This window comes from Bombus flavifrons, unplaced genomic scaffold (genome assembly GCF_040668555.2).
Source record: "Bombus flavifrons isolate JBK064 unplaced genomic scaffold, iyBomFlav1_principal scaffold0078, whole genome shotgun sequence".
In the NCBI taxonomy this organism is placed as follows: domain Eukaryota; kingdom Metazoa; phylum Arthropoda; class Insecta; order Hymenoptera; family Apidae; genus Bombus; species Bombus flavifrons.
Window position 1 is genome coordinate 78,503 of NW_027184823.1, and position 72,089 is coordinate 150,591.

The 72,089-nt window shown below is 39.9% G+C and overlaps 3 pseudogenes; 1 reads left to right on the plus strand and 2 right to left on the minus strand.

Moving 5' to 3' along the window:
* Positions 1 to 6,220: 6,220 nt before the first annotated feature.
* Positions 6,221 to 17,680, minus strand: LOC138189488 (angiopoietin-2-like; annotated as a pseudogene).
* A 3,189-nt stretch (positions 17,681 to 20,869) lies between these two features.
* Positions 20,870 to 38,946, minus strand: LOC138189490 (SURP and G-patch domain-containing protein 1-like; annotated as a pseudogene).
* Positions 38,947 to 45,099: 6,153 nt separating this feature from the next.
* On the plus strand, positions 45,100 to 46,010 carry LOC138189491 (smad nuclear-interacting protein 1 pseudogene; annotated as a pseudogene).
* The last annotated feature ends 26,079 nt before the right edge of the window (positions 46,011 to 72,089 follow it).

Here is a 72,089-nt window from a genome sequence, read left to right on the forward strand (position 1 = left end):
ACGATAACATTGAACACCATAGCACCGAAAAGCGTAATGTAACAACATCGCCTGGTGTCCGAAACGAACAAAGCGAAGGGGACTCAAGAGTTCATCACACTACACGCGCAGGCAGGAAAGTTCGCTTTCCCGATCGTTTCCAGGCAGGCCTTAGATAAGCTAACATTTAGATCTACCTGCGACATAGATATAAGGAAAAACGTTATCACTGGTAAGAGGGTACTGTGGCGGCACGGGTCACGGAACTTTCCGACGGCTCCGGATACAAAGCGCTACGCTGTCAAAGCGCGACACCGACGTGCCCAACGTGGGATCGATATCTTCACGCTCTTTTCGCCGAATTCTCGGAAGAGCATACACGTGCCAGCCGCGGCGGCACATCTAATGAACGCACGCTAGTGGGGGATATCGATGGGCAACGAAGGGAAGAGTCTGTTCGATCCGGAACAAAAGGACAAGCAGTCTGTCTCGAGCCGTTAAATAATAATGTCCTCAGTGCCATTGCGTAGCAAACGCGTCGATTGAACTCTCGGTGTCAATTGTTAGTAGTTAACAGTTAATAGTTATTTGTTGACTCTTCTGTTAAATTGTTTCTTAATAAACTGTTGTTCGTTAAACATCTGAGTATTCCTTATGCACCTATCACGACATACCACCTCATACTTAACGTCATCGCTACAGACTGGCGCTGATGGCAAAACTACGTAACATTATTTACAGCGCATGAAGCAAACCGTGTACACATCTCTGAACTTTTGAACAGTTTCTTCCACTTTCTCCTATGAATGTCTTTATGCGATATCCAGGTTGCATTGAAATCAATCAACGTTATTAAAGTCGTAGATTTGGCGAAGTAAATTAAATATTTTCAATTCTTTTTTAAACTTATATGTCGGGTTTACATTGGAAATAGGGTTAGGGGCGTGAAACGAATCTTCGTTTGGATTACACATTGTCGATAAGCAATAGAGAAGAGATTGACTAGTGCAGATACGATTATCATAGAATTGGACAAGTAACCGTGGTAATTAGATACTCGAGAAACTAGTGACAATGATCCTAGGTTCAATAACGAATCCGCGGTCGACGGGATGATGGATGAACGTGCTCGCAAAATCTAAGTCGGACTCTTTGTTAAAACGTGGAATATCCACCGAGCGTACAGACGCTAAGTAAGTCGCTAATACGATCTCACGAGAGAATGACTTTTCGTCGCGATGATGCTGCAGAGGAAAACTATAATGGGGTGTGTCTAAGGACACGAGGTCATCGGATTCGTCGAGGATAGTCTTCGTTCAGAAAGTAAGGGAAATTGACGTTGCTGCTAATTGGTCAATCTCCAAATTGGTGATTAGAAAAAGATGCTAGCCGCCCTCCAGGGAAAGTTGCTCGTGGGAGACGTCGTTCGTTGAAAAATAGGTCTCCTCTATCTTCTCGTAGTTGGGACAAAGACTGTTTGTTTGAAGGACTTTAGTTAGCTAAATCTTAAGATTTATAACGGGCCCTCAGGCTAGCTGAAAGTGTACTGCGGAGAAGCATCGACATCTGGCAATCATCTTTTAAGGAGAGCTATAGAATTACTTTATACCTTTGTTAGGCAAAGCGTTCATCCCGTGACCGTGGCTACGTTCGGCGACTGGCTATCGCCTCGAGCCCAAGCTCATTATCACAAATCTTGAACAAATACAATCGGATCGAAAGACGACAATTGTTTAATTACGGCTATGATAGAATCTAGATTACGGTGTTAAGGGATTTTCCCGGGGTTCCAAAGGGAAGGTTCCGATGTCCTTTCATCTCCGACACGGCCATCCTGACTATCACACGTCCTCGTGTGTAACTAAAATATTGCAATTTTTTCTTTTTTTTTTTTTTTTAACATTAGACTCGACGTAACTGATGTTATTTACCATTCAATTAAACGTTCCAAATAAGACGAGGGTCCATTTCGACAACGAGATTTTGTTCAGAGGTTTGACAAGCAAGGAAATGAAAGAGAACTAAAATTAGTGGCGTTATAATTTGTATTCAAAGTGCTAGTTGCATTCTGTGAGTTATCAGTCAGATCGTAACGACACGACAGATCATTTTTGATTTCGTACACGGGTGAATCTCAGTTTGTTGGATCGTGTTACTACGTTGGGCGTATTACGAGGGCGCAGAGTGTCCCACTTTACGTATTACGAAGGCGCAGAGTACCACACTGGGTGCACGACCACAACGTGGTATTAATGATCCTCTGAGGTCCGTGAACTTGCATCGTTATTATCACCGTCGTTGTCATCATCGTAGACGTCTAACTCAGCAGGAATGCTGCTGTCTGGCATCTTCCTCAGTCTGTCATGTCTGTCCTTATATGATCTTTTGCCGTCTAAGGTTTCTAAGGTGTACCTATCTCCTTCCAAAATCTCTGCTATCCTGAACGGACCTCTGAATTTCGGATCTAGCTTCGTTTGGTTCCTTTCCTCGTTTTTACGTAATACAAAATCACCAAGGTTAAACCTAACTACTTGAGCCTTATTTTTGTCGAACCTATCCTTATCGTATTTGGCACTTGCTTCTATACATTTTATCGCCTGTCGTTTTACATGGGAGATATCTACTTCTCTTTCTTCGATGTTGTCGGGTACGGACAAGCCGTAGGGTCTCGCTGTTTTACCGATTAACAGTTCCAATGGGCTCGACTTAGTCACGCGGTTGGGGGTACAATTTAAAGCCAGTTGTGTTTCCCCGATCGCGTCTTGCCAGGACCTTCCGGTCGTTTCTATTGTTGTGAAGGTATTTTTTAGCGTACCCATGATACGCTCTACCTGTCCATTGGCCCTGCTAGCACCGGTTGCTATTAAGTGGAGTTTAATATGTTTGTCTCTGCAAAAATCTTGAAATTCTTTGCCCGTTAAACATCTTCCCTGGTCCGCTATTATCCGGCAGGGGCTGCGGAATAAGAATATAGCGGACATGAGTGCTTTAATGGTATTAAGGGAGTCTATCTTACGGGTGTGGTGCAAGTATACGAACTTGGTGAAGGCGTCGACCAACACAATGACATATTCCTTCGCGTCGTTTTTACCGCTTAGTTTGCCCGTGATATCCATGTGAACCGTGTGCCAAGGTATGCTGGTCTTAGGTGTGGGTGTAGTTCGGCTTGTATTTTGCCTGAACTAGCCTTAGAAACTCGACAAGCATGACAGTTCTCAACGAATTTGCGAACGTATTTCGCCATTCCTTCGAACCAGTAATACTCGTACAGTTTCTCGAGCGTTTTATCCCATCCTAAGTGCATAATTGACTGGTGTACATGGCTGATCACGGACCACCTAAAGCTTCTTGGGACAATGGGCAAGCAGAGAGTTCTGCCTCTTCTTTGTATTTTACGGTACAGGGTGCCGGATCGTAGTTCGTAGGTGTTCGCGATGTCGTCCGCAAGCTCGTCGTTCCGCAACTTATCAACGATTTCGGTGATTTGGGGGTCGCGACGTTGCTCCACTAAGAGCCAGTCGTCGGAGATTTCGGCCAGATTGATTTCCTTTTCGGCGATTTTGTCGATCGTACGGTGATCCGAGTCTACGTGGTTCCACGAAAAGAAATCGGCGTGAGCCATTTTTTTGCCTTCCCGATACATAATGTCGAAGGTGAAAGTTTGCAGGTAGGCCCACCACCTGTAAACCCTGTCGCTTAAATGTACCTTATTACTGGATGCCTTCAGGGAATTCCAATCAGTGACAACGAGGAATTCTCGACCGTGTAGGTAATGGCGGAAAAGTTTGACGGCGTTTACAACCGCCAACGTCTCTAGTTCATAGGAATGGTATCTAGATTCCGCGGGGCTAGTCTTTTTACTGTAATATTCTACTACTCTATTTTGACCTTCGACCTTATACATCAAAATAGCCCCATATCCTTCAGAACTAGCGTCGGTATGTAGTTCTATCGGGTAGTTGGGGTCGAATATCATTAACACCGGTGCTTCGGTCAGGACGGAAATTACCTTTTGCCTTATTTTTTCATGTTTATCCGTCCAAGCTATGCTTTTGTTACCGGAAGTAAGCGCGTACAAGGGTTTCATTATCTGTGAGAATTTAGGGACGAATTTTCGGAAGTAAGAGGCTAGACCTATGAATTGTCTGAGCTGTGTGACGGTCGTTGGCGCAGGTAAAGAGCTCAGGGCGTGTATTTTACCCGGGTTGGGGCGAACTTCTCCGTCACGGATTACATACCCCAAATAAAGTACCGAGGTCGTTAGAAAAGAACATTTTGAAAAGTTGAAAGAGAATCCGGCTTTTGCGAGGGTATCCAATACGGTGTTCAATCTTTCTAGGGCTTGATCTATCGAGTCGGCAATAATTAGAACGTCATCCAAGTAAACAACAACATATGAATACGCAAGGTCGCCTAAGGCATTGAGAATGGCCCTCTGAAAAACGGAAGGTGCGTTTTTCAATCCGAACGGCATGGTTAGGTACTCGTATTGTCCGTCGGGTGTAACGAACGCCGCATACTCCGTCGAATTAGGATGAATGGGAATCTGATGAAACCCGCTGGCCATGTCTAAGCGAATGAAGTATCTGGCCTTTTGCAATCTCGCGATCTGATCCGCGATGAGGGGTAGGGGATACCGATCCGCGACCGTGTTTTTATTTAACTCTCGAAAATCTACACACAGTCTATCTGAGCCGTCCTTTTTCTTCACGAGTATCATGGGGCTCGCGAACGGCGAATTACTGGGCCTTATGATTTTTGCATCGATTAACTCGCTGATTCTCTCTCGCACTGTTCTTCGTTCTTCCTCGCTGAGTCGGTAGGGCCTTCTTTGTACGGTGATGTTGGGATCAATTATTCGAATCTCTAACTGGCCTAGAAAGAATTTCTAAGAATAGAAATCAATCGGCTCTTATCATTACCACATACTTCGGTGTCTACTTTATCAAAATCAATCTCATTTTCGACGGTTTTATGGCAAGCATTGACTGTCTTCGTTTTGCGGATATCGAGGCCGTTGGGCGTAATGATTACATCGAATCTTACTATCTCGCGACCAATCATAATATCGTACTTTAAATGACTATCGTCAAGGACGTGAAAAGCTATCTCCAATGTAAAATCGTTAATACGTACGACGGACAAAATCTGGGACGTACTTTTAACGCAGGTATTCCCGATTCCTTGCATTACTATTACATCAGTCGTTCTCTTACCGGAAAATTTCGAGGCTACGGATTCTTTAATTAATGAGCACTCGGCTCCGGAATCGAAGTAAAACGGAAACGACTCACCCAGATGACTCAAACTACCAATTGGCGGCTTCATCGCACAGAAGTCGACTCGGGGTTTGTTCTTGAGGCTGGATTTTCTGTCTTGTTGTTGCGGACAAGCTGGTGCGATATGGCCCTCCGCCTTACACTTGAAGCAAACCAGCCCCAAGAACAATCCCCGAGTCGACTTCTGTGGGATGAAGCCGCCAGTTGGTAGTTTGAGTCATCTGGGTGAGTCGTTTCCGTTTCACTTCGATTCCGGAGCCGAGTGCTCATTAATTAGTGTTATTATTGTTATTATTGTTATTGTTATTGTTATTGTTATTGTTATTGTTATTGTTATTGTTATTGTTATTGTTATTGTTATTGTTATTGTTATTGTTATTGTTATTGTTATTGTTATTGTTATTGTTATTGTTATTGTTATTGTTATTGTTATTGTTATTGTTATTGTTATTGTTATTGTTATTGTTATTGTTATTGTTATTGTTATTGTTATTGTTATTGTTATTGTTATTGTTATTGTTATTGTTATTGTTATTGTTATTGTTATTGTTATTGTTATTGTTATTGTTATTGTTATTGTTATTGTTATTGTTATTGTTATTGTTATTGTTATTGTTATTGTTATTGTTATTGTTATTGTTATTGTTATTGTTATTGTTATTGTTATTGTTATTGTTATTGTTATTGTTATTGTTATTGTTATTGTTATTGTTATTGTTATTGTTATTGTTATTGTTATTGTTATTGTTATTGTTATTGTTATTGTTATTGTTATTGTTATTGTTATTGTTATTGTTATTGTTATTGTTATTGTTATTGTTATTGTTATTGTTATTGTTATTGTTATTGTTATTGTTATTGTTATTGTTATTGTTATTGTTATTGTTATTGTTATTGTTATTGTTATTGTTATTGTTATTGTTATTGTTATTGTTATTGTTATTGTTATTGTTATTGTTATTGTTATAATCGTCTATATCATTGCTGTTGTTGGTCCTTTTGGTTTAATCATCATCGTGGCACGTTTCAAAGTATAATCCCAACCTCTCCAACGGAACCATACGATACCTTTTATTAAATAACAGATAGGAAGAATTGTCTTTTGTCATTAAACGGATAATACGAAACATGAATGGCTGGTTGTACGTGACGACATTATTTTGTAAGCAATCATACCTTGTCGAGCGGTTAAATCCTGAGGATCGTTCAAATAAAGACCGTTTAATCCTCGTCCGCACGATTTCCACCACCATCCGCCTTTTAGCATGGAAGCGCAGTTCAGCGATGACCTATCGTTGTCCCTGTGTGAAATGAAATATCGTCTCGAACGAATAGTTGACTCTTATTACGATTAATCTATCCGATATTATCCGTTCTTCAATGCTTTTTGCTCTATGCTTTCACATAACCGAAATTGTCATTTCATGCATTCTAACAAATGAAGAAATAACGTGTTACCTGTTGTACGTGGAAAACGGATTATTGTACGAACCGTACCATGGATCGTTTAATGAGTCACCGGCATTTCCGTCGTAACCGTCAATCTCCAATTTATAATATTCTCCTTCTGAATAGATTTTGAAGTGAGAGTACTGTGCGTACCTAAACGAAAGTACATAGATATATAATTTTTGTATGCGCACGGATATACGGATGTTCCGAAACGTTCTATATCTTAAATGTACAGAGAAAATCGTCTTTGAAATCCTCTCCGATCTATTCTACACAGACATTAAAACTTCGCATCCAAAATCAGTTGCAATTGTAATTTTGATATTTCTTACCTTTTGTTACCTTCGAAATCTTCGAGTTCCACCCGAAGCATGTAATCTTCGTTGTTAGTTAACATGTATATGTTTTCGTTGCCAAGCCAAAACTCTCGAGCAGGATCACCAAAACCGTTTTTATAATCAGCCCAATCACGATTGAAATTTTCTCTTGGCTCGCCGAAATCGTCTCTTCTTTAAATAACCTAGGAAAAAGTGGAAATTCTTTTTCGAATTATGAGATAAAAGAAGTAGGAAGATTAAATATCTTTTACCAACGAACGCGGCTGTTTATTGTACGCACAGTTATTCTTTTTCTGTAACGACCTAAGAGTATAAGCTATCGATTCTACATTGATTCTACATTGATTCTACATTGCGAAATATACTTTTTTGGGAAAAAAAAGCCCGTTCTATCACACTAGTTTTATCTCGATGCATGATGCACACGCGTATATACATATTATAGTATTTGGACGAATCTCTGTTTTACCGTCCAACCTCCTTCGGCGATATCCTGCTCGCAATAAACCTTGAGAAACCAATAGGTTGTTCCACGAATTTGAAGATAATAGACACCGCTATCTCTCATGCCAGCATTTAACAAATCAACACATGAATAGTCCTGTAACGTTAAACAATATGTACATGTATTATCGTGTTTGTAAGCATTGATAATATGGAATAACGCTTTCTTTTTCTTGCGTAGATTTTTCACTCTGTTACATATTACGTACATAGATTAGTAGTTTTCTCTCTTTCTACAATATTGTTATACATATTTAATGTTTCAATTATACAATCGTATTGTAAAAACTACTTTTCTCTTTCTTTCCTTTTATTTCTTCTAGAAATATGGTATAGATTTTCAAAATTCCCATAAAGGAAGGATTAATAAAAATTTCACCGACAGGGACTTTTTACGAGCCATATTCGAACGTTTCAAAGTTGATGGTTGTACGTGATGCACATGTGTACATTATAGTGACTTTGTGTGTTATTTACGGTTTGACGAGACGAGTAATTACGAGCAACTTTAAAATGACCGTTTAAACGAAACATTCAGAATGTTAATCGATGTATTATGTAATAAATTTTTCAAATCTGAACATTTCTTTGTGTTATAGCACATACGATATGTACGTGAACGAAGGTGGGCATATGCGTAGGCATGTCGTGTATTCTATAAGTGATTTAACTATACTGTGTATGCATAAAATGCATATGTTTAAGATTCCTTCTTTCTCTCTCCAACCCCTTCACCCTTCCCCCTCCCTACACAATCCCCCCTTTTCCGTAGTAATTGGGCCTCCCCTTGTCTACACATTCTTCACATAGAAATACAGCAGCGTTGTTGTTACGTTTACTCTCTCATCTTCTTCCGTTTCATCGCGTTCGTTCGCTTATTCGCTTACAGGGTCTTACAAGGTAACTAAACTATAGAAAAGAGAGAGGAAGAAAGAAAAAAGTATGTTTACATAAAAGTCATGCGGTATTTCGATTATTCCACTTTGGTCGGTTAAAAACCAAAGAAGAAATGAGAAAAATATAAAATACTATATAAAAACTGTTTCTAATTCGTTTGAACGGTGCCGATTACCAGTGACGTTAATTGGTACGGGTTGAAAATGTTTTTGTTGTTTATTACCTTAACATCTTTGTAATTAAGGAATGCATCGGTGGTAAAGGTGGAATTTGCTGTACTTGGTTTGTTTTTGACACTTGGAAATATAACACCACGATTTTTAGACGATGATCGCTGCGAACTCGGTGATAATGGGGAGCCTATTGAAGGATTGGCTGTCGAGTTGGAGAAATTAGTGGAACCAGCTATATTGCTTGAATTAATGAAATTATTGATCGATACGGCGTTCGACGAGGTCGAGGAAGACATGGACATCGACACAGACGAAACAATGGTAGTCGGATTGACCGGTGAAACGGTTGTTTCAACTGCAATGTCATCAGAGAGTTCAACGTATCTGTGAATCGAAAGAAATTCGTTCTACATGAAACATAATAATTAATTACATAGCAATGTAATAATGGTGTTTCGTTAGTTGAACGTAGTATATTGTCGCTACACTTTCTACATATTTATTTATTTATTTATTTACTAATATTCTTTTACATCGTTCTTTCACGCATCATATACCTATGTATAATAATATATTGGAATATTTACTAACAACAGATGCAATCAATTCGAAATACGATTCTTTCACATTACACGAAACGAAAGATTTCTTTTCATCGAACGGAACAAAGCAAACAGATAAAGATAGAAATACGTATGTACATTGTCTGTTATTATTAGAGAGAAAAGATTATTTCTCGAAAAATGGAATGGAACTGACAACGTCGTAAATGCCTTTGGTTTCTATATTATTTCGTAACATGGTGTATGATAATAAAAGCAAGCGAATAAAGTATCAAAGAAGGAAAACTAACCTATTGGAGTCGTATTCGACAAGGCGATCGATCGTGGGATCTAGCAGCAATTCCGCAGGTATTGGACGCTGAGCAAGGCTAGCTACATCGTCCTCCTGCTTTCGAAGTCTATTCTCCACTCCTTCTAAATTTTCGATAATCTTATTCGTTTTCGATCTTAAATCCGCATGAATTTCACTGATCGCTCTTTCTTGTCTTTGCGTTTGTGTAAGTAATTCATCGGATTTTGGCAAGAGATCGTCCACGGAACTTTTCGTGCCAACCTGTCGAAAAAAGTATAATACCTATCTATATGGAATGCCGTCAAGTGGACATGTAAAATTGTGCATGCGGTCATACAACGTGATTAACACGGCAGGTAAACAGTGAAATTAACAATTTAGCCACATCTTCTCAGCTTACCACGACGTTCCAGACTTCATCCATTTTCTCCGATACAGTCAACAATTGGATATATTTGTTCGACGAGTCGATCGATTTTACTCTGCCTTGGTGGAGGCGGCTCGGTAGTTGTCGTTGTTGTTGTTGTAACGTTGAACGCCGGTCGACCGTTCGTACTTCCTCTCACTAATATCGCATCGTGCACGTCACTCATCATGTTGTAAATAGTTCCCAAACGATCGGAAACCAAGTTTACGTGAAACTGTAACTTTCTGTCCATATTGTTTGTCGCTTGCCTTAAATTTTCTATCTCGATCGTAATGTGATTTATTACTTCATTACTCATCGCTTTAGTGATTTCGATTACGCTCATACATTGACTGGCTTTTTTCGCTGGCTTCGGCATTTATGTCGTCATTTTGTAACAAGTTATTATCCAATTGATGTTTCAAATCGATCAATTTATTATCTATATCCGATACCTTTTGATCAAGTGACAATAATTTTTCACCAAGAGTGAAATCGGATGATGATGGATTTTCTCGCTTCTGATGGATTGCCTGCAATTTCGGACCTGTTTTGCCAAATAAATGCCAATTTATACGATAAACTTGAACAGCGAATGGCAACCGTAGAAAGAAAAGAAGAAGAAGCATCAGTAAAAAGATAAAAGTATGGAAAAGAGACAAAGAGAACGAAAAAAGGGGAGGGGGGAAATACAGGGAAAGCAGGCTTGTATACGTGTGTACATATGTAGGTATATACCTATACAATAGGTATATATAGGTAGGTACCTATAAACTACACGTAAATACAATTGTTAAGTAAACGATATAGATAAAAGAAAACCGGCTGTAAATGTAATACAATTCAAACGACAATTTGTAGTTGCGATCCATGTTTGTTCTAACCGAGTCGATCAGTCCAATATTTTTTTTTTTTTTTTTTCTTTTCTTCTTCTATAGATACGTCTGTTAACGAATTTCTGTTTTTACGTATTAGCATTTTATGTACATACATACATACGTACCGCTTCTGATTTCACTGTCATTTTTATCATCGCTCCTTTTTGTCGAGTATGCAGATTCAGTTGAAGAAAATTCAATTTGATGAGAATTGAAAAGTTTTAGATCTAATGTTCGTAGCTTTGTAATAACTGCATCAGTTTTATCGATATTATCATTCACGCGTGAATCCAAAGCTTCCACTCTTCTCATCAAGTGTTCCACCGCTTTGTCCAAATTTTCAATGCGCTTTAATTTTGATTCCAAAGTCGAAACTATAACCTCGAAAACGTTAAAGAGGTATTGCTCTCTGAAAAAAAAGTACCGAAGAGTATTACGATCAAAGAATGAAATTCGTTTTAATTTCAATTAAGAAATTTTCATTTCACTGGAGTAATGCAAAAGTAAGAATGTTCATCCATTGATTCGTTACATCTTAACTATCTCAACAATTAATAGAAATTTCAAAATATGAACAAATTATCAAATTTGATTAATATTAGTTATTATAAAAAGCTACAAAATTAATTCATCTTCTTTAAATAAATTAAACGATATTGATAATCGATACATCATTGCTATAAATGAGGAAAATGTTGCTCTATCTTATATAAAATACTATCGGATCTAAGATAAAGCTGAATCTGAAACAACTTGCACAGATGTATCCTTTCTCTCGTTACGATGTAAACTGTAATTTTACGCAATCCATAGGTAGGTCAACAGTCGTACTCTCCATGGTTATTACGGTCCTTTCGAATCTTACAAATCTGTAAACTTTATAGTGTAATGCCTAAATTTGTAGAATTTGTATGTAATTGTATGTAATGTAAAATATAACGGCATTGTTGTCATTACTTTTACCACATGTACACGACTACTGAACGATAATCAACATACTTAAATAATTAACATACATATACATTATTAAGAATTACAACATATTTTCGTAAATTTTATCATTTATTCTCTTTTCGTAACGCACACGCGATATTCGTATTCGTATTCGTATTCGTGTGTGTATTCTCTGGTTTACTCTGGCTTTATTCGTCGAATAAAAATGTAATTTATAATAATAATTATATATAAATATAGTATGTAACATGCAATGATTATAGAATGTAGAATTATAGTAAAATATATACAGAAAGAAAATGACTCGCAAATATTTACTCACTCGCTTTTACTAAATATACAGATACGATAAATATACCTTGTAAGGAGAGTAGGAAAATATCCTAATTATTAATTATTCGAACGAGGAGATCTACGTTTACCAGTTTCAATGATTTTCAAATATATTATTGTCAGGATCATGATTTTGAACAACTTTTTCCTACGTATGTTTGGGGCCCTGCTCGGCTGTAGCTTTCGAGATATGTACATATTCGTAAAAATACCTTTGCTACCTTTTATCTTGGTATCGGTTAGGTTGCTGGCAGCTTTGTGTACCGGGCAAGATGATATTACCTATACGTATGTATGCGAGTTTATGGCTCTCGCATAGATAAAGCCAAACTTGTACTGTTTCGCGTTGCAGGATCGCTGGATAGATGATTCCTCCACAGTGAAAGTGAACAACGAAAAACGGAGAGTATTTACACCAGTTCACTGGTGGATGAATACTCCGGATGAACGCTAACATATTCTTGGCGACTGAAATAGTGAATTGTTTAAATAATATATTAGAATCTGTTACTTTTTCGCTAATATTCTAAATCTTCTAAATATTTTCATGTAAATTACAGTTTACGTTGACGTTGTACACCTGTGCTTAAAATACGGATAAATCGAAATTTTGTTCCTTTTTTTCTTCAAATTGATGAACATCTACAATTATTATTAAAATTACACATTGCACATAAGAGCAATCGGCCGAGACCCTGTAGCCTTGTAATTGAAACGCCCGCTCGTTGCAAGTTTGATAGTCCTACGTGCTATAATGAGATTATTCCTACGTAAAAATGAATTAAAAAAATTAATGACAAGTGATTAATAAGAATTATTAGTAAGGAATACTTTTTAAATCCTATTTAATTGATTTGATATGATGAGACGAAACCTTTCATGATCGTAAGAATATATAATAGAATGAATAATAGAATATATAATAGAATATATAATAGAAAAGTTTGTGAAGTTAACTTATGTTTACTTTACCCTTTCCGATAATAAAAATACTTTATGATACTTATCAGCTTCTTTCGGGCAAAGTTATTTCATTTTTACAATATAAAAAGTTGAGTTATCTCTTTTAATTCTTTAGAATTACGATATTACAATCATTAATGCCAGATTCATCGAGGAGCGATAAAACAAAGTATCCTCAAAGGTCACATCCATCAAACCCAGTTGTTAGATAAACTTTATGTAAAATTTTTGATCGAGAGATCTTTACAAACACGACGATACTGCTGCTGCAGTGCGACATGCTCGACGTATCGTCGACTGATTGTTTGAAAAATGGTTCACAATTCGATCAACTGTATAGGCAGCTGAGGTTAGTATTGCTTAAATGCGATCGATGATCGACTATGTCTACTGTCGTAGTTACGATTGGCTGAATGAGAAACAAATATTTATACAAGTATGTATTTGGTGCTGACGAGATTTACTTCTGACTGATTTCTTCACATATACTTGAACGATTCTAACTGAAGAATGAAATTTAAAACGTAATTTTATTCTATTAATTTCTACTTCGTTCCAGCTATTGCCGATTCATCTACAAGTATAGTATGTACGTATGATTATACAAATTATAATAATAAACAGGTCTCGTGTTCCTAAGCAAAAAAAAATCGTTCTCTTTACTTTCCTTCTAATTATCAAATTGTCAGATTAATATCTTATACTTTATCTATATGTAAATGAAGTTGTCTATTATAAAATTCTATCATCTCAAACGTATCGCGTAATTTTAATCGCTGATATTTCTGTTGTTTCAATTATTATGCCGACATCGTTATATAATGTTACCTTAAATAATAATAAGACCTTGTTCTTTCACGAATGCTCCTCTTAAATAAGTCTCAATAAGAATAATTGATACCATAAGCGTAATTATTATAGATATCGGTCCTTCGATTCATAGAAAACAGAAAATGTCGTTATTCTTTCAAATACAATTGTATCATATAAGGTCCATGACGTTGCAAAAAAAAAAGAGAGAAAGAAAGGTTACAATATAAACATACATGATAGAACGCATGTTTTAATTTAATTTATTAAGCTATAACTGTATAATTGTTTTACTTGATCCACATTTTTAACCAGCTTATAACGAAAATGGGCATGAATATTATCGAAATTACTCTAGTGTAAAAGTACTCCGCAGCGAAACCAACGAACAAAAACTAACAACGACTATTGAAAGGTGGAAGCGGAATTACAACGAGCGCTTACAACGGACGACATTCCACAACTGATAACTTCCGTAAGATTGAAAAATAAAGGTAACAAATTACGAGACGAATACCATGATGATTCTAGCGGAACGACTAATGGTAGTAGATGTAACACGTGTATACATATATGTATACCCCCCCCCCGTCCATGTATCCTGACATTTACGAATTTCCTATTACGTCGGTCTACAACCTTCGTGTTATTCTTAGGCAACAGAAGCAATATTTATTAAGAACTAATATCGATAAAGTTGTTATGCGTAAATGTAAGTAAGCGTAAACGTACATATAGGAGTGTTGCAAAGGTATCATCAAACTTGTAATGAATTTGTCTCTCGTCTCTTTTCGCGTTGCAATCTATTTACATATTATGTTTATTTTTGGTAGAGTCTGACATTGATATATCTACTTCCCGATTGGTATCGATCGCTTAAGATGGATAATCATGAAGACAGTGCGATGCAGGCTTACAAATAAAATGTTTACAGTGAAACTGTTAGAAACTTACAGTTCTAGAAAACTAGATTTAAGTGATTTTTGAATACGTTTAATTTTCTTGTAAAGACTCAACATTTTGAACAATTTTTTCCTATACATGCAAGAGTCTGTCGGCCATAGTTTCCAAGATATTGCGAGCAAAAAAACTATCGATACCATTACCGTGAGTAGTACTGCCTGTAATAATTGTACGTTCGTGGCAGTGTATGCGCTCGTATTAGTTTCCAGCGACCAGATAGAGTGACCTGACCGAAACCTGACGCTTATTCTCTGTTTATTGTGTATACCATATGATGTATACGAACGAAGGTGGGCCGAGACCGGGATACAGCTCCGTGGCCCAACTGCACATGGGAGGTTCTAAGAAATGTCTGTGTCTTACAATTCAATTAAAGATGAATATCATTAATGTATTGAGCTTAGCTTCTTTAAAAACCAGTCACCACGAGGAGGTCGGCAACACTTACATAAAATATTTTGTAAAATAATATCAATTATTTGAGTCATAAGTTATGACATGACAGGTATTTTTCTTGCAACCTCGAATACGCAATTGTGCATGGAACCTTTAAACTCACCCAAGACTCTTGTTCATAAACAGAAAATACACTGACACATATGCCACTACGGATGGACAACGGGGTACAAGACAGCTTTTTTACAAATATCTCTGAAAACAAAGTCGAGCTGGAGTAATATATATATTAAAGTTTTTCAAAATGTTGATTTCTACCACATATTTGAGAATCGTCGAAATTGGTAGGGTGAGCTTCTCTATAAATAATTACAAAAATTTTTTTACGCTTGCATATCAAAATATAGGTGTCAACAAGATAACATACAAGCTCGGATTTAATAAACCGATTCCGAAATAAGTCCATATTTCTTTATCGCAAATTAAAAATGTCCCGTTTCCGTGTGAAGTTGACAAATCGATTATGAAAAATGTACTTTTTCGCACATTTTACTAATTTACAATATAAAAATTGGGATTATCGTGACGCAACGAGTCTCATTTTACAGATTATTTTATTAACTCACAAAGTTCTACTGAAACTTTTTCATGTCCAACAAATAGCGTTCAAGGTATAAAACGATATGTGAAAAAAGGTTGTGTTTTTCGTTTAATCGGTATTTCTTTTATAAAGCATCAGGGGAAAATTGTTTCAAAGTCGCTTTATATAATATGTAAAAATATTTTTACTATCAATTTGTTCCTGAAAAAATATTAATTCAAATAGACTAGAAGGAAAACACTAGTGTATATGCCAGCTAATACGTTACCACATACATTAGAGAGAATATATGGTTTTTCGTATTTGTTATCTTATACTCGTACACACATACACATGTAAATCTTAAGCATGAAAAAGAGAATGATGCGCGCGCGAAGGGAGATGTTGAGTTTTTCTCGTTGACTGTTCATACTATTTTAAATATCGTATTATATTATGCAATTTGAGTCTGATTGTCGAAATTGTATTGATCTTACGCGCCAAAAGTTATTTGATCTACACAAAAACCGAACTGATCGACTTATTCGAGTTAATCAAGATTAAAGATTTGCTTTTGAAAAATAAAACGTTGTAGATGCTAAAACAAAACAATTTTCTAGACAACCGAGATAATCTCGGTGTAGCTTCTGCCTACCAGTTTAATTAGACGATTAATTAATTATTAGTTGTGGTTTGTGCAGTGTCGTTAGAAGAAGGTGTATCAAATACAAGAATTAACAGACTCGTTATTGTTGACAAGTTCTTAGCGATAAATGAAATGGTAAATAAATAAAAGAAAAGATAGTTTGGCTAATATGTAATAGACACGTAAGTGGAAAGCGAGATGAGAAGGCAACCAGTATGTAATTTCTAGAAAGAAAGCAAGGTTTACAATCAACGATCCGATAAAATTCATAAAATTCTATTACATAAGTGACAAAATATTCTTTAGCAATTCCGCTACTATTATTAAGAATCATACACCTTTCGCGTTGTTCTGCGAAGTTACATAAGGGAAAGTCTAGCATGAACCCCAATAGAACGACAACACAAGGCGAGACAACACGACGACGAGGGATTTATAGCTATATACTGCAGATTGTAGATGTATGCTGCTACACGCTGCACGAATTGAGAGGATGGAAAGAGAAAGCGAAAGAAAAAGGCGAGTATAAACCTGTTTCAGTACAATAACGGAAATTCTTGGTTCAATTTCTTACGATTAAAGTCATCGGATCAAAGCATTAAACTTAAACCAATTTTATTTGAATCGGCGTTACTTTTATTACCACATTCGTTCTAAACAAATAACTCATTTTCATTTTCCTAATATTAAGTGGTACAAATTTGCTACGCAAACGAGCAAATCACAATTAAATTGTACTTGTTTCAGAATAACAAATTCCAGAAGAATTATTCGATTTTTTAACTTTTCACCGCGCAGGAAACACAGAAAAGCTGTACGGACAGACTGTCCGTTGGTCAACTACGATTAAGTGAATATGTACACACACACATATATGTTATACACTATATGCTATTCACAAAATTAAACAAGAAGAAGAAATTAGTCTTCTCGGATATTTATCATCGATCAATCTATCGAATGAACTTAAGTGATACGATGCCTGTCATTTTACTCTGTTCTCAACTTCCGATCTTTACAAAAAAAACAATGTTAATTAATATACTTTATTGTTTTTTATGCCAACTTACCTATTTCGTTGGGAATTGCGGCTGGGTATCGGTATCGTGTTTCCAGTGATGTTGCCTCCATTGTTACTAACGTTACGGGTATTACGTTCATCGGCAGAGGACCTGGGTAGTCTAGGACTTCCAGCAAACACGATACCCAATAAACATGTGGCAAGTACTACAGCTTCTCTCATGATCGAACAATCGCAGAGAATGAAAGGAATATGAAAGATATGGGAGTGAATGTATATTTGACGGCAATGTCAATGGCGAGGAAGTATAAAAGGGAAAGGAGAAAGAAAAGAAGAAGAAAAGAAATAGAAGAAGCAAAAGAAGAAGAAGAAGGAACAGAAGTAAAAGAAAGAGAGAACGGCAGAAATAAAGAACGGAACGAAGAAAAATACGCGATTTTAAAAATTCACGTACCCACGGCACTCCCGACGAAGATCACTTAATGTTCGGTTAGTTGTTCGCATGCAAGTTCTTCTTCTTCTTCTTTTTAAGCCGAACATCCATTCATTCTCAACGCTTATATATATGTACAAAGCAATAAGTAAATTCACCAACGATAATGTTTCTAAGTGAAGATATATACGCGAGAATGTAAATGTTCTTTTCGACTGGAACAAAACCAATTTGATCGAAGCACAAATCACGAAACACTCGGTAAAGAAAACACGACTATTACAAGTTGCAACAAACAGGAAAAGATCTTTCTTTCGCCATTACCAATTTTAAATTGTTTCATAACAATTCGTTATCATAACGAATGTTCAAAGTGATCACAGCGGAGTTTATCCCGATCCTCTTCGATATAACACTTTGATCACCGTATACGCACCAAGGATAAGATGAGATGATGAACTTAAGCGAATCCTATATTTTTCTCATTTTTCTCTTTGTAGCAAAATCATTACTTGTTCTGTTGGTTTCGCTCTACTTTTAATATTCGTCCGCCTTGATCGAAATATATACGACCGTTGTCATTACGAACATTGACATTCCCTTGATGAAGACACACACACAAACACGGTAAATGAGTAATTAGTATAGTCTCTTAGAAACGACTTAAAAAAGAAAGACAAAAGACCGTATCAATTTGTAGTATTTATATGTGCGCAACTGTTCCACAGACAAAATCAGAACCATTATTTAATTCTTTTGAATCTCGATGATTACGCGCACTTCGCACTGAATGTTGTGTATGACACCTGTTCCGTTTTCTTCCAAGTTCGATGATCTATCCGTTCTTCTCTTCTTCCTAGATATATAAGTTCGATATAAATTGAAACATAGATAAACTCTATGTCATATACGATTGTGCATCACCCTTCCTTATTCTAATGTTTTTCACTTTATTGTTCGTACGTCTCCTGAAATAACGAGCAAAATATACAACAGTAATACGCAATTATGCGCACCGTATTTTAAATTCGATACAATCAGACTGCCGACACCATAAAGCACCAACAAGTTCCCGATCGCCGCTAAATAGTAAGAGTTACTTTCACGTACATACGTGTCCGCTTTGAAAGAGTGCTTGTACCTCTCCCCACTGATCTACCGACCATTCTGTGGTCTTTTTCCGTCCTTTCCCTCTGTAAGGCTATGATCCGATCTGAAACGGTTCGATCCGTTTGAATTCGTACTGTTCCGTTTCGTTGCAACTTCTTCTTCCCCTTCCTTTGCGTTGCCCTTCTCTTTCTCACCCTACCTACCACTCTACCCCTTCTTGACTGATGTCGTTGCCAGCGTCACCAGGAGAAGTTCCTATCGCAGGAACAAGATGACGTCACTTATAAAACGAAGACATACATGTATGTGACCATACGCGAATACGACTGTCAGTCCCCATCATTGTCTTGCCCCTTCGCTTATTTGAGTGCATCTATAGTACGAGATATTCCGTCATTCTATGCTACTACTACATACACCATAAATACTGTTTTAATTCTTACTGCTGCCGTTCTTCATGCTTCCAAACTTTCAACAGTTCCAACAGCCATTTTACTCCTACTTTTGACTTTCTGACAATATCGATTACAGTTGATTGAAAAATAAACAGGAATAAACCGAACATTACCTGCGTATGATATATTAATTTGTAAATACATATCTATATCGCATCGATATCTATCTAATATTTAATATATTTGCATCTAACGTATTGATAACTTTCATTTTCTTCGTAATGATTATAAATCATCTTTTTATAAATCATTATTTATCTTTTAATTAAAATGTGTCAGAGCGCAGTTGGAACGAGGATTAAAATTACATAACTTAAACGCAAAATGAAGATTAAGGAAATAACTATTATTAAGGTGAGTTAATTCAAAGGTGAAAATTGCTTTTAAATAAGATAAATGTCGTCAGTTATTTATAGCTGAGCTTCTATCTCGTATCTATACTCTTCGTGTGAAATTACAAACAAATCAAAACATTATTTTCCGAATCTAAGAGAACTTGTGTGAAATATTTCGAGAATGTCATGATCTTACATTCTAAGAGAACGTGTCAGACTTTTCACCTTGATGGAGACGTCGATACAATTGTTGATCAAGAAACGAGAACAGGCATACTCGGTATTACTGTGAAATGTGCATTCCATGATTATCAGGGCGCATCGATGTGAAATATGCATTAAAATTCCAACGACAACGACGAGAATGAAGAAATGGAAAAGATTAAATAACGAATCTAATCAAAATCGAAAAAAAGAATGCAATACAGTAATTCGGTAAATGCGATAAAGGAAAAAGTAACAAGATACGATCGGAAAGAAGATGTACAAGAAAATTAGTAAACCGACAGACTGGCAATGAGGTAGATCGTAGTATAAAAATGAAGAGAGGAAGAAAGCAGAGGGGAAAGGAAAGAGTACATTATAAATTCAAGTATACATAGGTATCGTCATATATGTATGTATGTAGATCGGTAAAATTGTTTCACTTATCGACACAAATTAACCGGAATGCTTTGTCACGGACTGAATACAGGATAGAGCTGATACCTGTCGCTGTTTTTACGTGTCCCATGTTTGGGGGACCATGTGACCTGTGAGGCGTGATATATTCCCTATGTTAGGGCAATGTATCAATCAGATCGATCAATGTAGAAGCGCTTAAGCACGCTTGTCCAATGTAATAGGAAATACTCTAATTTTTTTGAAGTTGGTATTCAGTTGGAATTTGTGAGACACGAAGTCCCATATAATTATGTTACGTCTACTCTGTACTTAATCGATGCTATTACAATCTAATACATATCGCACGGTGCATCAAATATGAAACCTACGTACAAATAATATATGTAACAAAACATTCACAGTTCATATTTCATTTAATAATTCTAATGAGCATTCATAATCGTACATACATACAATAAGAAAAACAGAGTAAACATCTATAGAAATAGAAACAAGATTGGGATTTCATTTATTATGTCACTATAACTGTAACTGTAATCTGTACGTTCAGTATAGTATGTCAAATATACAAAATAATGACAATTTATCTCCCAACTAAATGGAACATCACGATATATAATACCTCGAATACGATCTACTAATGTCACCTTCTTCTCAATAATAAGGTCTTCGAGGATTGTTCTAAAAATAAAAGGAAGAAAAATAAACATTTGATTAGTGGTTAAGTATATGAAACATAACTTTGGTATTGCGAAATTTTTTAGATGTTTGACAAAATTACCAAAGGATTAGGCCTAAATCTGTAGGCAAGCATCATTCTCTTTCTGTAGGCATCGAATTCATCGTCGTCCCTGGATACACCATCCGGTCTTTCGGAACCTAAACCAGCACTGTCGAATCTATTGGTTGCTCTATAGAAAAATGAGAAATGTCGGTACAACATCGAAGATATTGGTATTAATAAATGAAGTAGGAAATGGTCACAGATAGATCAAATAAAATGCTAAGGAAATTCAATAATACGGTAAACTTCTATCATAAAAATAATTCACATGTATTATATGTTTATATGTGAAATTAACGCGAATATAATAAGTACAATCAGTCAGGAACTACTTACTTATTAATAGGTTCGATGCGACCATTGCCTTCGCTACCTAATCCTTGTCCTTCGCTCCAACCAAGTTTTTGTAGCATGTGAAATCCTAAAGAATTGCAAACTTCGTTAATTTGGTTGTCAAACATAACTTACTGACAAAAAGATACATATATATTTTAATATATGTAAATACATGGACGCGCAAAGAAAGGCAGGCTGCGTACCGATGTTATCTTCTTTTAGTTTGTACTCCTTGTAATCGCTAAGGTCAGGTTCCTTCCCTTGATTAACTGCGTTATATTGTTCCATAAATTTTTTAAGTTCATCCGGTGGCAAGATATCACCAATATGATGCTTTCCTTCTGCTTGGGCCGTCAATTCTTCAGCCCACATTTGAGTAGCCTCCATTTCGGCAGTTTTGAGTTTGTGTTCCCAAGTACCACCTTCCGTCTCTTCGTCATTGTCGTATTCGTATTTGTGCTTACCCTGTGCTTCTAAACGTCTTACTTCTTCTCTTTTTCTTAATAAGTTTTGGTAGAGAAGATTTATCTGAATGAAGGTTAGAATAAACGGTGAGTGAGTTGGCAGAAATTACACATAGTTGAATTAACAAAGTACTAAGCTCGATCTTAATCTTAAATCTTAAATGAACGCTTGAAATAAAACAATTTTAAAATAAACAATCTTGTCACCTTGTAATGATCTTCGGCTTTTTTCCTTTGCTCTTCAGTGAGATCTAACTTCCCTAAAGTTTGTCGTGCATATTGTATCAAGGCTGGATCGTTCCTTGATATTTTAGTTAACATAGGGTTCTTTGTTTCCGTACGTTGCACTTTTGGTGATGGAATTATAACAGCCGGTTGTCCAATTTGTCCAGGAATCGCGATACCTGGCTGTGAAAAGCCACTACTACTTTGCTGTTTATTATGGCTGGTTAACGTGTTCATTTCTGCTACAGGCACCTTATTATCTGGATCACCCCATCGGCTACGTCTTTTTCGTTTACGTTCTTCCTTGTTGTCTTCCTTTGATCGATCTGTAGAATTGTTATCGCTCTCTCTCTCTCTCGTTTCTTTTCTGTTTAATGTACAAATAATTATAATCAATAATGGTAGATGATGACACGATGCAAAAATAAATATACATTATATATACCTTGTGGTGAAACATGCTTGTTAGAGGTAGGACCTTGATCGCTATCGTCATTATCGCTGAGAGCTTCTTCCGGACAATAGAGTTCCGCGCCGGTGTTTTTATTTTCCTTAACGGATTTTTCGGTGCGAAATTTTGCCAATCCCCTGTACTGCATATAGGCTGCACTTTGCTTTTGGTGCAGAAACCTTGATTAAAACAAAACTTAAAACTTCTGACGAGTAACATAGTCTCCTAAATTAAATTCCTTTAGATTAAAAGAGACACAATAAAGAGGGAAAAAAATAAAAGAAAAAAAAAGAATAAGAAGAAAGAATAGAAGATAATAGGTGTTTTATAAGAAAACAGCCTTATATGTCACGCCTTTGATTCGTCAATTACATTGAAGAATTTAGGTATTGTCTTTGTTTTATAAAAGAAATATTTTATAAACTAATTAGGGGAACATACTCTAACGTATGTTGTTTTACAGAGGATAAAATAGTAATTATAAATAATTGTAAATAAGAAATGAAGATAGACATTCACGTTTTGGACGCACGATATATGTATGATTAGAAAACTTATTGGTCAAATTTTAATTACAATTTCACGTATCGTTATTATCAAATATTATTGGTAAGATTTCGCTATTTGATTAAAAAGGAAGTAGAGAACGGAGAAGTGATACAGACAAAGCAAGCATTGTAATACATTACACCTAGATGCTGTATCTAGTGCTTGAAATAGAGCAATGTTGTACAAAAAAGACGAACGAACGATACGTAAGGTGAAATAAAGAAAATGTGATATGTGCAAACGCTACACGTATAAAGACACTATAGATGGGGGACCAGAGAGGACAGTAGTTACCATAATTTAGGATCTTGGGCATTCTTCTCTCGTGCTTCTTATTCGATTTCATCCCCACAGTCAGTGACGATGCGTGCCAGCTGCTCAGCCTCTAGGGGACACACTTAGAAGCCTTTGTCAGACATGCGTAACAACGCTAAAAGCTCTGGATTTTGTTTTTGTTTCTGTAGTGTAGAACACGTATTCGTCTACACGAATGATCAGCACGAATTTGCTTTTTGCAAGTTTCGTATTCGCCCACGCGTCTTGTATTCGGCGTATCGCGCGCGCGCATACGCATACGCACGCACACTTACATATTCTGGACTGCGCGAACAAGTAATCCATTTTACAAGAAATAACTTGTTCTTCGTAAATATAAACATGCGGCGATACGCCGAAACGAAGAAATAAATGAAAATAATCGACATATCGTACCTAGCTGTTCAGAGGCTTGTAGATCAGTCAATGGCCTCACTGGTGGTGGCACTTGTACATTAGGTGGTCCCATAGGTACCTGAGCGACTTGATTAGGAAGAGGGTAACTGGTCGACATTAAAGAAAGCGGCGGTCTGGCGTTTGGAATTAAGGAAGGGGGTGGTACATTCGGAGGTGGAATATTAAAATTGGGCGCTGGAATTGAATTCATATTCGAGGCAACATTGTGAACTGGTGGTGGAGCGGACATCATAAACTCAGATGGTATTACATTTGGCTGTGGGACGTTTGGGACATTTGGCACGTTTGATGCATTCGGTACACTGACCACGATTGTCTGCGTAGCCGGAATCGATATTACGCTTGGTGGCATTTGTGTCATTCTCGATAATATATTAGGAGGAGGAATGTTTGGAGGTGGTAAGTTTATAGGTTGTAATGGTGTAGGAGGTGGTACACCGCATTGCTGTCCGGTTGAAGCTAAGTGTCGTCGCGTACTCGATTCTGATGACACCAATAATGTGGACGATAACGAAGATAATGACAAAGAAGTTGATGGCGATGATGACGGTAACGACGACGACGACGACGACGACGACGACGAGGGTGACGACGGCGGCGGCGGCGGCGGCGGCGGCGGCGGCCGCGGCGGTGGCAACAATAACGACGACGACGACGACGGCGGCGGCAGCAACAATAACGGCGATGGCGACAGCGACGACGACGACGACGGCGGCGGCAACAATGACGGCGACGACGACGACGACGGAGTCTAAACAATATATATATATATGTCGGGTGCACATTGGAATTAGGATTGGGGCGTGAAACGAATCGTCGTTTGGTTTACGCATTGTCGATAAGCAATAGAGAAGACATGGACTAGTGCAGATACGATTATTATGGAATTGGACAAGCAACCGTGGCAATTAGACACTCGAGAAACTAATGATAATGATCCTAGGTTCAATAACGAATCCGCGGTCGACGGGGTGATGGATGAACGTGCCCACAAAATCTAAGTCGGACTCTTTGTTAAAACGGTGAATACCCACCGAGCGTACAGACGCTAAGTGAGTCGCTAATACGATCTCGCGAGAGAATGACTTTTCGTCGCGACGATGCTGCAGAGGAAAACTATGATGGGGTGTGTCTAAGGACACGAGATCATCGGATTCGTCGAGGATAGTCCTCGTTCAGAAAGTAAGGGAAATTAACGTTGCTGCTAATTGGTCAATCTCCATATCGGTGGTTAGAAAAGATGCCAGCCGCCCTCGAAGGAAAGTTGCTAGTGGGAGACGCCGTTCGTTGAAAGAAATAGATCTCCCCTATCTTCCCGTAGTTGGGACAAAGACTGTTTATCTGTTTGAAGGACTTTAGGTAACTAGATCTTAGTGTTTATAACGGCCCTCGGGCTAGCTGATCACGTACTGTGGAGACACATCGACATCTGGCAATCATCTTACTCGAAGAATAGGGACTGCGTGTGGCCACGGGACAGAGACCGTTGGAATGTTTACTGTCGCGTGTCGCCAGAGATATTTCTTTTAAGGAGAGCTATAGAATTACTTCATACCTTTGTTAGGCAAAGCGTTCATCCCGTGACCGCGGCTACGTTCGGCGACTGGCTATCGCCTCGAGCCCAAGCTCATTATCACAAATCTTGAACAAATACAATCGGATCGAAAGAAGACAATTGTTTAATTACGCCTATGATAGAATCTAGATTACGGTGTTAAGGGATTTTCCCGGGGTTCCAAAGGGACAACTCCGATGTCCTTTCATCTCCGACATATATATATGTCGGAGATGAAAGGAAAGCCGAAGCCGTTCCTTGGAAATTTTGGGAACATCTTCTAGTAGTCTAGCCTGGATTTTATCATAGCTGTAATTGTTAGAGATTTGTGATATCAAGATTGGGTTCGAGGCGACAATTGGTCGCCGAACGTAGCCACGGTCACGGGATGGATGTTTCATCTAACGGAGGTCTGGAGTGGTTGTATGTGTTCTCCGAGAAATGTGGTTGTGGCGGCATGCGACCTCGAGAGCGGGCCTAGCCACGTGTGATGTTGCCTCGGAGGTGCCGATGCAATGGGACATACATTGTATTAGTAATCAAAACTCCAGGCAGAAACTGCCTAGCAACGGCGTTTGGAACTTTCTCGATGCTTCCAACGAGTGTGCCTAGCAACGGCGTTTGGAACCTTCTCGATGCTTCCAAACGGGCATAGAAAACAAAATGCAATCGTACGGGGAGAAAAATCTCCACGAGACTGGCATTCGTCTTGTGACTGCTTTAGAGAGTGACACGTCGTGCTTCTGTGCTTAAGATCAGTCTGCGCTTAGTAAGGAGTCATCCCGTTGATCGTGGATTCGTTTGAACTCAAATTATTGTTTATAACGATTATTAACTTATTGTTTGTAAACCATATTATTCATTGCACTTACTATCCGTTAAACGTATTACTCATTAGCTTTATTACCTATTAGACTTACTAACCGTTCAACTTATTATCCACTAACTTTATTATTTGATTAATTTATTATTCGTTCAATATATTTTTCGCTAACTTCATTATTTGTTAAGTTTATTATTCTCTAGACTTATTATTTGTTAATCTTTGTAACAGACTTGTGTATAAGTGAAAATATAATCTTAGTTGTGTTAAACAATGGATAACTCACGTGAAGAATTGTCACGCGCCCAAAATTCCAATCTCACCCCGACATATATATCGGAGATGAAAGGAAAGCCGAAGCCGTTCCTTGGAAATTTTGGGAACATCTTCTAGTAGTCTAGCCTGGACTTTATCATAGCTGTAATTGTTCGAGATTTGTGATATCAAGATTGGGTTCGAGGCGACAATTGGTCGCCGAACGTAGTCACGGTCACGGGATGTACTCAGGCAGAAACTGCCTAACAACGGCGTTTGGAATTTTCTCGATGCTTCCAACGAGTCTGCCTAACAACGGCGTTTGGAACTTTCTCGATGCTTCCAACGAGTCTGCCTAACAAGGGCGTTTGGAACCTTCTCGATGCTTCCAAACGGGTATAGAAAAACAAATGCTATTGTACAGCGAGAAAAATCTCGACGAGGCTGGCATTCGTCTTGTGACTGCTTTGGAGAGGGACACGTCGTGTTTCTGTGCTTGGGATCGGTCTGCGCTTGGTGAGGAGTCGTCCCGTTGATCGTGGATTCGTTTGAACTCAGAATTATTGTTTATAACGATTATTGACTTATTGTTTGTGAATCATATTATTCATTGAACTTGCTATCCGTTAAACGTATTATTCATTAGCTTTATTATTTGTTAGACTTACTAACCATTCAACTTATTATCCACTAACTTTTTTATTTGTTTAACTTATTGTTCGTTAGATTTATTTTCCACTAACTTTGTTATTTGTTAAGCTTATTATTAGCTGGACTTGTTATTTGTTGATCTTTGTAGTAGACTTGTGTATACGTGAAAGTATAGTCTCTGTTGTGTTGAACAATGGATGGCTCACGTGGGGAGTTGTCGCGCGCCCAAGATTCCAATCTCTCCCCGACATCAGAAGTGGGATCAGAACCACTTAAAGTGATACAAGAACAGATGGCATTTATGCGCGAGTTAATTCAGACGCTAGCGCAAAAACGGAGGGAGCTTGAGCCGAATGTTAAACCCGGAAAATTTTCATTACCACGCTTTAACCCCGAAGTCGCAGGCGCCGATCCCGCCGCATCGTCCAAGGTGGTTTGCTTCAAGTGTCGTGCGTAGGGCCATATCGCACCTGATTGTCCGCTACTGCAGAAGAGAAAACCCGGCCCCAAGAACAAACGTCGAGTTGACTCCTGCGTGGTGGAGTCTCCAGCTGGTAGTTTAAGTCATCTGGGTGCGTCGTTCCCATTTTGTTTCGATTCCGGAGCCGAATGCTCATTAATTGAAGAATCTATATCTTCGAAATTTTCTGGCAAACGAACGACTGATGTAGTAGTAATGCGAGGCATAGGAAATACTTGTGTTAACAGTACATTTCAGATCTTGTCCACTGTATTTATTAACGGTTTTACACTGGAGATAACTTTTCATGTCCTTGCTGATAGCTACATAAAATAAGATATCATGATTGGTCGTGAAATCTTGAGCCAAGGTTTTGACGTGAATATTACACGAAATAGCGTCGATATTTGCAAGACAAAAATGGTTAACGCCTGTAGCAAAGTCGTGGAAGATGCGGTCAACATTAACGAGATCAACACTGATGTAGTTGGTAACGACAAAGATCGATTGATCTCTGTTCTCGAAAAATTCAAAGAGTCATTTATTACGGGTTTCCCGCGGACGCGTGTGAGTACGGGCCAGTTAGAAATTCGGTTGATTGACCCTAATGTCACCGTACAAAGAAGTCCTTACAGACTTAGCGGGGAAGAGCGGAGAATAGTGCGCGAGCGGATAAGTGAACTGATTAGGGCAAAAATTGTAAAACCTAGTAATTCGCCGTTCGCGAGCCCCATGTTACTGGTGAAGAAGAAGGACGGATCAGACAGATTGTGCGTAGATTTCCGGGCGCTAAATAAAAACACGGTCGCGGATCGGTATCCCTTACCCCTTATTGCTGATCAAATCGTGAGATTGCAGAGTGCGAGATACTTCATTAGCTTTGACATGGCCAGTGGATTTCATCAGATCCCTATTCACCCTAACTCCACTGAATATACAGCGTTCGTCACCCCCGACGGTCAGTACGAATATGTAACGATGCCGTTTGGGTTGAAAAATGCACCAGCCGTTTTCCAGAGAGCCATTTTCAAAGCCTTAGGCGACCTTGCTTATTCATACGTCGTAGTTTACTTGGATGACGTCTTAATTATCGCTGACTCGGTAGATCAAGCCCTAGAACGATTGAACATCGTATTAGATACCCTTGTAAAAGCCGGATTCTCTTTCAACTTTTCAAAATGTTCTTTTCTAACGACCTCGGTACTCTATTTGGGTTATGTAATTTGTAACGTAGAAGTTCGCCCCAACCCGGGTAAAATACACGCCTTAAGCTCTTTACCCGCACCGACGACCTTTACACAGCTTCGGCAGTTCATCGGTCTAGCTTCTTATTTTCGAAGTTTCGTTCCAAAATTCTCACAAGTAATGAAACCTTTGTATGCACTCACTTCCGGTAACAAGAACATAAATTGGACGGATAAACATGAAAAGATAAGGCAAAAAGTAATTTCTATTCTGACCGATGAATCGGTGCTAATGATATTTGATCCCAATTACCCAATAGAGCTACACACCGACGCTAGTTCAGAAGGCTACGGGGCTATCCTAATGCAAAAGGTCGAAGGTAAAAATAGAGTAGTAGAGTATTACAGCAAAAAGACTAGCCCAACGGAATCTAGATATCATTCCTATGAATTAGAAACGTTAGCAGTCGTAAACGCCGTCAAGCATTTTCGCCACTATCTACACAGGCGAGAATTCCTTGTTGTCACTGTTTGCAATTCCTTGAAGGCATCCAGCAATAAGGTGCATTTAAATGACAGGATTTACAGGTGGTGGGCTTACCTACAAACTTTTACCTTTGACATTATGTATCGGGAAGGCAGACGAATGGCTCACGTCGATTTCTTTTCGCGGAACCCCGTAGACTCGGATCACCATACGATCGTCAAAATTGCCGAAAAAGAAATCAATCTGGCCGAAATCTCCGAAGATTGGCTCTTGGCGGAGCAACGTCGCGATCCTCAAATTACGGAAATCGTCGATAAGTTGCGGAACGACGAGCTTGCGGACGACGTCGCGAATACGTACGAATTACGATCCGGCACCCTGTACCGTAAGATACAAAGGAGAGGCAGAACTCTCTGCTTGCCCATTGTCCCAAGAGGCTTTAGGTGGTCCGTGATCAACCATGTGCACCAGTCAATCATGCACTTAGGATGGGATAAAACGCTCGAGAAACTGTACGAGTATTATTGGTTCGAGGGAATGGCGAAATATGTTCGTAAATTCGTTGAGAACTGTCATGCTTGTCGAGTTTCGAAGGCTAGTTCAGGTAAAATACAAGCTGAATTACTTCCTATACCTAAGACCAGCATACCCTGGCATACAGTTCACGTGGACATAACGGACAAACTAAGCGGTAAAAGTGATTCGAAAGAATATGTCATTGTTTTGGTCGACGTCTTCATTAAATTCGTATATCTGCATCATACTCGTAAAATAGATTCCCTTAGTATCGTTAAAACACTTAAGTATACTATATTTTTATTCGGGAGTCCTCGCTGGATAATAGCGGACCAGGGAAGATCTTTTAAGGGCAAAGGATTTCAAGACTTTTGTCAAGATAGACACATTAAACTCCACTTAATGGTAACCGGTGCTAGTAGAGCTAATGGACAGGTAGAGCGTATTATGGGTACGCTAAAAAAAAATATGTTCACAACAATAGAAACGACCGGGCGGTCTTGGCAAGACGCGATCGCGGAAACACAACTGGCTTTAAATTGTACACCCAACCGCGTGACTAAGTCAAGCCCATTGGAACTAATAATCGGTAAAACAGCGAGACCCCACAGATTGCCCGTACCCGACAACATCAAAGAAAGAGAAGTAGATATCTCCCATGTAAGACAACAGGCGATACAGAACATGGAGACTTGCGCTAGCTATGATAAAGACAGGTTCGACAAAACGAAAGCCAAGGTAGTTGGGTTTAACCTTGGTGACTTTGTGTTACGAAAAAATTAGGAAAGGAACCAAACGAAGTTGGACCCGAAATTCAGGGGTCCATTCGTGATAGCAGAGATTTTGGAAGGGGACCGATATACTTTAAAGACCTTAGACGGTAAACGGACATACAAGGACAGTCATGACAAACTAAGAAAAATGCCAAATAGTTGCGTTCCTGCTGAGTTGGACGTCTGCGGCGATGACAGCGACGGTGATAATAACGATGCGAGTACACGGACCTCAGAGGATCATTAATACCACGTTGTGGCCGTGCATCCAGTGTGGTGCTCTGCGCCTTCGTAATATGTCCAGTGGGACACTCTGCGCCTTCGTAATATGTCCAGTGGGACACTCTGCGCCTTCGTAATACGTCCAGTGGGACACTCTGCGCCTTCATAATACGTCCAGTGGGACACTCTGCGCCTTCGTAATACGTCCAGTGAGACACTCTGCGCCTTCGTAATACGCCCAACGTGGTAACACGATCCAACAATCTGAGATTCACCCGTGTACGAAATCGAAAATGATCTGTCGTGTCGTTGCGGTCTGACTGGTGACTCACGGAATGCAACTAGCACTTCGAAATACAAACTATGACACTACCAATTTGAGTTCTGTTTCATTTCTTTGCTTGTTAAACCTTCGAATAAAATCTTGTTGTCGAACTGGACCCTTGACGTATTTGGAACATTTAACTGAATGGTAGATAATATCAGTTACAACGAGTCTAATGTTAAAAAAAAACTCTGTATTTTAGCTACACACGAGGACGTGTGACAGTCAGAATGGCCGTGTCGAAGATGAAAGGAAAGCCGAAGCCGTTCCTTGGAAATTTTTGGAACATCTTCTAGTAGTCTAGCCTGGATGTTATCATAGCTGTAATTGTTCGAGATTTGTGATATCAAGATAGCCTAACAACGGCGTTTGGAATTTTCTCGATGCTTCCAACTAGTCTGCCTAACAACGGCGTTTGGAACTTTCTCGATGCTTCCAACGAGTCTGCCTAACAAGGGCGTTTGGAACCTTCTCGATGCTTCCAAACGGGTATAGAAAAACAAATGCAATTGTACAGCGAGAAAAATCTCGACGAGGCTGGCATTCGTCTTGTGACTGCTTTGGAGAGTGACACGTCGTGTTTCTGTGCTTAAGATCAGTTTACGCTTAGTAAGGAGTCATCCCGTCGATCGTGGATTCGTTTGAACTCAAAATTATTGTTTATAACGATTATTAACTTATTGTTTGTAAATCATATTATTCATTGAACTTACTATCCGTTAAACGTATTATTCATTAGTTTTATTATTTGTTAGACTTATTAATCGTTCAACTTATTATCCACTAACTTTATTATTTGTTAAACTTATTATTCGTTCGATTTATTTTCCACTAACTTTATTATTTGTTAAGCTTATTATTCACTAGACTTATTATTTGTTAATCTTTGTAGTAGACTTGTTTTCCCGTGATATCCATGTGAACCGTGTGCCAAGGTATGCTGGTCTTAGGTATAGGATGTAGTTCGGCTTGTGTTTTGCCTGAACTAGCCTTTGAAACTCGACAAGCATGACAGTTCTCAACGAATTTGCGAACGTATTTCGCCATTCCCTCGAACCAATAATACTCGTACAGTTTCTCGAGCGTTTTATCCCATCCTAAGTGCATAATTGACTGGTGCACATGGTTGATCACGGACCACCTAAAGCCTCTTGGGACAATGGGCAAGCAGAGAGTTCTGCCTCTCCTTTGTATCTTACGGTACAGGGTGCCGGATCGTAATTCGTACGTATTCGCGACGTCGTCCGCAAGCTCGTCGTTCCGCAACTTATCAACGATTTCGGTGATTTGGGGGTCGCGACGTTGCTCCGCCAAGAGCCAATCTTCGGAGATTTTGGCCAGATTTTGAACGGGAGATAGTTACGTTGCTATAGTTTAAGAATGGGTCTACAACGCGTAGACTATTTTCATTTTCTTCCCCTACGAGATCTGACGAGATAAAGAGATGAACAAGAAATTGCATATTATATTATTATTAACAGATGTAATACAATCATAGACAGAGAAAATGATTATGCACGCTTGCTCCCAGGTTATAATCGAATTTTCGCAGTATTGTTAGTTCGATGTCACCGTCCTAGAATTCTAATACATAATATTGGAATTCCAATATCGCACCGCATCAGGTTTGCCGCTTTATTCAGCTTTTATTCGTCACAATCCTTCGATTAACCTTTCTTTACTCCACTCAGCTCCAAGATAAGTGTTACTCTTTCTTTTATACTGATTCTATATCTTGAGGTTAACACGAACATGAAATAAGAGAAGGCGAGTAAATGGTATATACAAATGTGCTTGAATTACGAAGCTTTTCATTAACAATTAAAAAATTTGCCTTGAGATGTTTCAGCCACGTTATCCATATTAACAAATCCTTCCTGTATTTTGAACGTTAAGAGCGGCAATTTAATCGATTTAGCTTCCACTGACACAGCGTGGAATCACTTTCGACTAAAAGTACGACATCTGTCCTAAACACGCGAAAACCTATCTTGACGGGTGTGTCGCAGAAATTGTTCAGCAACGAAAAAGGATCAACCGCATTCCTCCAAATGGAACAACACCTTTCTGAATACAATAATTGATCTGTCTTGTAGACACTTATAAGAAATTATTAACGTATCTATGGGCTATTTAGAAAGTACAAATAGCTGACAGACGAAATACCTGAAGGCGTTCAAGAGCATGAAGAGTATAATGCGCTTCGAATTGCCGACATACCTCTAATTGCGGTGAATTGAATATTTCAGCCAAAATATGAACAACTGCATATACATTGGATTTGGACGGGACCGGAGTTGATATAGCGTAAACCGGCCGATGTACGCAGTATTTGGCAGCAAATATGCAGCATAACACACATCGAATTGTCGACATATCTGAAATAGAAGCGGAGATATGTTGATTTGAATATTTAAGACAGAATCTGTAAAGCAGTAACTACGCTAAATTTGACAGGGAATAGAGTCGATATAGCGTAAACCAGATGATGTGTGCTGTATTTAGTAGAAATTGTGGATTATAACGCGCATCGAATTATAGACATATCAGTAATAGTATCGGAAATACGTCCAAATGGATTTTGAAGCCTGCATATGCAGTACTGCAATAACATTGGATTTGACCTCGACCCGAGTTGACATAATGTAAACAGGAGCAGGACCGCTGTATTTGGCAGCAAATGTGGATTATAATCCGCATCGAATTGTCGACATACCACCAATAGCAGCGGAGATACGCTTAATTGAATACTAAAGCCTAAATGTGGAAAACTGAAAATACAAAGGATTTGGCAGTGACCGGGGTTGATATAGCAAAAACCGTGTGATACGAGCTGTATTTAGCAGCAAATATGGAGTAGAACGCGCATCAAATTGTCGATATATCAGCAATTAAACCGAGATACATTCAAATGAATATTCAAGCCTGAATACGCCGAACTGTAATATCACTGTTATTTGACATCGAACAGAGTTGACATAGCGTAAACAGGAGCACGTGCGCTACATTTGGCAGTAAATGAGGAGTACAACTCTCATCGAATTGTCCACATACCACCAATAGCAGCGGAGATACGTTGAATTGAATACTTAATCCTTAATATGCAGAACTGCAATGACAGTGAGTTGGCGATAGACCAGAATTGACATAGCAAAAACCTGCTGATGCGCGCTGTATTTGGCAGCAAATGAGGAGTATAACGCGCATTGGTTCGTCGACATACCACCAAGAACAGCGGAGATACGTTTAGTTGGAATACTTAAGCCTAAATATGCAAAACTGCAATTGCAAACGATTTCGCAGGAACCTGGGTTGACATAGTAAAAACCGTGTGATACGAGCTGTATTTAGCAGCAAATATGGAGTAGAACGCGCATAGAATTGTCGACATATCTCCAATATAAACGGAGATACGTTCAAATGAATGCTTACTGCTAAATATGCTACACTGTAATCACTATGGATTTCAGAGCACACAGAGTTGACATTGCACAAACCGGTTGATGTGCGCTGTATTTGGCAGCAAATTTGGAGTAGACCGCTCACCGAATTGTCCACATATCTCCTATGGAAACGGGGAAGCGTTCAATTCAATATTTAAGGCAGAATCAGCAAAATTGCAATTGCGCTGGATTTGACAGAGCACAGATTTGACATAGCGCAAACTAGCTCAAGGGCGCTGTATTTGGCACCGAATGTGGAGTATAACGCGCATCAAATTGTCGACATATCACCAATAGCAGCTGAGAGGCGTTCAATTGGATACTTAAGCCAAAATATGCCAAACTGCAAATACAATGGTTTTTTACAGGACACAGAGCTGACATTCCGCAAACCGGTTGGTGTGCGCTGTATTTGGCAGCGAGTTAGGAGTATATCGCGCATCCAATTTTTGACATACCACAAATGGCCGCGGAGGTACGTTTAATTGAATATTGAAACCTGGATATGCAGTACTGCATTAACATTGGATTTGACCTCGACCCGAGTTGACAAAATGTATACAGGTGCAAGTGCGCTGTATTTCGCCGCAAATGTGGATTATAACGCGCATCGAATTGTGGACATATCTCCAATGGAAACGGACATACGTTTAACTGAACACTAAATACAGAATATGCTAATCAGCAATTACGCTTGATTTGACAGAGAACAGAGTTGACACAGCGCAAACCGGTTGAAAGGCGTGGTATTTTGCAGCGAATGAGGAGTATATCGCGCATGAAATTGTCGACATACCACCAATAGCAGCGGAGATGCGTTTAATTGAATATTGAATACTGAATATGCATACTGCAATAACATTGGATTTAACCTCGACTCGAGTTGATATAATGTAAACAGCACATAATGCATATAATGTAAAACGCGCATCGAATTGCCGACATATCTCCAATGAAACGTTCAATTGAGTATTTAAGACAGAATCTGCAAAATTGCAATTACAATGAATATGGGAGGGACGTAAGTTGAAATAGCGCTAACTGGATGATGCGCGCTGTATTTGGCAGCGAATGCGGAGTATTCAGGCCATTCACCGCGGGCAGACGGACACCAGATATCCGCTCATCCTTACTGCGTACCCTCAATAGTCTTATGGACCCGTCATAAATCCGAGTAATTTGCTAGCTAAGGTCCTTCAGACCGAACAAATATCTCTTTTTTATTACTTTTTAACGACTATTGTCTACTACGGCTTGACAAGGGAAAGCTAGTTTTTCTCACGTACGGTGCTTCCTACTAGCAACTTTCTATCGAGGGCGGCTAAGACCTTCCTAATCCACCAACCTTCGTTTGGCCAATCAGAAGCAATGTATACTGCCCTCACTTTCCTGTCCAAAATGTCATGATCAAATCCGATGGTCTCGCGCCCTAGACACACCCATCGCTAGCTTTCCTCCTACACAGCATCGTCACCCAACTTTACTTGTCCTACACCGCAGGGAAAGTCAACGACTTGTCCTACACCGCAGGGAAAGTCAACCACTTGTCCTACACCGCTGGGAAAATCAACTACTTCTTCTACACCGTTAGAAAAGTCAACTACTGCTTCTACACCGTTAGAAGGGTCAACTTTCAACGTCGAAGTCTAACATCTAAATCTAACGCTATGTAAATTAACATACTAAATTCAACTATAACAGCCTTGTTCTATTGTACATCTATATTATCTTCGTGCGCCAATGTGTCATCTCGGAATTGTATCTACTCAACAGTGTAACTTAAGTGTTGGAAATAAAACCCCTATTCTCACCCCTATTATCTTAACGGAAATCAGGGGATCGATCTACTCGTGCTGTCGATTATTATAATCGTAACGGGAATTTACGACTCCCGTTGACGCCTCTCCTCACGATTGCGTCTCTTCGCGATTGGTCGAAATTACAATATGTATATAACATTCAATAAGCCTACCAATAACCGACTCGCGATTTGAACAAACTAATTAATAAATTACTACACAACCTAACAATTAAGCAAGAATAACCTATGATTCGACAACTCGGCGAAGAATAAACCTTGATTCGAAAACTTAACCAATAACACTTAAGATAAAATAAAATAAATAAAATCGATTAGTAAACTGATGGAAATGTCACAGTACGATTCGAAAACCTAACCAATAACAATTAGTATAAAATAAAATAAATAATATCGATTAATAAACTACACTAGACGTGAGCCGATCAAATAAATCAAGAATAAGAAGGATTATATACGACAAATTAGCAAAATAAAGGAAAAGCAACAAGAGGAAGATATACAGCAAACAACTAACGAAGATGGAATATGTAAAATACAAAATAAGAAAATAAAAAAAAGGAAGAATTAAAAATCATTGAATAAAACTAACTACTGAATTGAACGAGTCGCGAACCGAACAAATAAATCAAGAAATAAGAACAATCACATACTACGTAATAGTAAGGGAGAATAAACGGAACAATAGGAGGACACATTTTGATTAATCTACAAGTATAAAATATGTAAAATGATTGAAGAAACTAATTAATAAACAGTACAAGCCGTAAACTGCCCTGATGATTCAAAAATAAGAATGACTACAGAAAGGAAATAATTGATACAACAGGAATACATATTTTTAATTAACAAATACAAGGAATAAAATAGATAAAATATTAACGACTAAGCAAACCTGTTAACAAATCAAGCGATTAAGAACAATTAACACCATAACAAACTTGAAGATTTACATACAGAAATTCTACCGTCAAGTATAAACATATATGTAAATCACATTAAACAAATAATAACCTAGTAAACATTAGAAATAAAACTGTCAATGCTATGTAACAAATCCAAAATTATCACATTACAAAATCATTTATGTATATATGAAATCAAATACTTAACATTCTAACGAATACATAACCTAAAATATACAATACTACATTATTAAAGAATTTTATATGAAAACCACACTGTCAGAAATATATATATATATGTCTGTGTGTGTTCTACACTATTAAATCAAAGAATTAGTAATCTAGTAAACATAAAATAAAATACATAATTAAGACTAGCCAACATTTCAGTAAATTTAAAGAACTATATATGAAAACTACATTACGAAACATACATGCATACATATTTCGAACCAAACTACTAATAATCTAAATGAACATAAAAGAAATAGAACACACAATATAACACTATTGAAACTAACTTTTTATTTTTTTTTTTTTTATTAACGTGGAGGAAATTCGCACGGACACCAGGTCGCTTCTGGGGAAAAGCGGCGTGGTAGTGCCAGACTCCAACCGACTAAAACCTCCACGATAACCGTCCCGGCTGCGATCGAGAGGGGGCCGGGAACCGGTGAAAGCGATACACCGTGCCCCCCCACCCGCGCTCAATACGTCCCCTAATGGAGTGATGTGCGGCCACGTCACACCGCGCCCCGTCGCCGGAGCCGCCGTGCCAGGCAGTCCGGTTCCCCTACCGGGCTTCTTTGCGGCCCCAGGGCGCTGAGCTGCCAGCGCCTAAGCTTGCACCCCACCGAGGGACGCGGCGGACCTAGTGCGTCTCACCGAATCGTGTCCATGGCCTCTGCCGCGCCCTCGCCGTTCAATCCTCTCAGGGTGAGAGTACCGCACCCTCACCCTCCCCGCTGCCTCTTTTCGAAGCATGACTTGCTCAAAGAAGGAGGTCACGGCCCTCCTCCTTCTCTGGCTTACGAACAATGCCTCGAGGATCGTCGGCGGCGATAGATCACAACCGATTTCCACGATGAGGTCGTGGCGCGGCCGCACCCACGCCGGGCAGTATTCCAGCGTGTGCTGCACCGAATCCACGCTCGCATCGCAATGTTGGCAGCGCGCGGTCGCTATCTTTCCTACTTGGTGCAGATAGTCACCGCAGCAACCGTGTCCGGTGAGCACCTGCGACACTCTGTAGGTCAGGGGAGGCCCGCCGCCGTCCAACCAAACGTCCCAGTTTGGAAGGACGGCCCCGAGGACGCTTAACCCCCTGCGCACCCACTCTCGTGACGAGGCTGGCGCGCCATCTGTCGAGCAAAGCTCTCCGAGCCCTAATCCTGACGTCGGCGCCCACCGAGCCCGCCCCACCTGACAGACCCCGAGTGTGGAGATAAATCTCACGACACCTCAGGGCCTGCAGTTCGAACGGGGGAAATCCGGTGGGCACCGCCGCTGCCGCCGCCGAAATGGTGCGGAAGCCTGTTACTAGCCTGATGGCCGCCGTCCTGTGCAGCCTCCTGACCACTAGGAGACTGCGACGGTTGGTCATCAGGTCCTCCGCCCAGATCGGAGCTTCGTAGAGGAGCCTCGATCGCACCTCGCCGGCGTACAGCCGGCGCACTCCGACGTCGGGTCCGCCCAGCCGAGGCAGCAGACGTCCTGAGGCGTTCACCGTCGCCTCAACAGACAGCGTCAGGCGCTCGAGTTAGTGCCGACGGTCCAGTGGCTGTCTAGGGTCAGGCCCTGATACTTCATGCTGGTTCCGACCCTGATCTCAGCCCGCTCCAACCTCAGGAGATAACCCGCTGGAGGCGTCCCGTGATCGGCCTTGCGACAAAACCACATTGCCTCGGACTTCTCAGGGGACACCCTCAGTCCCAATCCCTTGATTTCGGCGACCACGCAGGCCACCGAAAGCTCCGCCAGGCCGACGGCACTACCCCATGCTGTGCCCCAGACCAGCATCAACGTGTTGTCGGCGTAGCACGCCAGTGCCGAGTTCGGAGGCATCGGCGTCCGAAGAACCGCGTCGTACGCGATGTTCCACAGCAACGGGCCCAACACCGAACCTTGCGGGACCCCGCGGTGTACAGCCCTCCCGGTCAACCCTCCGCCCGTGACGGTGCAGACAATACTCCGGACCCGGACCCGGACCACATGACGCAGGTACGCGGGTATCCGATGAAATTCGAGAGCCCGGCATATCCTGTCCCAGAGGATGCTGTTGAAGGCGTTGACCAGGTCCAGCGACACTGCCAACGCCACGTAACCACGCTGCACGGCTCCCTCGACAAGGCAGCGGACACGGGCGACAGCGTCGGTCGTAGACCGCCCCCTCCGGAAACCGAACTGGTCATCGTGCAGTCCGGGCACGCTCCGGGACAAATGCGACTCCAGACGGGCAGCCATCCTCTCTCCATCTTCTTGCCCGCCTCATCCGCAAGGCACACCAGCCGGAAGGCGGAAGGCGGAAGGCGAGTCCGGAGATCGCCCCGGCTTCGGCAGCAGGACCATCCGCCCCTCCTTCCACGAAGTGGGGAATTCACCTCGAGACAATCATCCGTCGAACAGACGCATTAGTCTCGGGGCCAAGACTCCGGCGTCGTGCTTCCAGAGGCGGGCCGGGACTCCATCGGGAACCAGAGCTTTCCGCGCTCCGATTCTCACGGCGGCCCCGGCCAGTTCTTCCTCGGTGACCCTAGATACCGGGCTCCAACTTCCCGCAGTGACCCGTGGTTCTTCTTTCAGCGGTCGAGGCTCCGACTCCTCCTCTTCGGTAAAGCTGCCAAATTCCTCGCTCGCTGCTCCCGGAAACAGGGTGCCGACGACCTCCTCCAGGAACCGAGGTTCCATGCTCTCCATTAAGGGAGGCGCCCATGGACGGAGTATGTTCAATACCGTCTTGTAAGGGCGCCTCCAGGGATCAGAGTCGAGGCTGGCCAGAAGCTCGTCCAAGGCCCGCCTCTTCGCCTCCTTGATGGCTCGTTGCAGGGGCCTCCGCGCTTCGCGGTAGGCCTCGTACGGACAAGCCACCGTGTCTTCGTCCAACGCCGTCTACGGCGGGATCTGGTGTACTGGCGCCGAGCATGGATGCACGCCTCGCGGAGACGAGCGATATCCTCGAACCACCAGTACACTGCGCTGGCGTGGCGCGGCGCTCCATACCGTGGCATGCACAAATCACAGATCGCGTGCATGTCGCGCCTCAGCCGGGTCGCTCCCGCTTCCGCGTACTCGTCGGTCGGGGATTCTTCCAACCAAGCCACGACTATAGTGGCCGCCACCATGAAGTCCTCGTCGCGGCGGGTCACCGCCGACCGCGGGAATTTTCTTCTCCCTTCCGGTGGGCCGATGGGCCCGCGCGCACCTGACGAACGATCGCCCATCGCGCCGCCGACCGCCACCTACATCAAGATGTAGAGGTGGTCCGAGAGGGTCTCCTCCTGGGAGTCCTCCCAACCGGAAACGCGGCGGGATGCGGCTGGATGCGGCGGGATGCGGCTGGATGCGGCTGGATGCGGCGGGGTTTGCCCATGTGAGGTCCACTATGGACTCGCCACGCACGTGCTGGGCGACCCCCGGTTCATAAGCCGGAGATCGAGTGCGGCCGCCCAGTCCTGTACGTCGCGCACCCTTCCGTTGGTCCTGCGGGAGCCCGACGCCGTTGAGTGGGCGTTGAAGTCCCCGAGGACCAATGACGGGCAGGCGCCCAAACGTCTCGTGCAAACCGCGAGTCCGTCCAGAAAGGAGGCGTATTCTGTCCCGCTGATGTTGGGCGACACGTAGACGGCCACCACGGCCAGGTCGCCCCATTTCACTGCCACGAAGCCCCATACCCGCTCAATCGCCGAGCAGGAAAGACTTCCCGCAATCCCAGTCCAGATTATGGCAACCGAGCATATCAGATCCCCAGCGCCTCGTGACGAATCGGGAATGCTGTATGGCTCGGCCACTGCCGCCAGAGCAATTCGCTGTTCCGTCAGGCTCTGAAACATTAAGTCCTGAGCGCGGCGGGAGCGGTTAAGATTGCACTGCAGGAGCAGCTGTCCTCCTCCTCTTCTTCCGCTCACGTCGGGGAAGGCTCCATCTCCATAGCCTCCTCCGGGCCGTACCCCTCGCAGTCGTTGTGTCCGACTTCTCCATTCTCTCTTCTCTCCTTCGTGGGGTCAGTTGACGGCGGTATTGTTTCCTTCCTCGTCACCGCATCCCCACCGTCGCCTGGGGCAGTTCTTGCTTCCTGTGCGGCCCTCCTCTTACGGGCAGGCGGTTTGCATGCCGGTGCTCCCTTACGGTGCGACGCGGGCAGTCCCAGGTCCGCGCACACCGGACACGTGGGTACTCGCGCCGAGCAGTCCCTGGCGCGATGTCCTTCCGCCCCACACCGGTAGCAGCGCTCCGACCTGTCGGCCGTCAATGTGCAGTTGACGGCGCACGTGAGACGACTCCATGCACTTGAAGCATTGGAGTCGGAGCGCAGGGAGAGCGAAAACACTCGGCGCTGACCAACCTATGTTGATCCTACCTCCTGGTCCGGCATCTCTTCCTCTGCTGAATCTCCTGGCCGCAGTCAGCGGGCAGCGTAGCCATACCGACCCGAGGTCCCGAGGAGCGGGGCATATAACTCTCACGTTGACTTCGTCGGCGTGGCAGCCTCCGGCCTCAGCAACGGCGGCTGCCACCTCCTCCGCGGTGACCGAGTCCTCCAGTCCGGTCACTCTGAGTTCGGCCGTCCTTCGCGGGACGCTTACCTTGTCGGGCAAATCCTTCAGCGTGGCCTCCATCTGCTCGGCCAGTCGCGATGCTTTGCTCCCAGCGTCCTGGCCTGGGATTTCGAACAGCGGCGCCCCCGTGATCGCCCTTCTCGGTCTTAACTCCGCGATGTCGAGTTCGGAGAGCTTGACTTCTCTCTTCACCACTGACATCGCATCCCTGTACGTGAAGCCCGAGCAGCCCCTCACTGTGAGCGATACCGCGGTACACCGTGGGAGTCGGGAAAGTCCCGGCACTTTCACACTGTGCGCGTCCCGCCCGGTAGAGTTGCGTTTGTTTCCTGCCCCGATAGCTCCGAATCCATTGCCGCTGCCTGCTGCTCACATGGATACCCTTCTCGTGCGGGGGCGCACCGAAGGCCGAGCGGCCGCCTCCGCGAAAGTCCTTGCCCTCTATCAGCCGCCTCCGGTCGCCGTCCAGAGCGCCAAGGCCCCTATTCGCAATGTCGACGAAGGAAGAGAGGACGATACCCGTCCCTTGGTTCTTCCGGCCTCGGTCGGAGCATGGACCGTTGGAAGAGGTTGCACCGTAGGCTTCCTGTTCTTTCGCCTCGCTCTCCCTCTTCGTCCTCCTACCACAGTGGTGAATCCTTCCGCGGGGTATCTCTCGCCGACCGCAATCGTGCTTGTACGATACTTGCGGAGACGCAGCGTTCGTAGCCGGACGGATTGCCCCCAACTGGCATTATTTTTCGCCGACATTCCTTCAACTTGCGGAGGAACAGGATCCTCAAATCCTCTAGTGGATCTCGAGGTCCTGGACCACCGAATCTATCCGTTCCCTAGGTATGTGTTTTACGTGTATCACTCCCCGACCCGTCGGGACAGCGGAGACGGCGCGACGCTGACCGGTGGTGTGGGGGAGGTGGGGGAGAGCGTCCCATAACCGTTCCCGTTGGGGCCCAGGGTGCATTTTCTTTTGTCCTCCTCGTAGAGGTGATCCCCACCTCTTGTCCTTCGCTGTCGTTGTTATCAACTTTGGCTGCCCTCTTCGTGCGATCTTTGGTCAGCAGTTCCACCGTCTCTTGGAGACGACTGACCTATCCCTCCAGTAAGCGCACCCTCCTTCCCGGGTATGCGACGTCCTCCTCTTCCTGATCGTGGGTCGGTTCCGCTTCTTTCAGGGTCGCTTGCTTGTCGACCGGTCCGGTCCTCATTTCTTCCCTCCACATGTCGTCGCCGCCGTCGGCAAAGCTGTGGATGACGACGCAGCGGGGCCCACCTTACAACCCGCAGCTGCGCCGGTACTGGAGTATCCCTCCCCTGCACCGAAAACGAATCTTCGATACGTTTTTCTATCCATTGTTATTCGAGAAATTGCCGAAGTCATCAACAAGGGTTTCCATCCTGGTGCCACTCACTCTTTCGCACCCTGCCCCGGTCAAGGCTGGTGCAGGGTGACGGGGAGCCCCACAAAAAGATGAGGTGAGTGGTCTTGCGGATACGGGCCCAAAAACTTCTCCCAGGTTCTCCGCACCGGATCGGCAAACTGGCTGGGGCCAAAGGCGCCGACCAGTCACCGTCCGGCTATAAGAGAATATCAGATTCATCGGGGTTTCCCAGGGCGTAGACGCCTCGCGCCCCACAGTATTACGCTATCTAGTATAATGTTATTACGTATTATGTAATATAGTATAACGTTATATGGTATAACGTTATTACGTAGTACGTTATATGGTATAATGCTCTAACGGATTACGTTATATAGTATAACGCTATATGGTATAACGTTATTACGTAGTACGTTATATGGTATAACGCTATAACGTATTACGTTACATGGTATAACGTCATAACGCATTATGTTATATAGTATAACGTTAGAAAGCATTACGTTACATTGTATAACAATATATGATATAACGTTATAACGTAATACGTTATATGGTATAACGTTATAACGTATTACGTTGGATAACATGACGTTATTACGTATTACGTTATATAGTATAACGATACAACGTATTACGTTATAAAATATAGCGTTATATGGAATACGTTATAACGTATTACGTTATATGACATAACGTTATTACGTATTACGAAGTATAGTATGACGTTATGTACTACGACGTTGTAACGTATTATGTTACATAGTATACCGTTATATGGTTTAACGTTATTACGTATTACGTTATATAGTATAACGTTACATGGTAGAACGTTATAAGGTAATACGATATATGGTGTAACGATAAAGCATATTACGTTATATAATATAAATAAATTATGTATACATTTACTGCCTCCTGGCTTCCTTTGAAGCATCAGGAGCACGGATTTCAGAGCGTCCTATCCGAGTTTCGTCCCGTTTGACAGCGAACCCATTGGCACCTGGACCAATCGTGATTCCCATAAACTCACTGTTTTTAAAATGGGTATAAAACCATCATTAAAAAAATTACGCGTGTAACAGCTGTTATTATTTGTTATTACCGATTTTGTTTTACGCACATGTTTCTGTTTGTGGCTCGGACACGTTCTATCCTGTCTGGGAGTCCCGGATGTGCAGTTCCGAAACAGGTAGTGGGGAAAGCATGATGTCCGAAACTCAACGGCTGGTGGGGCGAAGAGGCATTATACTGTGGCCAGTCTTAAACAGACCGTCGTACCGCGAGGGTGCTGTGTTTCAGTCTCCACAATTACAAATGCTAAATAACACTAACGCTCGATCGAGGTTAGGTTAAACTATTAAACAAATCCGCAGCATACTAGGACAGTCATTGACAAACCATCGTACCGTTCGGGTGAAGCGTTTCAGTCTCAACAAGCGCAAGTAAAGTGCTAAATACCACTAACACTCAATTGAGGATAGGTTAAAGTATTAAACCTCCGCCGCGTTGAGCGTTAAGTCATTCGAGGTACGCGATATCGGCCGATTGGTTTGATTTGTCCGGTTGCTACTTAATCGAATTCACAACAAGATCCTTACAATGAGCAGAAATAACTACAAAGAAGAACGAGTAAAGAGAGAACGTTCGCCTGAATGGAGTAAACCTATTGTTAGTGCGAAACGTAAACCAAAACAGGAAAAAGAAAAACCAAATTTCGAATTGTCTGGAAAACTAACAGAAGATACAAACACAGTAAATGGTGTGGTTATTAAATATTCCGAACCTGCAGATGCGAGAAAACCTAAACGAAGAAGGAGGTTATATCCGTTCAAAGAAGAGAAAGCATTGCCTATCTTGTATGTTCAAAGACACTCAGCTTATTTAATGGGTAGAGGTCGCAGTATTGCGGATGTACCCTTGGATCATCCTTCATGCTTTAAGCTGCATACGGTTCTAAAATATCGTTTAGTACCTTTTCAAAAAAAAGGTGGAGGCGAAGGGAAAAGAATTTGCCCTTATGTTATAGACCTAGAGTCTGCAAATGTTACATTTGTAAATAATATAAAATTAGAACTGAGAAGATATCACGAATTATTAGAACGGGATGTAATCCGTTTTGGATACAGCACCAGAGAATATGTTGTATTACGCGAACATAGTCGAGATGATTCGTCAGATGATTAACTATTACAAATACAACTGCTGCTCGTTCTACTGCGTATATACTATTGTATTTTATAAATTATAATATTTCTCAAACATTTTACCTTTTTCAGTAGTTTATTCATTTATATGTTTTATTTCAGGATATTAGTTGGAAGAAGGTTCGAGAAAGAAGTTATGACACATAATCACATAGCTATATAGGTATCGTCTATCACTGTAGCTAAGGCAAATTTGTGATTATCCTTAAATTGTACAATGTAAGATATTAACTGGACTCATGTACATAATATTTTTTACATTTTATATAACTAGAAATGTAAGTTAATTCTAATAAGTCACTTTTGACGGAAATATATATATATTTATATATAATAACATTTTGTTTACTTTATTTACCCAGACCTGTTAAATAATAAATTCTATATTGTATATACAATTTTATTACAGTATTTGCACATTAGTATAGACAAGTATATATAAAATAAAAAAAATTAATACAATATAATTATTTTCTTAGTAATATATTCCCTATTACGATGTTGAAGATATTTACAGAATCTGGTTTATTTTTACTTCAAAGTTATAAAGTTTGTAGGGGAAGGAACTAATAAAGAAATAGTCTTTGGCTTTTGCTTCCTTGCTGTGCTTCCTCCCTGTCGTTCCTCCCCCTCTTCTGCTACTCTTCTCTTCACTATTATCGCTTTCAGTTCTGCCAGTCCTTCTTCAGTCTCATTTAGTGTTTCTACCACGTTTCTTGCTTCTCCTGTTATCTCACATTCCTCTATGATGTGTCTCAACTCCTCCTCTAATTTTTTGCATAATCTGCATCCTCTTTCTCCCTCCTCTTTCCAGTGTTCCCTCGCCCTGGTTTCGTTACCACATCTAAATCTTGCTCCCATACTACTGTCCTTCCATTTCATTTTTCCTTCTAGATAATATGGTAGCCCTTCTTTTGCTATGTTTCTGTAATATCTGTTGTACTTAGCTTCCTTTATCCTTTTCTCCCTCTCCTCTGTTTCTCTCTTCCCACTTTCTTCCATGATTTGGTTAGCTGTCTTCCGTTCTTGTCTATCTCCTGCCTCCACTTGTGTCCTCCACTCTCTCGCCTCCACTAACCTCATCATTCTTTTCCGTGCTCTTTTCCCTTCTTGGCCCTTTCCCCAATTCTTTTCTCACTCCTTTATTCACTCCTTTACTAATTCCTTCATCGATTCTAAAGGCCTTCTCCTCATACCTTACTGCTCTTTTCTGTACCTTTTCTCTTTTTTCCTCTATCTTGCACTCCTCTCTCAGAATGTAATTCGACGTTGTTATGTCTAAGCCTAGAATCCATCTCACGTATCTCCCTTTTATCCTGTTCAGTCTCTCCTCTACGTTCTATCCCCACACCACAGCTTCAAACAGCGCTACTCTCTCTACCAGTGCTCCAAACATCCTCATTCTCTTCTTGTAGTCCCTTTTAAATATCCTTTCTCCTACGCTCCATGTCTTCTTCATAGCAATTAGTGCCCTCTTCTTTCTGACTTGACTATGCATCTCATCACTCCCATTTTTCTGCGTTATGTACCCTATACACCTTATTTCGTCCATTTCTTCTAGTTCTTGCTCACCCCATCTCCATTTCCTTTGTGTCCTATTGTTCCTTCTCTTTTCAAACACTACTACTTTTGTCTTTTCCGTGCTCAATTAAAGTTCCACTTCCATTATGAATGTTTTAAATCTCTTCATCATTTCCTTTAACTCCTCTTGTCTGTCCGCTATACCTCCTGCTTGACCTTTCCTTATTTCCTCTTTCAGCCCTGCCACATAGTCGTTAAATAGTGTCGGGTTCAGCGTCCACCCTTGACTCACTCCACTCACTGTCCAAAACTCTTTTGTGTTATGGTTCCTGATCCTCACTACGTTCTTTGTCCCCTCGTATATCTTCCCTATCCTTCTGGTTAACTTCTCGTTAACTTCCATTCTCTTCATTATCTCCCCCAGCTTCTGCCTGACGACCCTATCAAACGCTGCCTTTAAACCCGCGAAGCATGCATATAGTTTTCCTCTTTCTCCGCTCAATTGTTTGTCTATTATGTGGTTCAATACGTACACTGCGTCTATCACTCCTCTTCCTTTCCTAAGCTCAAATTGGCTCTCTCCCAGCTTGTCTTCGATCTCCACCTTCAGCAGCTCGTCCAGAATTCCTGTATAAATCTTATATGCCGTGACCATTAACGTGACCCCTCTGTAGCTCTTCACTGCTCCCTTGTCTCCCCTCTTGTAAATCGGACATATTACGCCTTTTCTCCAGTCTTCAGGTATCCCCTCTCCATTCCATACTTTCCTTAACATCTCCCTTAACGCCTCCCCCACTTCCTTTGGCACATACTCCCATACCTCGTTTTCCAAACCATCTAGCCCTGTTGCTTTTTTCTCTTTCAAGTTTCTTATTTGGAATATCACCTCTTCCTTCTCTATGTTGTCTTCTCTCTCCTCCTTTGATTCCTCCTCCGCTCTCCGCCCTTCTGTTCTTCTGTCCTCTTTACTTTCTGTCCCCTCTAACATTTCCATAAAATAATTATTCCACTCCTCTTCCCTTATATCTTCGTCTATAACCTCTCTTCTGCTTCTATATTTATTTATGTATTTCCATGTTTCTTGCTCTGTTTTGATCGTGTTGATTTTCTCCATTTTTTCCTCTTCCTGCTTCTCCTTTCTTTGTTTACACCACTGTTTAAACGCCTTCTTCTCCTCTATGAATTCTTCTCTGCCGCATTTCCATTTCCTAAATTTTGTCATTTTCCTTCTTGTCTCCCTTTTCCTCTCTTTCCACTCCTTGTCGTACCATACCATTTCTCCTATGCTCCATTTCCTTATCCTTACTCTCTTATTTGGTATTGCCTCGTTTATCTTCTTCTTGATTTCTGTCCATATTTCCTCTACTGTTCCTCCCCTGCTTGCCCAGTCTTTGCACTCCTCTAAATATCTTCCCACACTTTCTTTTGTTCATTCCCTTCTTTCCTTCTCTTCTTCTTTTCTTTCCTCATCTCTTCGCAACTCTGGTCCCTCTATTTCTATTTCTAACGGCATGTCGTCTGACTCTACTCTCTTTCCTACCTTCATCTCTGTCATTTCTTCTATCGCTTCCTGATTGCCAATCACGTAGTCTATTACCGATTTTACCCTCTCCCCCACATATGTCCACTCATCTCCTTCTTTGTCTCGAGCATTAATTATCGTCCAGCCTCTTTCATCCAGCAAACTTAATAGCGTGCTACCTTCCGTATTTATTGTCTTGTCTTTTGATCTCCTGCTTTTTCCTTTTCCTAGTCCCTCGTTTATAAGCCCTCGTTCTTCTCCCGTTCTTGCATTCCAATCTCCTCCTATGATCGTTACTTCCTCCTCCAATCCCTCTACATTTTCTTCTATTTCATTCCATGTCCTTTTCGTGTCTCGATTATAATTCACCGCTATTCTATAGGTCCTCTCCTTGTACCTTATTTTTCTGTCTACTATGGCATCAGTTATGTCCTTGTACTCTATTTCCCTCAGATTTTTGTTTACGCCTGTTATTATACCCCCATTTGCCCTTCCCTTTTTCTCTTCTCTCCTTGCTGCCCTGCATTTCCAGTCGTATTCCTTGGGTAGTCTATGTTTTACCCTTTCTCATTTGCTTTCCTCTGTCCATGTTTCCGTGAGGCCGATTACGTCAAATATCCTCAAATATTCCAATACCGCTTTGTCCTTGTTCATTATCTCTGCTACGTTCCAGAAGCACATTTTCACCACCTTTATGTACCTCCCACCCCTTTTCTTTCCCCTTATCACATCCTCTCGATCCTCGTCTTCCTTCTTCTAATTTCTCCTCGCTTTCATTAAACCTATACCATTTGTCTTCTATTTTCAGCTTCTTATAACCTATTGTATTACCTTATATAGTGTAACCTTATAACGTATTACGTTATATGGTATAACGTTATAAACTATTACGCTGTACAGTATACCGTTATAACGTATTACGTTATATAGTATAACGATACAGCGTATTACGTTATAAAGTATAACGTTATAGGGTATAACGTTTTAACGTATTACGTTATATGGTATAACGCTATATGGTATAACGTCATAACGTAATACGTAATATGGTATAACGTTATATTGTCACGCTCCACGCTCCGCACGTGCCGTAACGAAGAAACGAAAGCTACTATATACAAATCGTGCGAGTAAAGGTTCGAATACACAAATGAACACACGCTACTACGAAATGAATTAAAAGATTAATGAATAAGGGCGACTAATAGACTAACAAGTAGGGATGAATATATACGGAACACGAAAATATGTCGAATAGAACCAACCAATAAATAAAATATATGTATGTCGGAGAAGGTTGGAATTTAGAGTTAATGGCGTGAAACGAATCTTCGTTTGGATTACACAGTGTCGTTATGCAATAGAGAAAACATTGACTAGTGCAAATGCGATTATTATAGTATTGGACAAGTAACCGCGGTAATTAGATACTCGAGAAGCTAATGACAATGATCCTAGGTTCAATAACGAATCCGCGGTCAACGGAATGATGGATGAACATGCTCGTAAAATCTAAGTCGGACTCTTTGTTAAAACGTGGAATATCCACCGAGCCTAACATTTCGCGACCAACCATAATATCATACTTTAAATAACTATCAGCGAGGACGTGAAAAGTTATCTCCAACATAAAACCGTTAATGCGTACGACGGACAAAATCTGAGAAGTACTTTTAACGCAAGTATTCCCGATTCCTCGCATTACTACTATATCGGTCGTTCTTTTACCGGAGAATTTCGGGGCTACGGATTCTTTAATTAACGAGCATTCGGCTCCAGAGTCGAAATAAAATGGTATCGACTCACCCCGGTGACTTAATTCACCCGTGGGAGACCCCGTCGCACAGGCGTCGATTCGGTGTTCTTTGTCGGGGTTGCTTCCTTTACGCAGCAGCGGGCAATGAGTCGCGATGTGTACCTCCTCGTTACACCTGAAGTACGCCACCCTCGACGTTGCGGCCAGTCGACTGTCTCCTGATTTCCGTATGTTACTTTTCTGCTGCAACCTTATCCTCTTGCGACACTCCGTCACCCTATGCTCGGAATTCCCGCAGTGGAAACACCTGAGACGGGGGTCTGACGGCCTGCTCTGCTTGGTTCCGGGGTTCGCTGATGAATTTCCTGCCGAAGACATCGGCTGACCGTCGTCGGGAAGAAGTTTCATCTCATCGTGGAATCGATCCTCCGTCTTGATATTATTCGCGAGCGTTAGTCGTCAAAAACGTTGGTCTCGGGGGCTCAACACATAAAGGATGACGGCATTCAGTAATTCGGGCGTCGTTAGATTTCCCAACCTCGTCTGTGCCATGGAACGGAGGCGACTACCATAAGATCCTAGGGATTCGGTTTCCGACGGTGGTTCTCCGGATATCTTCATCAGCGTCGAGGCTGCTGTCTCTCTGCCACCAAAGCGTAATAGGAATCGTTCCTTAAACATTGGCCAGGTACACTCTCCACCGCGCACTATTTGTGAAAGACAATGCGCAGCAGAACCCTTTAGGGCGCGATTCAGGGCATCAAGTAACGCATCATCTTGTATCGGATGTTTTTTTTTCAAAATCAGGTCAATATGTGAGCACCACGCGTCAGGATCCGCGCCCGCGCCTTCAGGATCAAAATGTGGTAATGTTACATCCTTAGGTTCCGTACTCGGTCTTTGTTCTCTCGGCTGAGTTAACTGGCTCACGATGGCCGCGAGACGTTCCACCTCTGTTATCAGCTGTTCTGATCCCACTTCTGATGTCGGGGTAGCGTCGGGAATAGGGTTGCGGGCGTTTGAAGAATCTTCATTGAAATTAGTCATCGTACAAGTATAACAGGATATGGTTTATTAACGCAAGTTTGTACACCACAGGCTTGATAACCCGCTACGGCGATTAGGCACTCACGACGCTAGTGACAATGGCCCTAGATTCGATAACGAATCCGCGGTCAACGGGATGATAGGTACACGTACTCACAAAATCTAAGTCTGACCCTCTATTACGAAAACACACAATATGTACTGATCGAAAGGCGTTACTCTGCTCGTCGATGAGATCACAAGAAAAGTGACCTTCCGTCGCGATGATGCTGCAGAGGAAAACTATGATGGGGTGTGTCTAAGGACACGAGATCCTTGGATTCGTCGAGGATAGCCTTCGTTTAGAAGGCGAGGGAAATTGGCGTTGCTGCTAATTGGTCAATCTCCATATCGGTGGTTAGAAAAAGATGCTAGCCGCTCTCGAGGGAAAGTTGTTAGTGGTAGACGCCATTCGTTGAAAAATAGGTCTCTCCTATCTTCCGTACCTGGGACAAAGATTGTTTGTCTGTCTGAAGGACTTTAGCCAAGTAAATCTTAAGATTCATAACGGGCCCTCAGGATAGCTAAATATGTACTGCGGAAACGCATCGACATCTGGCAATCATCTTACTCGAAGAATAGTGTCTGCGTGTGACGAGACACGGGACAGAGACCGTTGGAATGTTTATTGTCGCGTATCGCCAGAAATATTTCTTTTAAGGAGAGGTATAGAATTACTTTATACCTTTGATAGACAAAGCGTTCATCCCGTCACCGCGGCTACGTTCGGCGACTGGTTGTCGCCTCGAGCCCAAGCTCATTATCACAAATCTCGAAAAAATAAAATCGGATCGAATGACGACAATTGTTTAATTACACTTGTAATAGGATCTAGATTACGGTGTTAAGGGATTTTCCCGAAGTTCCATAGGGAAGGCTCCGATGTCCTTTCATCTGCGATAAATATAATAATCGAAAGTCCATGTACATCGCCAAGTCGTCAACAATAAGCCAATCAAATGAAGATATAGTACAGTAATATTGTGCAATCTAAAATTCACCTGTCTAACGCCTGCATTCTGCTAAAGACCCGACGATGCGCGCCCAACACGCCACAATATAGATAAAGAACAAAAAATATATAATAAATAATGAGCAGTAATAAATAAATAAATCAAAAAATAAAATTGTCGCGTACTCAAAAGAATAAATAAATAAATAAGTACCCAACAAAGAATAAATAAATAAGGCATCAATATAAAAAAAAATAATAAATAATAATAATAAGAACTAAATAAGTAGATAAATAAGTAAATAAATAAATAATTTAAAACAATAAATGAATGAGGTATAAATAAAATAAATAAAAATATTAAAATACTAAAGCAGTGTACTACATCTACCGCTACATACTCCAACCTACTAATCGCCACGTAATTGCTACAGCCTCATCATTACACGGCACACCATTACTTATTTATTCATTCCAACGGACCTAGTTCGGCTCGTGTAAACTAAATCGAGCCGACTGTACATACCCACAGACGTTGACCGCAAGGTGGCGCCGCCTCACATCTGCGCGGCGAAACCCCTCACCTGCTCAACGTTCTTTTCAAACGTACGCATCGCATAACCGTCAACCATACAATGACATACATTTCACCCAGTACTCGTTACGATAACAAAAATATTACGCATTTAGGGCCTTCACAAGCGTCATGCCATCGCGAGTGCCCAAATAACCCTCCATTTGGCAGGAGCGTGCCAAAACACGTCCTCACCCTATGACGTCCCGAGGCGAACTCCGGCTGATAGGCCCCGTATTTGGCAGCAAATGTGGTGTATAACGCGCATCGAATTGTCGAGACATCAGGAATAGAAACTGAGATACGCTCAATTGAATATTTAATACAGAATGTGCAGTACTACAATAACATTGGATTTGTCCTCGACCCGAGTTAACATAATGTAAAGAGGAGCAGGTGAGCTCTATTTGTCAGCAAATGTGGAGCACAACGCGCATGGTACTGTTGACATGTCTTCAATGGAAACGGAGATACGTTCAATGGAATATTGAAGCCTGGATATGTAGTATTGCAATAATATTGGATTTGCCTCGACCCGAGTTGACATAATGTAAACAGGAGCTGGTCCGCTGTATTGGGCAGCAAATGAGGAGTATAACGCGCATCGAATTGTTGACATACCACCAATATCAGCGGAGATACGTTGAATTGAATACTGAAGCCTAAATATGCAAAACTGCAACTACAGAGGATTTGGCAGGGACCAGGGTTGACATAGCGCAAACAGGTTGATGTGCACTGTATTTCTCAGAAAACGTGGGGTATAAAGGGCATTGACCTGTCGACATATATATAATGGAAACGGAGATACGTTGAATGGATTGTTGAATCCTGAGTATGCAGTACTGCAATGACATTGGATTTGACCTCGACCTGAGTTGACATAATGACAGGTGCAGGTGCGCTGTATTTGTCAGCAAAAGTGGAGTGCACTGTGCATCGATTTGTCGTCATACCAGCAATAGCAGCGGTGATACGGTTAATTGAATATTTGAGACTAAAAATATTAAACTGCATCTACAAAGGGTTTGACAGGACACAAAGTTGACATTGCGCAAACCGGCCGACGTGCGCTGTATTTGGCAGCAAATGTGGAGTATATCGCGCATCAAATGGTCGAGATATCTGTAAGAGAGACTGTGATACGTTCAATTGAATATTTAAGACTGAATTTGCTAAAATGCAATAATGCTGGATTTGACAGGGCCTAAAGTTGACATAGAGTAAACCAAGAAAAGTACGCTGTTTTTAGCAATATATTTGGAGTATAACACGCATCGTATTGTAGACATATGACCAATAGCAGTTTAATTGATAATTGAAGCATGAATACGCAAACCTGCAATAACATTGGATTTGACCCCGACCAAAGTTGACATAATGTAAACAGGAGCACGTGTGCTGTATCTGGCAGCAAATGTGGAGCATGACGCGCACCGAACTCTCGACATATCTCCAAGGGAAACGGAGGTACGTCCAATTGAATATTTCCGGCAGAATCTCCAAAACGGCAATTATGGTAGATTTGACAGGGCACAGAGTTGAAATAGCACAAACAGGCTGAAGTGCGCTGTATTTGGAGCATACGTGGAGTAAAACGCGCATCGAATTGCGGACAAAAATTGTGGATGACGTTACTGTGAAATAAGTTAAGCTATTAAATAATCAGACAGATAAAATTCATATTAAGCGTTAAATTATATTATCGATATTCGTCCATTTACTCGTGCCAATTAAAAAATAAAATGTTCTTTTTTCTTGAGTAACACCTACATCACTGTTTGCGATATTTAAGATTCTTATTTAATGCTTATTTAGAAGTCAGGTACCTTTTTAATTCTTCTCAAGTTAAACGATTAAATTTACTCGTTATAGTTGTAACATAAAATGGCTTCATTTCTTCAATACCGCCTGCATCGCTGTACGTGTTACAGTTATTAAATATGTAGCAAATAATATGATCTAATTGGCTGTAATCGCGGTTACGTATTTCTTCGTTAAATCTATCGATGTATTGGGCTATTAGCGGGAGACTTACTGATTCCTCGAGGAATGGTTTGGTTCTTGTAAATTAATGTTTTAAATGTTGCCAATTAATGTTCCAATTGTTATAAATTAATAGTTTAATCGTTGTTAATTATTTGCTTAGATGTTATAAATTAATAGCTTAAGTGTTATAAATTAATAGTTTGAGTGTTAGGAATTAATGGTATAAATGTAAAAATTAATAGCTTAAATGTTATGAATTTGTGACTTAGATGTTGTAAATTCATGACGTAAATGTTGTAAATTAATGGCTTAAATGTTATAAATTAATAGTGCAGTCCAGTGTAGATCATCCAAAATGATCTTAGAGGCTTTTGGTGATACAAACTGGACTGTTGCGTAGTTCTTGGCTTGGTATCGTTTTCCAAAGAATAAACGACTGATTAATTTTTGGAAAACGATGCCAATTACCAGGTCTCACCACGAGGAGGTGACTACGCACGAGACCCGCCCATGGGTTATTTAACACTACACATCGATCTCGACATTCAACCTATTGGCAGAATGTCCAGATTTGACACTACTTGACCATGGCCCTGCGTAAAGCAATAGTTGTTTCGTAGTCTAACTGCGAAACACATATCTCCAACGCAGCGCTAACATGAATCTTTACAAGCGTGGAACAATGCATACGTAACGCAACATCTATCTCCCACACAACGATTACGTCGATCAGTACAAATATACAATAATTCGCATCCCTACTGGCAACATTCGGTATCAAAGACACATTTATCTAACTTGGAACGAAAAGAAGAAGATGAAGCTACTGACACTGTCCCGAAACGGACGAGATCGCGATCTCTCGAAAGAACTAACAAACCTACGCGACGTACCCCCGTACACGAGATAACCCCGAGGTTCAACGGAAAGCTCAAGAATTGGCCGTAACTCGATTCCTGTTTCGCCGGTCGAAACTTACACGAGTCGCGGTCGATGGCGCCGACAGATGATGCCAGTGATCCACTAGTATCTCAGCCGTGGATCCAGCACATAGGCCAGCAACTTGACACACTCCAACTGAACAAGTGGAACCCGGGGAGGGACCGCTGAACAGGATTACGAAGGCAAGAGGCCCCAACTGAACAGTGGGGTCCACTCACAGGGAGGGACCGCTGAACAGGATTACCAAGGCACGAGGCCTCAACTGAACAGTGGGGTCCACTCACGGGGAGGGACCGCTGAACAGGATTACGAAGGCAATACCTCAACTGAACAGTGGGGTCCACTCCCGCGGGGCCGAACAGGATTACGGAGGACGTGAAATTGCTGGTCCCTGACCGAGTACCGAAGTACCAATCGGACAGGACTGCAGATCCACGATTGAATCCCCAACAGATTAGCAAGCATCACCGGCACGACGACAACTCCCGTGATCCGATGCAAACGTTGAGCAGTCACCAAGACAGAGCTGTCCTTGGGCGACTTACGAATCCGAAGAGTTGTCTAGAGCACATTGACCCGCACGCACCCGAAATACACGCGAGCGAGTACGCCACGCGACAGTTTGAAAGAACTAAGTGATCGCGAACCGATATATCGCGGGAACAATTTTTCCAGTATGGTAAGCGAGGGGATCAAGAGAGACGAGATCTTTATTTGTCGTTCCAAGATAGATAAGTATCTTTGTACAGAATGAGCTTACAATGTACATAACATAGGTATCTATCTTATGATTAATTAAAGCTAATACGCTCGCATCCCACGGTGTCCTGCGATGTAACACGATGTCCCACGTTGCCCCCGCGGGGGGGTATTAGTCCAGTTTAGATCACCAAAACTATTTTGGGTGATCAAGACCAGACTATATTCAAGTAGTTTTTAGCTTGATATCGTTTTCGAATAATAATACTAATATTCGAAATAGTACTTGGTGTATTATTATTTGGAAAACGATACCAATTACCGGGACCCACCACGAGGAGGTAACTACGCTCGGGTCCCATTTACATATGAGTTTTTACGCATTGGAAGCAGAGATGTAAAATTATTTTATAATAAAGCGACATTGTAGCGGCGGCATTGTTTTGTCCGGAGTTTATTTGTTTTTAAATTACTTGTAATCCAACGGTTTTGGTACTCCGAGGCAAAACAACAACACTATTTGAAATGTCCTATGACTCATGTGCAGCTACAGATAAGATGTCGTTGCCTTCGGTTAAACTACACTTGCTTCCTTGATTCCATGAATATGGTGTTGTTTCCTTGGTTTTTAGCAGACATGGAAAATTACATCTTAAAATTACATTCTGCGTTACCACTGCTTTTATACAAAGTAGTGAAATGGGAAATTAAGTACTGTATTTAAAATTAAAAAATAATGCTATATAGAAATAAAATAGCAATCCAGGGACCTGAAAGATTTCGTTAATAAAATAATACAATATAAATCATTAATTCACTCACATTGATGGTACTGATTTAAATCAATGAATGTAGAGTTGCTCCCGATTAATGGTACAACTGTTATAAATTAAGAGCACAATTACTTTGAATTAATGGGAGAATATGGTTATAAATTATTGGTATAGTTGTTAAGAATTAATGGAGGAATTGTTTTAGATTAATGGCTTAAATATTATAAATTAATGGCTTAGATGATATAAATTAATAGTTTAAATATTGTAAATTAGTGGCTTAGATGTTGTAAATTAATAGCTTAAATGTTATAATTTAATGGCTTAGATGATATAAATTGATAGTTTAAATGTTATAAATTAATGGCTAAATGTATAAAATAACAGTTCAAAAGTTAGAAATTAATGGCTTAAATGTTATAAATTAATAGCTTAAATGTATAAAATAACACTTTAAATGTTGTAAATTAATGGCTTAGATGTTGTTAATTAATAGCTTAAATGTTGTAAAATAATAGCTTAAATGTATAAAACAACAGTTTAAACGTTGTAAATTAGTGGCTCAGATGTTGTCAATTAATTGCTTAAATGTTAGAAATTAATGGCTTAAATGTTAGAAATTAATAGTTTAAATGTTATAAATTAATTGCTTAAATGTTATAAATTAATGGCTTAAATGTATAAAATAACACTTTAAATGCTGTAAATTAATGGTTTAAATGTTATAAATTAACAGTTTAAATGTTATAAATTAATAGCTTGAATGTTATAATTTAATGGCTTAGATGATATAAATTAATAGTTTAAATGTTATAAATTAATGGCTAAATGTATAAAATAACAGTTCAAATGTTAGAAATTAATGGCTTAAATGTTATAAATTAATAGCATAAATGTTATAAATTAATAGTTTAGACGTTCTAAATTAATTCCTTAAATGTTATAAATTAATGGCTTGAATGTTATAAATTAATAGCTTAAGTGTTGTAAATTAATGGTTTAGACGTTATAAATTACTAGTTACAATGTTGTTGTTTGATATTTTTTCTTACTTACCTGATATTTATTTTCTTCTTCTATGTTCACTCTCCGGAATTTCAGGCACAAAAGTGCTCGCGCGCGACTTCCGTGTTCCTTATATAACTTAACAAGGCGTCGGTTTGTTAATCAAACGGTAACGATTTTTTGACATAGCAGGAGACGGTTTTTCCATTGTAACAAAATCAAATTGAACGATTTCTTAATTCTTATCGTAAATTGGCATCTTTTACGATTTAATACGATATCCATTTTTATCATTTTAATAGTTTCTACAAACTAAGACTAAATTCACACCTACATGATACTAGTTTTCGACTATCGATTAGTTTGGACAAAAAGGGAAAAGAGCCTAAGGGCAGTCGATGACGTTACTGTGAAATAAGTTCAGCTATTAAATAATCAGACAGATAAAATTCATATTAAGCGTTATATTATATTATCGATATTCGTTCATTTACTCGTGCTAATTAAAAAATAAAACGTTCTTTTTTCTTGAGTAACACCTACATCACTGTTTGCGATATTTAAGATTCTTATTTAATGCTTATTTAGAAGTCAGGTACCTTTTTAATTCTTCACAAGTTAAACGATTAAATTTACTCGTTATAGTTGTAACATAAAATGGCTTTATTTCTTCAATACCGCCTGCATCGCTGTACGTGATACAGTTATTAATTATGTAGCAAATAATATGATCTAATTGGCTGTAATCGCGGTTACGTATTTCTTCGTTAAATCTATCGATGTATTGGGCTATTAGCGCGAGACTTACTGATTCCTCGAGGTATGGTTTGATTCTTATAAATTAATGTTTTAAATGTGCCAATTAATGTTTCAATTGTTATAAATTAATAGTTTAATCGTTGTTAATTATATGCTTAAATGTTATAAATTAATAGCTTAAGTGTTATAAATTAATAGTTTGAATGTTAGGAAATAATGGTATAAATGTAAAAATTAATAGCTTAAATGTTATGAATTTGTGACTTATTGTTGTAAATTCATGACGTAAATATTGTAAATTAATGGCTTAAATGTTATAAATTAATAGTGCAGTCCAGTGTAGATCATCCAAAATGATCTTAGGGGCTTTTGGTGATCCAAACTGGACTGTTGTGTAGTTCTTGGCTTGGTATCGTTTTCCAAAGATTAATCGACTGATTAATTTTTGGAAAACGATGCCAATTACCAGGTCTCACCACGAGGAGGTGACTACGCACGAGACCCGCCCATGGGTTATTTAACACTACACATCGATCTCGACATTCAACCTATTGGCAGAATGTCCAGTTTTGACACTACTTGACCATGGCCCTGCGTAAAGAAATAGTTGTTTCGTAGTCTAACTGCGAAACACATATCTCCAACGCAGCGCTAACATGAATCTTTACAAACGTAGAACAAGGCATACGTAACGCATCACCTATCTCCCACACAACGATTACATCGATCAGTACAAATATACAATAATTCGCATCCCTACTGGCAACATTCGGTATCAAAGACACATTTATCTAACTTGGAACGAAAAGAAGAAGATGAAGCTACTGACACTGTCCCGAAACGGACGAGATCGCGATCTCTCGAAAGAACTAACAAACCTACGCGATATACCCCAGTACACGAGATAACCCCGAGGTTCAACGGAAAGCCCAAGAATTGGCCGTAACTCGATTCCTGTTTCGCCGTTCGAAACTTACACGAGTCGCGGTCGATGGCGCCGACAGATGATGCCAGTGATCCACTAGTAATTCAGCCGTGGATCCAGCACATAGGCCAGCAACTTGACACACTCCAACTGAACAAGTGGAACCCGGGGAAGGACCGCTGAACAGGATTACGAAGGCAAGAGGCCCCAACTGAACAGTGGGGTCCACTCACAGGGAGGGACCGCTGAACAGGATTACCAAGGCACGAGGCCCCAACTGAACAGTGGGGTCCACTCTCGGGGAGGGACCGCTGGACAGGTTTACGAAGGCAATACCTCAACTGAACAGTGGGGTCCACTCCCGCGGGGCCGAACAGGATTACGGAGGACGTGAAATTGGTGGTCTCTGATCGAGTACCCAAGTACCAATCGGACAGGACTGCAGATACACGAGTGAATCCCCAACAGATTAGCAAGCATCACCGGCACGACGACAACTCCCGTGATCCGATGCAAACGTTGAGCAGTCACCAAGTCAGAGCTGTCCTTGGGCGACTTACGAATCCGAAGAGTTGTCTAGAGCACATTGACCCGCAATCACCCGAAATACACGCGAGAGAGTACGCCACGCTACAGTTTGAAAGAACTGAGTGATCGCGAACCGATATATCGTGGGAATAATTTTTCCAGTATGGTAAGCGAGGGGATCAAGAGAGACGAGATCTTTATTTGTCGTTCCAAGATAGATAAGTATCTTTGTAGAGAATGAGCTTACAATGTACATAACATAGGTATCTATCTTATGATTAATTAAAGCTAATACGCTCGCATCCCACGGTGTCCTGCGATGTCCCACGATGTCCCACGTTTCCCCCGCGGGGGGGTATTAGTCCAGTTTAGATCACCAAAACTATTTTGGGTGATCAACACCAGACTATATTCAAGTAGTTTTTAGCTTGATATCGTTTTCGAATAATAATACTAATATTCGAAATAGTACTTTGTGTATTATTATTTGGAAAACGATACCAATTACCGGGACCCACCACGATGAGGTAACTACGCTCGGGTCCCATTTACATATGAGTTTTTACGCATTGGAAGCAGAGATGTAAAATTATTTTATAATAAAGCGACATTGTAGCGGCGGCATTGTTTTGTCCGGAGTTTATTTGTTTTTAAATTACTTGTAATCTAACGGTTTTGGTACTCCGAGGCAAAACAACAACACTATTTGAAATGTCCTATGACTCATGTGCAGCTACAGATAAGATGTCGTTGCCTTCGGTTAAACTACACTTGCTTCCTTGATTCCATGAATATGGTGTTGTTTCCTTGGTTTTTAGCAGACATGGAAAATTATATCTTAAAATTACACTCTGCGTTACCACTGCTTTTATACAAAATAGTGAAATGAGAAATTAAGTACTGTATTTAAAATTAAAAAATAATGCTATATAGAAATAAAATAGGAATCCAGGGACCTGAAAGATTTCGTTAATAAAATAATACAATATAAATAATTAATTCACTCACATTGATGGTACTGATTTAAATCAATGAATGTAGAGTTGCTTCCGATTAATGGTACAACTGTTATAAATTAAGAGCACAATTACTTTGAATTAATGGGAGAATATGGTTATAAATTATTGGTATAGTTGTTAAGAATTAATGGTGGAATTGTTTTAGATTAATGGTTTAAATATTATAAATTAATGGCTTAGATGATATAAATTAATAGTTTAAATATTGTAAATTAGTGGCTTAGATGTTGTAAATTAATAGCTTAAATGTTATAATTTAATGGCTTAAGTGATATAAATTAATAGTTTAAATGTTATAAATTATTGGCAAAATGTATAAAATAACAGTTCAAAAGTTAGAAATTAATGGCTTAAATGTTATAAATTAATAGCTTAAATGTTATAAATTAATGGCTTAAATGTATAAAATAACACTTTAAATGCTGTAAATTAATGGTTTAAATGTTATAAATTAACAGTTTAAATGTTATAAATTAATAGCTTGAATGTTATAATTTAATGGCTTAGATGATATAAATTAATAGTTTAAATGTTATAAATTAATGGCTAAATGTATAAAATAACAGTTCAAAAGTTAGAAATTAATGGCTTAAATGTTATAAATTAATAGCATAAATGTTATAAATTAATAGTTTAGAAGTTATAAATTAATTCCTTAAATGTTATAAATTAATGGCTTGAATGTTATAAATTAATAGCTTAAGTGTTGTAAATTAATGGTTTAGACGTTATAAATTACTAGTTACAATGTTGTTGTTTGATATTTTTTCTTACTTACCTGATATTTATGTTCTTCTTCGATGTTCACTCTCCGGAATTTCAGGCACAAAAGAGCTCGCGCGCGACTTCCGTGTTCCTTATATAACTTAACAAGGCGTCGGTTTGTTAATCAAACGGTAACGATTTTTTGACATAGCAGGAGACGGTTTTTCCATTGTAACAAAATCAAATTGAACGATTTCTTAATTTTTATCGTAAATTGGCATCTTTTACGATTTAATACGATATCCATTTTTATCATTTTAATAGTTTCTACAAACTAAGACTATATTCACACCTACATGATACTAGTTTTCGACTATCGATTAGTTTGGACAAAAAGGGAAAAGAGCCTAAGTGCAGTCGATGACGTTACTGTGAAATAAGTTAAGCTATTAAATAATCAGACAGATAAAATTCATATTAAGCGTTATATTATATTATCGATATTCGTTCATTTACTCGTGCTAATTAAAAAATAAAACGTTCTTTTCTCTTGAGTAACACCTACATCACTGTTTGCGATATTTAAGATTCTTATTTAATGCGTATTTAGAAGTCAGGTACCTTTTTAATTCTTCACAAGTTAAACGATTAAATTTACTCGTTATAGTTGTAACATAAAATGGCTTCATTTCTTCAATACCGCCTGCATCGCTGTACGTGATACAGTTATTAATTATGTAGCAAATAATATGATCTAATTGGCCGTAATCGCGGTTACGTATTTCTTCGTTAAATCTATCGATGTATTGGGCTATTAGCGCGAGACTTACTGATTCCTCGAGGAATGGTTTGATTCTTATAAATTAATGTTTTAAATGTGCCAATTAATGTTTCAATTGTTATAAATTAATAGTTTAATCGTCGTTAATTATTTGCTTAAATGTTATAAATTAATAGCTTAAATGTTATGAATTTGTGACTTATTGTTGTAAATTCATGACGTAAATATTGTAAATTAATGGCTTAAATGTTATAAATTAATAGTGCAGTCCAGTGTAGATCATCCAAAATGATCTTAGGGGCTTTTGTTGATCCAAACTGGACTGTTGCGTAGTTCTTGGCTTGGTATCGTTTTCCAAAGATTAATCGACTGATTAATTTTTGGAAAACGATGCCAATTACCAGGTCTCACCACGAGGAGGTGACTACGCACGAGACCCGCCCATGGGTCATTTAACACTACACATCGATCTCGACATTCAACCTATTGGCAGAATGTCCAGTTTCGACACTACTTGACCATGGGCCTGCGTAAAGAAATAGTTGTTTCGAAGTCTAACTGCGAAACACATATCTCCAACGCAGCGCTAACATGAATCTTTACAAACGTAGAACAAGGCATACGTAACGCATCATCTATCTCCCACACAACGATTACATCGATCAGTACAAATAAACAATAATTCGCATCCCTACTGGCAACATTCGGTATCAAAGACACATTTATCTAACTTGGAGCGAAAAGAAGAAGATGAAGCTACTGACACTGTCCCGAAACGGACGAGATCGCGATCTCTCGAAAGAACTAACAAACCTACGCGACGTACCCCCGTACACGAGATAACCCCGAGGTTCAACGGAAAGCCCAAGAATTGGCCGTAACTCGATTCCTGTTTCGCCGTTCGAAACTTACACGAGTCGCGGTCGATGGCGCCGACAGATGATGCCAGTGATCCACTAGTAATTCCGCCGTGGATCCAGCACATAGGCCAGCAACTTGACACACTCCAACTGAACAAGTGGAACCCGGGGAGGGACCGCTGAACAGGATTACGAAGGCAAGAGGCCCCAACTGAACAGTGGGGTCCACTCACGGGGAGGGACCGCTGAACAGGATTACGAAGGCAATACCTCAACTGAACAGTGGGGTCCACTCCCGCGGGGCCGAACAGGATTACGGAGGACGTGAAATTGCTGGTCCCTGACCGAGTACCGAAGTACCAATCGGACAGGATTGCAGATCCACGACTGAATCCCCAACAGATTAGCAAGCATCACCGGCACGACGACAACTCCCGTGATCCGATGCAAACGTTGAGCAGTCACCAAGACAGAGCTGTCCTTGGGCGACTTACGAATCCGAAGAGTTGTCTAGAGCACATTGACCCGCACGCACCCGAAATACACGCGAGCGAGTACGCCACGCGACAGTTTGAAAGAACTGAGTGATCGCGAACCGATATATCGTGGGAACAATTTTTCCAGTATGGTAAGCGAGGGGATCAAGAGAGACGAGATCTTTATTTGTCGTTCCAAGATAGATAAGTATGTTTGTACAGAATGAGCTTACAGTGTACATAACATAGGTATCTATCTTATGATTAATTAAAGCTAATACGCTCGCATCCCACGGTGTCCTGCGATGTCCCACGATGTCCCACGTTGCCCCCGCGGGGGGGTATTAGTCCAGTTTAGATCACCAAAACTATTTTGGGTGATCAAGACCAGACTATATTCAAGTAGTTTTTAGCTTGATATCGTTTTCGAATAATAATACTAATATTCGAAATAGTACTTGGTGTATTATTATTTGGAAAACGATACCAATTACCGGGACCCACCACGAGGAGGTAACTACGCTCGGGTCCCATTTACATATGAGTTTTTACGCATTGGAAGCAGAGATTGTTATTTCGACCATTCGCGGGGAGACGCAATCGCGAGGAGAGACGTCAACGGGAGTCGTAAATTCCCGTTACGATTATACTAATCGACACCACGAGTTGATCGATCCCCTGATTTCCGTTAAGATAATAGGGGTGATTAAGTTTATATAACACTGTGATTCACAGAATTATAAAATATACATTTCCAACACTTAAACTACACTGTTGAGTAGATACAAATCGTCGATAACACCTTGTCGCACGAATATGAGATAGATATGACTAATAGAGCAAGGTTCGTACAATCGAATTTCGTATGTTAGTGGACGTAGCACTAGAGGATACTTGATAGACACTAGATTTTGATGTTAGACTTCGACGTTGTCGTATGTAGAAGAAGTAAGTTGACTTGACCCTCCTGATGTAGCAGGAGAAGTCTGCGACTTGACTCTCCGAGAGTCGTAGGAGAAGTGACGAGTAGGAAACCTCCGACCAACGTGGTTCGTGAGTGACCTTGTGCACGGGAAAACCCAGCCTGTTCTATTAGACAGATGTTCGATTTTTCCTAATGGGCGCGTACCCGCTTTCTCCGTGTTTTTAATTGCGCCTAACAAACCCAAGGACCTCTCTAAAAACCAGATGTGCGTCGCAAATATTTCTAGCCTTAAGAAAGCTTTCAGGACGACGGATGGAATGCAGATACATGTGTACACAATGCAAGAGAAAGTTATGGTTGGTCCTCAGGTTTATTGAGGGTCGAAATGACGTTACGCAGGCCGTCGGCTGGCCGGTCGCGAGAGCTGCAGCGCAGATGTTTTAGGCGACGTAACAGAGATGTAAAATTATTTTATAATAAAGCGACATTGTAGCGGCGGCATTGTTTTGTCCGGAGTTTATTTGTTTTTAAATTACTTGTAATCTAACGGTTTTGGTACTCAGAGGCAAAACAACAACACTATTTGAAATGTCCTATGACTCATGTGCAGCTACAGATAAGATATCGTTGCCTTCGGTTAAACTACACTTGCTTCCTTGATTCCATGAATATGGTGTTGTTTCCTTGGTTTTTAGCAGACATGGAAAATTACATCTTAAAATTACACTCTGCGTTACCACTGCTTTTATACAAAATAGTGAAATGAGAAATTAAGTACTGTATTTAAAATTAAAAAATAATGCTATATAGAAATAAAATAGGAATCCAGGGACCTGAAAGATTTCGTTAATAAAATAATACAATATAAATCATTAATTCACTCACATTGATGGTACTGATTTAAATCAATGAATGTAGAGTTGCTTCCGATTAATGGTACAACTGTTATAAATTAAGAGCACAATTACTTTGAATTAATAGGAGAATATGGTTATAAATTATTGGTATAGTTGTTAAGAATTAATGGAGGAATTGTTTTAGATTAATGGCTTAAATATTATAAATTAATGGCTTAGATGATATAAATTAATAGTTTAAATATTGTAAATTAGTGGCTTAGATGTTGTAAATTAATAGCTTAAATGTTATAAATTAATGGCTAAATGTATAAAATAACAGTTCAAAAGTTAGAAATTAATGGCTTAAATGTTATATATTAATAGCTTAAATGTTATAAATTAATAGCTTAAATGTATAAAATAACACTTTAAATGTTGTAAATTAATGGCTTAGATGTTGTTAATTAATAGCTTAAATGTTATAAAATAATAGCTTAAATGTATAAAACAACAGTTTAAATGTTGTAAATTAGTGGCTCAGATGTTGTCAATTAATTGCTTAAATGTTAGAAATTAATGGCTTAATTGTTAGAAATTAATAGTTTAAATGTTATAAATTAATAGCTTAAATGTTATAAATTAATGGCTTAAATGTATAAAATAACACTTTAAATGCTGTAAATTAATGGTTTAAATGTTATAAATTAACAGTTTAAATGTTATAAATTAATAACTTGAATGTTATAATTTAATGGCTTAGATGATATAAATTAATAGTTTAAATGTTATAAATTAATGGCTAAATGTATAAAATAACAGTTCAAAAGTTAGAAATTAATGGCTTAAATGTTATAAATTAATAGCATAAATGTTATAAATTAATAGTTTAGACGTTATAAATTAATTCCTTAAATGTTATAAATTAATGGCTTGAATGTTATAATTTAATAGCTTAAGTGTTGTAAATTAATGGTTTAGAAGTTATAAATTACTAGTTGCAATGTTGTTTGATATTTTTTCTTACTTACCTGATATTTATGTTCTTCTTCGATGTTCACTCTCCGGAATTTCAGGCACAAAAGAGCTCGCGCGCGACTTCCGTTTTCCTTATATAACTTAACAAGGCGTCGGTTTGTTAATCAAACGGTAACGATTTTTTGACATAGCAGGAGACGGTTTTTCCATTGTAACAAAATCAAATTGAACGATTTCTTAATTTTTATCGTAAATTGGCATCTTTTACGATTTAATACGATATCCATTTTTATCATTTTAATAGTTTCTACAAACTAAGACTAAATTCACACCTACATGATACTAGTTTTCGACTATCGATTAGTTTGGACAAAAAGGGAAAAGAGCCTAAGGGCAGTCGATGACGTTACTGTGAAATAAGTTAAGCTATTAAATAATCAGACAGATAAAATTCATATTAAGCGTTATATTATATTATCGATATTCGTTCATTTACTCGTACTAATTAAAAAATAAAACGTTCTTTTTTCTTGAGTAACACCTACATCACTGTTTGCGATATTTAAGATTCTTATTTAATGCTTATTTAGAAGTCAGGTACCTTTTTAATTCCTCACAAGTTAAACGATTAAATTTACTCGTTATAGTTGTAACATAAAATGGCTTTATTTCTTCAATACCGCCTGCATCGCTGTACGTGATACAGTTATTAATTATGTAGCAAATAATATGATCTAATTGGCTGTAATCGCGGTTACGTATTTCTTCGTTAAATCTATCGATGTATTGGGCTATTAGCGCGAGACTTACTGATTCCTCGAGGAATGGTTTGATTCTTATAAATTAATGTTTTAAATGTGCCAATTATTGTTTCAATTGTTATAAATTAATAGTTTAATCGTTGTTAATTATTTGCTTAAATGTTATAAATTAATAGCTTAAGTGTTATAAATTAATAGTTTGAATGTTAGGAATTAATGGTATAAATGTAAAAATTAATAGCTTAAATGTTATGAATTCGTGACTTATTGTTGTAAATTCATGACGTAAATATTGTAAATTAATGGCTTAAATGTTATAAATTAATAGTGCAGTCCAGTGTAGATCATCCAAAATGATCTTAGGGGCTTTTGTTGATCCAAACTGGACTGTTGCGTAGTTCTTGGCTTGGTATCGTTTTCCAAAGATTAATCGACTGATTAATTTTTGGAAAACGATGCCAATTACCAGGTCTCACCACGAGGAGGTGACTACGCACGAGACCCGCCCATGGGTTATTTAACACTACACATCGATCTCGACATTCAACCTATTGGCAGAATGTCCAGTTTTGACACTACTTGACCATGGGCCTGCGTAAAGAAATAGTTGTTTCGTAGTCTAACTGCGAAACACATATCTCCAACGCAGCGCTAACATGAATCTTTACAAACGTAGAACAAGGCATACGTAACGCATCATCTATCTCCCACACAACGATTACATCGATCAGTACAAATAAACAATAATTCGCATCCCTACTGGCAACATTCGGTATCAAAGACACACTTATCTAACTTGGAGCGAAAAGAAGAAGATGAAGCTACTGACACTGTCCCGAAACGGACGAGATCGCGATCTCTCGAAAGAACTAACAAACCTACGCGACGTACCCCCGTACACGAGATAACCCCGAGGTTCAACGGAAAGCCCAAGAATTGGCCGTAACTCGATTCCTGTTTCGCCGTTCGAAACTTACACGAGTCGCGGTCGATGGCGCCGACAGATGATGCCAGTGATCCACTAGTAATTCAGCCGTGGATCCAGCACATAGGCCAGCAACTTGACACACTCCAACTGAACAAGTGGAACCCGGGGAGGGACCGCTGAACAGGATTACGAAGGCAATACCTCAACTGAACAGTGGGGTCCACTCACAGGGAGGGACCGCTGAACAGGATTACCAAGGCACGAGGCCCCAACTGAACAGTGGGGTCCACTCACGGGGAGGGACCGCTGAACAGGATTACGAAGGCAATACCTCAACTGAACAGTGGGGTCCACTCCCGCGGGGCCGAACAGGATTACGGAGGACGTGAAATTGCTGGTCCCTGACCGAGTACCGAAGTACCAATCGGACAGGACTGCAGATCCACGACTGAATCCCCAACAGATTAGCAAGCATCACCGGCACGACGACAACTCCCGTGATCCGATGCAAACGTTGAGCAGTCACCAAGTCAGAGCTGTCCTTGGGCGACTTACGAATCCGAAGAGTTGTCTAGAGCACATTGACCCGCAATCACCCGAAATACACGCGAGAGAGTACGCCACGCTACAGTTTGAAAGAACTGAGTGATCGCGAACCGATATATCGTGGGAACAATTTTTCCAGTATGGTAAGCGAGGGGATCAAGAGAGACGAGATCTTTATTTGTCGTTCCAAGATAGATAAGTATCTTTGTACAGAATGAGCTTACAATGTACATAACATAGGTATCTATCTTATGATTAATTAAAGCTAATACGCTCGCATCCCACGGTGTCCTGCGATGTCCCACGATGTCCCACGTTGCCCCCGCGGGGGGGTATTAGTCCAGTTTAGATCACCAAAACTATTTTGGGTGATCAAGACCAGACTATATTCAAGTAGTTTTTAGCTTGATATCGTTTTCGAATAATAATACTAATATTCGAAATAGTACTGGATGTATTATTATTTGGAAAACGATACCAATTACCGGGACCCACCACGAGGAGGTAACTACGCTCGGGTCCCATGTACATATGAGTTTTTACGCATTGGAAGCAGAGATGTAAAATTATTTTATAATAAAGCGACATTGTAGCGGCGGCATTGTTTTGTCCGGAGTTTATTTGTTTTTAAATTACTTGTAATCTAACGGTTTTGGTACTCCGAGGCAAAACAGCAACACTATTTGAAATGTCCTATGACTCATGTGCAGCTACAGATAAGATGTCGTTGCCTGCGGTTAAACTACACTTGCTTCCTTGATTCCATGAATATGGTGTTGTTTCCTTGGTTTTTAGCAGACATGGAAAATTACATCTTAAAATTACACTCTGCGTTGCCACTGCTTTTATACAAAATAGTGAAATGAGAAATTAAGTACTGTATTTAAAATTAAAAAATAATGCTATATAGAAATAAAATAGCAATCCAGGGACCTGAAAGATTTCGTTAATAAAATAATACAATATAAATCATTAATTCACTCACATTGATGGTACTGATTTAAATCAATGAATGTAGAGTTGCTTCCGATTAATGGTACAACTGTTATAAATTAAGAGCACAATTACTTTGAATTAATAGGAGAATATGGTTATAAATTATTGGTATAGTTGTTAAGAATTAATGGAGGAATTGTTTTAGATTAATGGCTTAAATATTATAAATTAATGGCTTAGATGATATAAATTAATAGTTTAAATATTGTAAATTATTGGCTTAGATGTTGTAAATTAATAGCTTAAATGTTATAATTTAATGGCTTAGATGATATAAATTAATAGTTTCAATGTTATAAATTATTGGCAAAATGTATAAAATAACAGTTCAAAAGTTAGAAATTAATGGCTTAAATGTTATAAATTAATAGCTTAAATGTTATAAATTAATGGCTTAAATGTATAAAATAACACATTAAATGCTGTAAATTAATGGTTTAAATGTTATAAATTAACAGTTTAAATGTTATAAATTAATAGCTTGAATGTTATAATTTAATGGCTTAGATGATATAAATTAATAGTTTAAATGTTATAAATTAATGGCTAAATGTATAAAATAACAGTTCAAAAGTTAGAAATTAATGGCTTAAATGTTATAAATTAATAGCATAAATGTTATAAATTAATAGTTTAGACGTTATAAATTAATTCCTTAAATGTTATAAATTAATGGCTTGAATGTTATAAATTAATAGCTTAAGTGTTGTAAATTAATGGTTTAGACGTTATAAATTACTAGTTACAATGTTGTTGTTTGATATTTTTTCTTACTTACCTGATATTTATGTTCTTCTTTGATGTTCACTCTCCGGAATTTCAGGCACAAAAGAGCTCGCGCGCGACCTCCGTGTTCCTTATATAACATAACATGGCGTCGGTTTGTTAATCAAACGGTAACGATTTTTTGACATAGCAGGAGACGGTTTTTCCATTGTAACAAAATCAAATTGAACGATTTCTTAATTTTTATCGTAAATTGGCATCTTTTACGATTTAATACGATATCCATTTTTATCATTTTAATAGTTTCTACAAACTAAGACTATATTCACACCTACATGATACTAGTTTTCGACTATCGATTAGTTTGGACAAAAAGGGAAAAGAGCCTAAGTGCAGTCGATGACGTTACTGTGAAATAAGTTAAGCTATTAAATAATCAGACAGATAAAATTCATATTAAGCGTTATATTATATTATCGGTATTCGTTCATTTACTCGTGCTAATTAAAAAATAAAACGTTCTTTTTTCTTGAGTAACACCTACATCACTGTTTGCGATATTTAAGATTCTTATTTAATGCTTATTTAGAAGTCAGGTACCTTTTTAATTCCTCACAAGTTAAACGATTAAATTTACTCGTTATAGTTGTAACATAAAATGGCTTTATTTCTTCAATACCGCCTGCATCGCTGTACGTGATACAGTTATTAATTATGTAGCAAATAATATGATCTAATTGGCTGTAATCGCGGTTACGTATTTCTTCGTTAAATCTATCGATGTATTGGGCTATTAGCGCCAGACTTACTGATTCCT